A 71,081-nucleotide genomic window follows, 5' to 3' on the forward strand; every position below is an offset into this window, starting at 1 on the left:
AGTACAAAACATTACTAGGAGAATGTTGAATGATGGGCAAAATTGAAAGTTATATAATTTTTTTGCCGACGTTAGCATTTTTTGTCTGAATCCTAACATAAGGAGCTCAATTGTAAATAGTGGTTTCTCGAAGCGGATGTAAGCATAGCTTTTAAATTTTTATAAAAGAAAGTGTAATTTCATATTTAGAAGAAGTGTAAGTCATGTATAACCTAATTAAATTTAAAGAGTTTAGTGTCCAAAACCTAACCACCGCCGTTACAAAGAGCTTCATATCACTAGAAAAAAAATTATTATTAGCTACAAATTTAATAGCTATGGGCTAAAAACAGTGGTAAAATTTTTTATTGACCATGATTAAATAAAATCGACCAAAAATATATATTTTCCATCAAGAAAAAGTTATTTACCATGGCTTGTAATAAAAGTCATGATAATATTTTACCCATTCTCGCAAATATCATGACCAACAGCCATTGTATGCCTGTGGTCAATAACTATTTATACGACTATTTTATTTTTAACCATGATAATTAGCCATGATTAAACGTTGTATTTTTTGTAGTGTTTTAGACAAGAAGATCAATACCACCTATTAAACTTTTCATCTTTTACAGATCAACTTACTTTTTTTTTTTTTTTTAATACGATAAAAATAGTATATTTCCAGTATTGGAAACTTAAATAATTCCATCTAATTTCAAAATCGTTTGAAATTTCCTCAACTCCAAATATATTTCTCATCTTAAATATATTTTTTGGTTTTGTAATTTTAGTACGTAATTTAGTATTTTTTAATTATTTTTTTATCTTTCTAGAGTTGGAAAATAGTCACGTAACTTTTTGACATTTTACGATTTTGATCCTTCTAGTGTTGAATTTTACAAAAAGTTGTCGGAATAAATCATGTGTCTCTTGTGATTTTGATATTTTTATTCGTTATATTTCTAGAGGTTGCAAAAGTCTCCTATAACTTTTTGATATTTCCCAGTTTTGGTCTTGTCAAGTGCTGGATTTTCTAAAACTTGCTGGAACAAATCATGTGCCATGTTATTATTTTTTTTTATCTAATATTTTCTATCCATATTGACAAAAGTGAGATTTAAATGAACCATGTAAGGTGCACATAATTTATTACAGCGACTTTTGCAAAATTCGGCATCGAAAAGACCAAAGAGTGGAAATGTTAAAAAATTACATGACTATTTTGTAATACTAAAAAGATAAAAGATAAAAATACCAACGTATACCAAAATCACTAGACCAAAATATATATTTAAGCCTATATTTCTCAAAAGAAAAACTTTCCATATCCATATATATATATATATATATGGCCATAATGAATAATTATCAGATAAAGCAAATGTACAATTTTCAACACACACACACAAAAAAAAAAAAAAAAAACGAGAGATGGATCACTCAAAAATATACAAATTATGCAGAAAAATAAGTAGAAGAGGAGTCCCTGGAATTGTGCATATCAGTCATGGCAGCTTCCTTGGGTATGAAACCACCAGCTTTGTCCTCAACAACATCCTCATCCCAAACCCTCTCTTCCTCGCAGCATTTATATGCCCTGCTGCAGAAAATGAAGTAGACGAAGTTTCCCACACTTAGAACGGTGAGTATCCAGTAATAGTAGTCATAGTGTCCCTTGTTGAGATTGCTGGACACCCAGCTTTCTCTACCACCCCTTTTCGAAACAACGTCTATTATGTTCACTATGATGCTTCCCACCAGGTTCCCGATGGCCAGACCTAGGGCGAAAAGGGCCACCGCGATGCTGCCCATGCTCTTCGGGAACTGGGAGTAGTAGAGCTCGATTTGCCCTATGACGTTGAGAGCCTCCGCTAGTCCTATTAGGCAGTGCTGTGGTATCAGCCACATTGCCGACATGTTCACCTTTATTTCAAACCAAGACATCTAGGTTAAGGGAACTGTAATGACTTTTCTATATGTGAAATAGGCCATAGAAACCAAGTTAATTGAAAAAAAGAGAGAATGTAACACTATGGTTGGACTTAATGATCATATATTTGTAGAAGATAGAAGAATTTTAATTTTAGTACTGTATATATGATGATCGTAATTTCAGTACTGTAATTTTAAAAACATAGAATTTGCTAATTGGATACACTTTTTCAAACCATTTTAGCAAATAAGGGTCATTTTCTACTCAACGTTCAAAATTTTTTTAAGTTATCGGAGAACCACCAAAATAAGTTCTTATGGGGTCAAGTGTAAAAAATATCGATCCAATTATGAATAAAAAATCTAGTCATTTTTTTTTGTATTTTTTTAATTCCTATGTACGGGGTTAGGTGTAACATATTGTTGCATCTATTTTTTGAAACACTAGATGAAATATTTGAACATGATATTTTTAAGAAATAGATGACCTCAACTTAGGAAGTAAAAAAAGACCAAAAGGTAACTAGTTTTTCATCGACGGTTACTTTCTATCCAATATCTTTAATTTAAAAATAATATATTATTACAAATACGTCTCTAGATTTCATATATATTATATTTATTACTTCCTTACAAGTATAAAAATATTACTAGATGAATATTTGAATATGGGGTAAAATTAAAAATTTATATTACTTTTTTATTGACTTCAATATTTTTCGTTCAAATCGTAATAGGAGTCATTGTAAATAAAGAATTTTCAGTGAGAGTATAAATATACTTTCAAAACCTTTTTTAAGAAAAAAAAGTATAATTTTGTAATTTTAGAGGGGAACTAAGTATAATTAACCCTATACTTAAACGATTATCTTATTTTGTACCCATCACCCCAAACATTTGGAAATATCAATTATATTAAACATATGAATCCCCTCAAGTACCTGGGCATTTGGGACGTCGGCCAACCCCTCATCAATGGCTCTCGCCCTACGAGCCCTCTCGACCAATGCAGCCGCACTAGTGGCGAAACAAGAGACAAACAGTCCAATCCCAATGCGGGTTTTAAACCCAATGCCGCGGGGATTCTTGGTGTATTTGGAGAGTCGAGGGACGATGACCCGATCATAGAGGGAGACCCAAAGGGTGAGAGTAATGATCCCGAACAGGCCAAAGGAGGCCGCCGGGATCTTGAAGCTTCCGATGAAGCGCCTGTCTAATGTGGTGGCCTGGAGGACAGGGAAAGAGTGCTGGCTTATGATGACTGCGATCATGATTCCAGTGGACCAGATGGGCAGCAGTTGTATCAGGGATTTCAGTACTTCGACCTGGAGGACACTGCAGAGGCTCCATGGATCTGAAGCTGAACCATCTGGCTTCAGGTCTTTCTCAGGGTTTCTTATAATGCAGGATTTGTTCAAGAACCTGAAATGAATACAATTTTCATGGAAACTTACGTACTGTGTATACTCTTGTGGACTGTGGTACTGCTGTAAAGTTTATTTTCTTCATCATGCTACGAAATTTTGTTGAATTCAGTTCATATAAGCAATATATTTGTTCCCGGATCGTATTTTCGAAATTCAAATTATGTTGCATTTTTTGTTTTATTGAATATATATATATATATATATATATAAGGTATGTATATAAAAATGATGTTGTTTATGATATTTAAGAAAGAAATTATACGCAATGCACGGCTATATTAATTGGAATAGAAAATACAATATGACTTTAAATAAAAAAATCCAATTCAATTTGTTCCAAATGACTAAATTTTCATATGAAACATATACAAAAAAAACTCTTTCAAATTTCACTAACATTTATATACACACACTATATATACAAAAATTATATTATTTATTTTGAAAAAAGATTTTGTACACGTGATGTTTATGTATTAAATGAAACAAAAAAAAAGAGTAAACTACAACTACCTCCCCTGAAGTTTGACATAATTATGAAATTCTCCTTTATTGTTTGGAAAATTACAAATACTCCCTCAAATAAAAAATAATTATAGAACTCCTAAACGATGAGGTGAACAATATTATTTTACCCTTATTGAATTTTTTTCAAAAATAAAAAAATATTTGAAAAAATATAAAAATATTAAGGGTGGGTAAAAAATAAATCATCTAGAGGGAATATTAGCATAAAAATATTTTATAAAATTATAATTTATAATTGAAAAAGGCATAATAGTCAGTTCACCAAAAATTGAATGAAAACCTAACAGAATGGACTCGTTAAATTAAGGGGTATTGTAATTTTTCGAACAATATATGAAGAGATATTTGTAATTATGCTAAGCATCAGGGAGCTGGGTGTAATTTACCCAACAAATAAAATGAAATATAATTTTAAATAGAAAAAAAAACTGCTGGAAATTAATGTAAATTGTTTGTTCACCTGAGTTTATGTGTCGGTACAAGCAGCTTGGAACCTTTAGTACTGTGATAATAATGGCGGCCATCAGACTCCTCCGGCGGGAACTGAAGGTGCCTGTTCCTCCAGGACGCCACCAGAACTTGAGCAAGGCCCGTCAGCAAACTGTTGTTGGGCTTAACCTTAACGTAAAGTCCGGATCCCAGGAAGAACATTACGGCGGAGAATAGCATGAGGCCGACGGGAACTCCAAACCCGATGACCCATCCAAACGTATTCTGGATGTAAACTATAACTGTGAGTGCTGTCATGAGGGAGACCCCAACAGAGGCGTAGTACCAGTTGAAGAAGCTCTGCAGAACCCTCTGGTTGTTTGGGTTTCCAGGGTCATTGAACTGGTCTGCCCCGAACGCTATGGAGCATGGCCTGATGCCGCCAGTGCCGATGGAGATGAGCGCAAATGCTGTGAAGAGGAATGCGTATTGGCCGGGTTTTGGCTTTATGCAGTTGCCTAGTCTTAGATCACATGGTGGTGGCCTTGCCTTTTGGATTATGGCTGTTAACCACATTACAATCAGTCCCTGCAATTGAGATTTGTATATATTCAGGGCAAGTAGAGGAAAAGTGAGTTTCGCAAAGACTTTGACAAATGATTGAAAAGTATTTATAACCCAATCCATTTTGATAATTTTATTGTTTAATATAGAAGTTACAATTTTGTACCAATTTATTTTGATATTTTTGTGTAGTAAATTTTAAAACTCCGCACATTAAGGACAAAAATGATCCAAATTCACTAAATAGCTTAAAAAGTGAGTGTGACATGCACGTTATCAACTCAATTAGGTGCACTTTTTCAATCACTTTAACGTATTCTTGTATTTTTGTTCTTAATATGGTAATTTTTTAAAATTATGAGATAAAATTGTCAAAGTATGTTTCACTAGTTACTGTAACTATATTGTATTGTCACTATAAATGTGCCATAATTCTCTATACTGACTACTTTATACACAATTCTTGACACTAATAATTATAGTCACTTAATACATCTTTTTAGTTGCAACTTTAAAATTATTATATGATATTTTTAAGGGAAAAATCTAGAGATCTCTCTTGTGATAATAGAAATGTTAAAAAAACCTTTATGAAAATCAAAGTATCAACTACCCCCTGTGATATAAAAATAAAATTAAAAAAACCCCCTCCGTATAGAAATTGGGCCGCACGCGTTTTGACTGCGAATTGACCATAAAAATACCCTTTTTTTTTAATATTTTTGTTCTTCTCTCACATCTAATATATATAATATTACATATTTTATTAATATATATAAATATTATAAATATAATAATTATCTAATTTAAATATTATACATTTTTGTTAATATTAAAATATTATTTTAATTAAAAATTAATCTCTATATTAAAAAAAACAGCAGCGACGGAGGGGGAGGGGGAGAAGGAGAGAAGGGAGGAAGTCGGGGTTGGGTGTGGGGGGTGGTGGGGGTTGGGGGAGGGAACGAAGCAGGGGGTGGTAGGGGGAGTGGGTGGGGTGGGTTATGATAATAATGTTTTCTTATAAATTATAATTATATATTGTAAGTATATTTTTATAGTTATAAATTGTGTATATTATAAATTAAAATAATTATATATTAATAGGTCTAATTTGATGGTTGATTAGGAGGGGCGTTTTAGTTATTATTTTATAAAAAATAGGCTCAAGTTAATCAGGGTGGTGAGATTATTTATTTATAATATAGAGTTGATTTTTTATATTAAAAATTTTATAGAGGGTTTTTAATATTTTTACATATGACAGAGGATGGAAATGAATTTAACCCTATTTTTTTAGTACTATAATATTGTGATCTAGTGATATATGAACATGAAAGTCTCGCAACAAGCAACCGTTAAACGTGGGGAGAGAGAAGATAGTCTCACCATAAGCGTGGTGACTGTTGCCACCGCAATCACGAGGAATCGGCCGAAGTAGGAATCAGAAAGAAAAGCTCCGAAGATTGGCATGAAGTTGGAGATTGCTCCCCAGATGAACAGAGTGCTCGTTCCACTTGCAGCACTAAAATTATACTCTCTGATCAAGTACAATATCATGTTCGGCTGAAGCCCATACGACGCGATCTTCTCAAACGCCTCATTTGCTGCATATAACCATAACAAAAACCACAAAGTTAGAGCAAAAACATAGAAACCATCAACTCAAATTTGATCCAAGATTCTCAATATATATGAATTTGCATGTTTCTTTATGTCTACGTGTGTTGCGACCGAACGCCGGCCGACGTAGGTAAGCCAACAGGTTGAAAAGAGAAGATCAGAATTGGATTTGAACAGATTTAGATCTATAGATATTGAGATGAAGATTTTGCCTATGACAAAAGGCATGGTGCGGAGGCCTCCTTTGCGCCGGCCGGCTGCCGTCTTAGGAGGGTTTGCTGTGTCTGAACTCTCCATCTTCAGTTTCTTAGCAAGAGAAAATGGGTTCGGAGATGTGTTGCAGTGTACAAGGGAGCAGGCTGGAGGGAGAACCGATCGATGTGCTGATTTTTCTTCGGCCCTGTACCGGAGGAAACAAGAGTATCAAGCCAAGTGTGGTTTGTTTGGCTTTCTTGGAAGTTCTTCAATCATCACTTCCAGAACGGCTTTGTCCTTTTATACTTCTTTTCATCAAATATTCGAACTTTAGGTACCAGCTAGTGGACAAGAGAGACAAATGGACTTCATTGTAGGCCTCTGTGTTCACGAGTTAGACCCCGTTCATAACTAAGGGTCGATGTGCAAAACGTGTGAGTTACTGACTATGAATGGCTTAAATATATTTTTGATCTTGTAGTTTTGGTATTTTATATTTTTATGTTTTATTTTTTTAAGGTTATAAAATAGTTCAATAACTTTTTGATATTTTGTGGTTTTAGTCCTTCCGGTACTGAATTTTGCAAAATTTACAGGAATAAATAATGCGCTTCTCTTGATTTTGAAATTTTTTATCCTTTGTTTTTTTAGGGGTTGCAAAAGAGACCTAGTAATATTTTAATATTTCGCCATTTTGGTTCTTCCGATGCCAGATTTTGTGAATGTTGCAGGAATAAATCATGTTCCACATCATTTTCTTTTTTGATTTTTTGTTTATGTGGGCAAAAATGAACCAATCAGAACAAAAATCTCAATTTAAATGAACCAGGTCATGCGCACATGATTCATTCCATCGACTTTTGTAAAGTTCGGCACCAGAAGGACTAAAATTATAAAAAGTCAAAAAGTTACACAACTTTTCTACAATCCTAAAAAGATAAAGAATAAAAATAAGGGTTAAATATACTTTGCACCCCTGAACTATGCATTCTGTCTTATTTACACCCCTGAAGTATGAAAGGTAACAAAAATACTCCTAGTAAAATAATTTGGCATTGATAAGATAAAAATATCCTTCGCACTTGCCCCTATACTTTTTCTATTCTTCTAAAATATGTTTTATTAAAGTATCTCCCAAAAATTATTTTAGTAATTTAAAATTTTACTCACATTTAATTTTAAAAATATATTTATAATTTATAGTTTTTTTATAAATTGTGGAATTATAATTTATGTTAAAAAGTATATTTCAAAAAGTATTTATAAGCTCAATATATGCAAAAATATTTTACAAAGTAAACAAATTATGTTAAAAAGTACATGTAAATATGTGTTAATACAGAATGTATATAATATTATAGAAAAAATACGTTATATAACTTATAAAATTTTATTCAATTACATGTCCACATTATAAAAATATATCATATCATTAAAAAATATAGCATGTTATATATTAATTGTATTATAGATTTGCATATTTTACAATTTATATGTTCGATGTAATATTTAAAATTTGTATAGGCAAAAATTATGTAAATTTTTTACCAGTTGTGTAAAAATTATAAGAATTATAAATTTATGGGTTTATACAGATTCTACATGCAGAAGAAAAATAATAAATTTTGTAATAATTCATATTATATTTAGGAGAATGATTGTAATAAAGATATTTTGAGAATGTAAATAGTAAGGGGATTTTGGTCATAAAAAAATTAGTGTATATCATGAGGGGTCATTTTTACTACAAAAACGCAAAATTTGTCACGGATTGGAAGATCGTTCTAAAGCCCGTTCTGTATTGGAATGGCTATTGGCACTCATGAGGATCGAATGTCGATGAGGCCATGATCCTCCTTTTTTATGTTTTTTTTTTTCGGACTGCGGAACCACTACCACAAGCGTTCCAGACCAAGTGTTACAAGTAGTTCATAAACCGCTCCAAACCTATAACGGTAAATAATTAAAACTCATTTTGAACACATTATTAAAGTTAGAGAAGACCATTCCTATATATGAGATAATTGGTGTCCCAAAAATGACAGTTGGTACAATTTAAAGCGGTTTGAGCATGCAACAGGTCAAATATTACAAAAACCGTTCCTACGTATGAGTTTTATTTTAATAGAATGTGTTACAAGGACCGTGTCTAAATGTAATACATGTTGGAGCGAATTCAAATTATTATTAATATTGTATTACTAAAATCGTTCCAAAGATAGTACAACGCTTATAATCTAATGTATAGAAAACCGTTCCTATATGTGGTCCTAAGAACGTTATAGATTGCACACTAACGGCTTGTATGTGTGCCAGGAACCGTTCCAATTTTTTCTATATATATGTTCTTCTCTTTCCATTTAATCGCACTATCTTCTTCCATTTTTCTTATATTCTCTCTATTTCCTGAATCCCTCTCAAATTTTTTTGATCTCTCACTATCCCACTAATATTTTTATACTCTCGTTTGTCAATCTCTCTCAAATTTTTATTGATATTCAAAAGTTATTTTGATCAGGTAATAATTTATTTGTCATATTGATTATATTTCTTGTACTTTTTTCAATTTAATTTAATGTTATAATAATATATATGTGCGTGTATAGGACTCATCATGTTAAGCCAATTGAGGAGATGGATGTATGAAAAGAACCAGCCGAAAAGAGCGGGTCTTACTCTGGAGTTTGAGGATGGTATTACTACATTTATAGAATGAGTCAAGTCTCAACATGCATATATAGACAATAAGAAAATTAAGTGTCCTTGTCAGAAGTACAAAAATAAAATTTTCAAAATCTCGGACGAGGTAAATTTTGATTATATATAAAAGGTTTTATGCTGGAGTATTATAATTGGACTTTCCATGGCGATCAGAGTGTGCAGGAGCATTTTGAAACCATCACTGCGCCCCCTTTGCAGGAGGAGCAAACTCCCGCTGCTCATGAGGAGCAGTGTACCAGTACGCATTGGGGTGATACCACGCAGATAGATTGGGCGCAGAGGATGATTTTCGATGCCGTCGGGATGGGTTTCTGGTATAATTTTAACCAGGATGGTGCGCCTGATCATGGTACGAGGTCATGTCCTATTGATGATGGGCCTAATTCATATTGCGACAAGGGCCCCTATGATTATGCATCTGGACTGTGGATCGATTTTATGATGTAGTGCATGCTGTCGAATAGTCGTTGTGTAACAGTTGCACCCAATCTCAATAGGCATATTGGCAGGACGAGATTGATCTGGACTACTACAAGTTTTGTGGAGAAACTAGGTACAAGCCGATGAGGGAGCGAAATCCTAACCGCAAGAAGTCCCCGTATGTCATTCTTAGGTACCTGCCGTTTACCACTCACCTGCAGTGGTTGTATGCTTCAAAAGTGACTGGCGAACAAATGATGTGGCATGTCAACCATCATACGGGGGAGGGATCCATGTACCATTTGTCTGATGCAGAAGCACAGAGATATTTTATCTTAATTTAGCAGTAGAGTCCCGTAATATTAGACTGAATTTGTGCACGGATGGGTTCGTATCGCACGGGCAGTATGGTCGTACGTATTCATATTAGCCCGTTATACTTACACCAAGTACAATCTCCTACTGGGAATGTGCATAAGTTCTAAAAGTATATGTTCATGATGATGGTGATCCCTAACCCTTCCAATTCGAAACGTTTCATCGATGTTTATCTGAAGTCGATGATCGAGGAATTGCAGAATTTGTAGCATGTGGGTGTACTGACACGATAATGCAAAGAACGAGATATTCACGATGTGCGCCGCATTGATGTGGACCGTAAACAATCTACCCACCTATAAGATGACGCCTGGATGGAGTACCGCTAGTGTTACGGGGTGTCCAATTTGTATGGAAGACACAGGTGAATTCTATTTGCAGAAGATAGGAAGGTGTGCTACTTCGATTGCCACAGACAATTCCTCCCCCAGGACCATCCATATAGTAGGAACAAGAAAGCATTTAGTAATAACCGAGTAGAAAGGAAAGTTGTATGTCCAAGATTGACGGGAGAACAAATCTACGGTTGGGTTGAAGACTTCAGTCTCGTAGTTAAAGTACCATTATCACTCCCACACGGCTACGGTATTGAGCATAAATGGACAAAGAAAAGCATATTCCGCGAGCTCCAGTACTAGGGGACGCATCTGATACAATATAATCTTGATGTCAAGAACATTGAGAAGAATGTATTTGGCAATATATTCAATACCGTGATGGAGATAAAGGAAAAAAAAAATAATTTGAATGCATGGAAGAACCTGAAGATCATAAGTAATCGATCGGAGTTTGAGGTAGATGAAAAGAGGCCGAACGTGATGTCCAAAGACGTATATACCCTGACCAAGGAGTAGAAGAGGAGGGTATGTGAATGGATTAGTCATCTTATATTTCCTGATGGGTACGCATCTAATTTGGCCCGTTGTATCGACATGAAGGAACTGAGGATGCATGACATGAAGAACCACGATTGTCACGTATTTATGCAGAAGTTGATCTCAATTATCTTGCGTGAAATACTTCCTAAGCATGTGTGGAGTGCACTGACAGAGGTCACCCTTCTATTCCAGATTCTATGTTCGACGATTCTAGATGTCAACAAGGTACAAGTATTGAAAGGTAGTATCGCGACCATCTTGTTCAACCTCGAGAAAATATTTTCAATCAGCTTTCTTCGACTCAAGCGAACACCTAATTGTTCACCTGCCATATGAATCGCGCATGGGAGGGCCTGTGCAATACGGGTGGATATACCCATTTGAGAGGTAAGGCTACAAGTTATTCTAGTTTTTTGAAACAGTTCTAGTGTCATATGTTTTTTAATAAATGTTCGCCAATTTAGATTTCTTCAAGACTTGAAAATGAAGATGAAAAACAAAGCACACGTTGAGGCGTCAATTGTAGAGGCATACCTTGTAGAAGAAATCGATCTATTCAGATCTCACTACTTTGAGCCGAAGATTCTTTGCAAACGGAACAGGCCCCGTAGAATTGATGAACTCTGTATGAATTATACTCATATCCAACGATCTATTTTCAAACCACTCTACCTGAGCAAGTGGTGTCTTAAAGTTGTATTATTGGGGTCCTACAACTGAGGTCACAATATTCCCGTGTTACTTTATGAATGGTTACAATTTCCACACTAAACGTCACAGTATAGGCAATTCAACTATGAACACCGGGGTATGTGTCAAAAGCTCATCATATACAGATACGGACAGTGACTTCTATGGGATTCTTGAAGAGATAACTCAGCTTGTTGAGGTAAACTTCAAGAAAGTATACTAAAAGAATGAACTATTCGTCCTAGCACAACAAACGGTACAAGTATAATACACGAAGTACCTTCGGATGAAGGGAGACAAAGTGGACTGGATGGCTGTATGCAAAACAAAAGCCAGAAGAGTCATTAATGACTATTGATGGACCGAAGATTCTTTTCAAGAAGAGGAGACAATACTTACTCCACAAGTTGTGACGGACAATCATAGTTATGACCTACATGACCCTAATGTTTATAATTAGTTGTTGATCTATTTGTTACAAATCAACAAGAAACCTGTACATCTCGCTCAGCAAATGGTGAATCTGATGATGAATCTGACGAAGATAGTTTTGATGAGGATTACGAGATGAAGAAGACAATAATTATGATCGAAAGTTCTGTAAAAATTAATGACTAAAAATTTCTATGATTATTCTGTACAAATAATTATAGGTTTTTGTTTTTAAAAATTGTTCAAATTAAGAACAGTCACAAGTAGCCCAGACGGCTAATTAGGAACGGTCACAAATAAAATCATCTTGTACATTAACTGTTCTTTAATGAATGGGAATAATACTAAATTTTCACTAGAAACAGGCATATAAATAACAACTGTGCCTGAAAATATTACAACATTCTATAGAAAAAATGAGGAAAATTAAAAAACTAGGAACGATAAAAAAAATTGAAAGTGCCTAACTAAGTTCCACACTAATCTAATTTCACGCCAAGTGAAAAGTGGAGGAAGAATCACATCTAGGAATGTTTATTAAATATTTGACTGTTCCTAAATGAATTTAAAGCAAATTGTGCCTAAATGTATAAACTAACCATTCCTAACATGAATATAAAGAAAATCGTGTCTATAAGCATAACAAAATTGTTCCTAATGATAACAAAAAATTCCTAATTCACTTCCCGATTACGATATCTCCATATCTGCGAGCCTGATTAATTCCAAACTTAAACGCATATATACTATATATATGTGAATATATCTAGCGGTTTGATGTAAAATCACATAGTCTGAAAGACAGTTAAATTATTTTGAACCTCGTTGATTGTGAATTAAATATTATATCACATTCTTCTCTTTATACAGAAAATGAGGCGTGTAACCAAACGAGAAAGGAACAGTCATGAAAAGATATTTATCGAACTAACACAACCCTACAACTTAACAACTCGTAGTGTAATCCAAAAATGTGGTTACGCTTAATCCAGGATCTTTAGATGTATAAATAAATGTATTGTAACCCCATTGGTCCATAAACCAAGCGCCGTTTTTGCTGAATTAAAGACTCAGACTTGAGGAATTGCGCAACTTCTTTTCTGCTGCCGCTGCTTACTTCAACTTCTTTTCTTTTCTCTGTTCAAAGATCATTTACTTATACCTGACCAGATACAGTCCATGCACTAAAAGCTTGGATTCTAGTGAGTCTACTGAGACCATTCATTTGGACTTATTAGGATTTATGCTTATCCAATACCTCACTTCAGACTTGATGTGTTTATATTTTGTAAATACTATGATTTCAGCAGCTGAACTGAGATGTATGCTATATCATGATTGATTGATATGTCTATACAGTTGATTCTAATTTGAATTTGTCGAATATTGGGTCGGGTTAGTGAAATTGTCACCCAATGTACATTCATATTTGAGACAAGATTTGAGTCTCTCAAATACATATTGGGATAAAGATTCATATGAGATAGACCCTATTTGAAATAGAGTTTGCAGTCTTCCAAATAGACATTTTTTTTTTTGAACTTAAAAAAGCAATTTTTACGTCCCTATGGTATAAACAATGTTTAAAAAGCCTATGTGAAAACAAAATTATCAAAAAACCTCCTTGTGTTCCTCAATATAAAGCAAAAAACACCTCCTATGCGAATGTATATTACACTCGCCATTTTTATATTTTTTTAAGTATATTTTTACTTAAACACTATTAGATTTTGATATAAATAAATCGATGATTAAGATCTCATCAATAATATCTAGATTCATATTTCATCTGGTCCATTGATTCGTCATTGCAATCAATGGTACAAATTTCACGTCATGTATATTTTCTGATATATAATAAGAAAATATATAAATTTAAATTAATATAAAAATAAAAAAAATCCCAAGTCCTAGTCTTCCCCCCGTGTGTTGCCCGTCCCGCGGCTGGCTTCCCCTCGCCCATGTCTTCTTCCCCCACCTCTATTGTCTTCTTCCCCACTCCCTCTGTTTACTCCTCCCTCCTCGTCTCTTCCCCATTCTCGTCGCGCCACCTGTCGTCCCTCTTCCCCAGCTGCCCCCTCTCTTTTTATATACGAGCACATGTGGCACACTCACATGTATGTGCACAATCAATTTACAATTTTAAAAAAAATATTATTATTTTAAAATATATTAATTAGATTAATAAAATATTAAAAAATATAAAAAATGAGAAAATAATAAAAAAAAATAAGAGAAGAAAAAGAGATGTGGAAGTTGAGAGAAAAAAAATGAAAAGTTAAGAAGATTGAAAAAAATGGAAAGTTGAGAAAAGAAATAAGAGAAATAATTAAATATTAAAAAACAAAAAAAATTAACATACCAAAATTAAGTGGACACCAAAAGAGTGCTTTCTCTTATATATAGTATAGAAATATACATCCATATATTTATCTATATTTTATGTATTTATATTTCATAGATACTAAAAAATAATACATATAAATATATATACATATATATAATACATAAAAGTTTTGAATTTGAACTGTTCATTTTAAACAACAAATGAACAACTAAATCAAACTATTGGATTAATGACGAACAACGAGGAAAATTTGCATTACTGAGCATGTCGAAATTACAGTAGACATCAGGGGGTTCTTCGCTCTACTTTTCAAAATACATGAAAGTTTGTTTATATTTTTTTTCCACAGGGGAATTGTGAACATTTCGTATATCACATGGAGGGCGCTTAGAAGTTTTGCCCTTTTTTTTTTGTAGTGGGACAACCGAGTTCTAGCACTTTAGAGGTAAAAAGTCGAATCATTAATTAGGTGAGTTTGTAATGTGGGGTTACTTCAAGGTCATGAAAATTTATACAAATATCCCAACTCTTTTATTAATCACAAAAGAAACTAGGATCCACTTATCTTATGTTGGGTAGTATGGATTCGGCCCTGGCCTAACTTGAACCCAAGCATATACGAACTCAATAATGACCACTCGATCATCCATGGATCAATGTTTCATGTGAGACCACTCGATCATCCATGGATCAATGTTTCATGTGAAGTCCTACAGCTTGGGGTCATGTCTCAGGTACAACTTTTGATACCTTAATGCACTTACGATCTTCATACTTCCTCCCCTAGGAACTTGTTAACTTAAATATCAAATGGGCATAATCTGAACTTCCTATTGGAAAAGAAGCGGAGGATAGTACAGTAATTTTACTAATTAATTTTTTCCACTTGTGTTTTACAACAAATGAAACAACATAGGGTATAGATATGAAAACACCCTTCAAACTCGTATAATAATTCTAGTAGACCATCCTTCAAACTCCTGTAATAATTCAAGAACTTGACCAACTAAAATACATGCATGATCTTTTCGCTTTTATTAATACTCAATTTAGTTTATTTTTCCAACACTTCCCTGGTGTTCTTGCGATTTCTTACCTCGTAGGTCAAGTTACAAGAGTTCCAGCTTGCATAAGCATGTTCAAACCCACTTTTTATTTGGATTAGACCTTTGTGGACATAATTCTGTCATACATCCTTTGGCTCAATTTGTGGAAACCACTAAATCATTTTCCTTGAGATTTAAGAGAAATGGCTGAGAACCCTGATAAGAATGTTGCTGGTCCATTTGAGACCCAAGCAAACCGTTTGGGAGAAAACCTCCCTGGCCATGAAATTTCACAATTTAGAGCTCAAGTCTGCACAAGACGTTTGCGGCATGAGCGAAGGAGTTAAGGGATGATAGAGTTTCTCCACCACGACATGAAGAAATGAATGTTGAGGCCTTGACTCAAGCTAACCTCCCATCGACCCCACTTCCACCACAAAGAGCTAGGAAAGAGTTGCTTCCCGAAGCAGGAGCAAGGGACAGTGTCAAAAGAGGCCCTGAACACTTCCAAACAGCTGATTCCAAAGATGTTGCAAGCCATCAAGCTGCAAGAGGACCGGCCTAGGAAGAATGAGGTCCAAGAACTAAGTGATCAAATAGGCTGCCTTAGCTAGCATATTGAGGAGTGAAGGCGATGCCTTGATGCTCTAGTTAATGCTCTGCTGAGACGAGTGTCACCTTTCTCACCCAAGATCCTCAAATGTGGTGATTGTGATTTTCAATCTAATAAGAATGTATTTGTAACTAGTGCAAGCCTCAAGGAGCGTGTGCATGTAATTTACCCTTATTATTATATATATACTCACACAAAGAAAAACAGTCAAATTTACGCATCAATTATAGCAATAGAGCTATTTATTCCATTCTTTAGCATGAAATGATGAAACTCTTAGGAAACATGTCTTGACATGAAATCTTGAAAGAACTTATTGCAGCCAGAGCCAGCAAACTAATTTAAGCACAATATGTTTCTATCGCGCTCCAACATGTGGCACAGTTAAGTTGACAAAGCTAAGCATAACACTAACAGCATTTTGAGCTGCCAAAGGTGCAAAGGCATCAGCTTCATTGGAAACAGAAGAACCGCCTCCTGCTAAATCAGACAACGCCCTAATGGCAATGAAAGGCTTCCTTTGCTGCAGGCACACGAGTGCTACAGCAGCACTCTCCATGTCGATTGGCGTTGCATTAAATTTTGAACGCAGGAACTCCCGATAAGCTGCATTGTCCACAAACACATTGGCACTAACCCCTCTTTCCACCATTACGACCTCGGGAGCCCTTGGTAAACATGTCGAATTCATACAACGTTCCAGCTTCATGCCCTGTATATATGATCATGAAGGTATGATGGAATTGAACTTCAAGAACCTGTTCGAGAATTTTGCTTTTACAAACAAAGGACGAGGTTTCTTTTCTTGTATTTTCCCCTTTACCTCAAGATTCTTTGCTAGTGAAAGGTAGAGAGCGTCAACAGGAACCCAAAACGCATGTTGCCGGACTTCAGGATGTCCATCAACGCTGAATATCTCTTCCGGTTGGTACCATACACGATTCAGAAAGTTATCTGTTGATACGGAGCCGTACGTTGTGTTGTTGTTGTTGTAATCGGAGAACCTAAGGTAGCCAATCTCTCGTGTATAGTCCCCCGCCGACTCTAAGGCAAGTTCATCATCAGCATCATCTCCCCACCTCTATTCATGGGACATTAAGCCATTTATGCAAACGTTAGGAATCAAATGACTCAAATTCGGAAAACCTCGTAGCATTAAGTACGTATTGCCCCGCAATGAATTTCATTTGCATTAAAACCAAGCTTCAGGGCTTCAAAGAATATAGAATGACAAGTTTATCACCATAAGTGACGAGTCAGGATTGTCCATTGTTAAATGACGAGTCAGGAGTGCTGTTAGACCATACAATTTGGACATACTCTAATAGCACGTTGAATGATCATCTCATTTAAAAATTTAAATTATTAAAAATGAGAATTATTTAATATGGAAAATATTATTTTTGGTCATATAAATTAGGCTCGTTTTACTTTTGGTCCTATTTATAACGGGATTAGCAGTTTTAGTGGCATAACTTACAAAAATTAGCACTTTTGATCATCATCTACTTTTCTGTCTATAATTTAACGGTGTGGATCAAGTGCCCAACACGTGGCTATTAAGTATTTTTGATTGGTAGAAAAGTTGGCCCTTCTTCCAACGGTAACAATATGAATGCTCCATTCAGCCTACTTGACTCACTTGTGGAGACATATTTCTTTGTGTTTCTTCTACTTGACTTCAACTTACAGAAATATGGGAATGACGGGATTCCATTTTTGTAAGAGAAGAAAGAAATCCTCCATTCTTTACTCTAATTTCCTTCAAAATTTATTTTTGTCTCTCAAATGTATTGTATTTTCCCCACAGAAATAACTCTAAGCTGGAAAACGCGTCAATTTTCTCTACAACAAAAAATACTTAATAGCCATGAGCTAGGCACGTAGCTAATTGAAAACAAAAAAGTAAATTAAAAATGCTAATTGACCCAACTTATAGACCAAAAAATGGTATATCTCCCATTCAATATTCAATATTCAATATTTGTAACCATCACAAATTTCTCCTTACAATACCTGCCAATTCCAGAGGCCGGTGTGAGCCCAATAGTGTGGGATAGTAACGTCGCCAATCTGGAGTTGAGGATTAGCATTCCCAGCTATTCCGAAGTGCACAACCCCTTCAATATGGAATAAACTTAGCAACAACTGTGTCGCTATACCTGCATTAATCTATACACACAACATATATTCGTGTCTGAAACATTACCAACCAGTCGACTAATTAAGGAAAAAACGGGTGTTAGTATACTGTCATTTTTTACCTCACAGCAAAGTGTTACTGAAACATACCGTACTCAATCCTGACATAACCACAACCACCTTTCTAGTTTCCACTGCTCCAATCCGAAACCTTCGCCCTATTTGAAGCAAAATGAAGGCAGTAAGGATCTGTAGATTCTGATTATCATATCTACCATATATTAATTATTACGTGATTACTTCACATATATATATATATATATATATATATATCAACACAATTAAGTGAATATAAAATTCATGAACTAATTATCCGCCATCACAAATTCTTGTTGACTAATCAGGTACGTGTAAAATGCAATGTAGTCTGTCATATGAGAAAAAGAGCAAAAGCTCCTTGTGAAAAATAAATGATCATATCTCCTATGTTTTGAAAAATAAAGCAAAATATTCTCCGTCTAAACCGTTGATAGTGTAATTTTCTTCATTTCAAAGTACATAGGGGTCATCTGTTATTTTTTTTTAGGAAAAAATGTAATTTCCCCGTTGTGATATGAGAAAATGAGCAAAAAAAAATCCTGTGAAAAATAAAATAGCAAATTATCCCCTGTATTTTGGAAAAAGAAGTAAATTATCCCTTATCTAAACCATTGATGGGGTTGTAATTTGCTTTATTTTTTATAATATAGAGGGATAATTTGCTAACTCTTTTTCATATGGTGTATTTTCTCATTTTACATAACACAATGAAGTAAATTGCATTTACCCTTTTTTTTTACATAAATATTTCTACTCATTTTTCAGATCACAGGGAGGTAAATTGTATTTATCCAATCACGTAATGTTGCAAGTACTACTCCACTAGCATATGATTGGTTATCCTCTTTGATTCTATAAACAATTTAAGACAGTTATGATCATAATTAATTGATATTGCCTAAAGTTTTGATGCGGAAGAATAGGCAAAATTGTAATTTTTGTGCTATAAATATACGGTCGTGTAGTTCTGTAGGAATCTTTTAGCAGTTTTATTCTTTAATTCTAGAAATTTCTTATATTAAGAACAAAAATAGCCAAATTTTGCTATACTACAAAGGAAATTACACCCAATTAAACTGGTGACGTACACTTTTTCAGCCTTTTTAACATATGTAGGCCATTTTTGTCCACAATGCAAAATCCTTAAAATCATAGGACAAATTGTTAAAAAGATTCATACGAGACTGAAATTATTATACCATATTTACAAGACTAAAATCACAAATCCCGAAAAGAATTTTCATCACCTACATACACAACAAAATTGGTTCTTCGGGCTCGATCCTGTTGACAATAAGCTATTAGGCTAGCTTCATTGGAACTTTCGTTCTGTATATGGAAAGGTTTGGTATTTTAGGTCCCGTGAAAAGTTGATTTAGCAACTTAGTCTCTAAATTTATCAATTTTTGGGGATTGAAGACATTTTTGACAACTTCTCAAACCTCGTGAGATTTCCCCAAGTTTAGTTCAAGCAAGGCATCAAATTGGGGGTTTTGCAAATTCCAACAAATAAAATTACTCAATCCGTGAAAATTGCTAAACAAGCGGAGGGAGCATGTGGAAATATGAAAAAGTTTGACCCGAGTCAAGTTTGGTCGAATTAAACCATTCACAGAGTAAGTGTATGACACTTGCTATGTGATTGATTACTTTCCTTAAACTGTATATCTAATCGCACGACAAGAGCATTGCACTTGTTATATGATTCATCCAAATTTGACCGAGTCGGATTCGAGCTAAAATTTACCGTAAGAACATGTATATATATATATATGTACAAGTGAAGAAGAATGGATAAGTAAGGGGCATAAAATGCACAGAAATGATAAGTGGTGTAAACCTGCAAAATCCAAGAAAGGAAGGTGTTGATGAGGCAGAAAGCTTGGAGAATTGAGGAGAGGGGCCATCTCAAAAGTGTTGGGCACTACAACACCCAAATACGGACCCATGCTGTTTATCACACCTATCATCTTCATTACATTCTCAGAAACTGCACCATCTGCTACCTTTCCCATATCCATTGTAATAACCCATCCCAGCAACCCTAATGTTTTCCAAACCATATGCATTCTCTCTCTCTCTCTCTCTCTCTCTCTCTCTCTCTCTCTCTCTCTCTCTCTCTCTCTCTCTCTCTCTCTCTCTCTCTCTCTCTCTCTCTTTTCTGAATTGGAAATGTTGAAAATTCCTTCTCGGGTTTGTCTACAGATGTGGACTAGAGCGAAAAATCTGCATGCATATTTATAGCAGAAGAATAGTATGATCACGTAGCGGGTGATTGTGTAATACCTTCTACTATTATAGATAAATTGTGGACAAAGTTACAAGATAAACAGTAATAAAAAAAAAAAAAAATGCAAGCAATTCCTTGCTATATTGCAAATGAGCAAATTATCCCCTTATAAAAAAATAATAGCAATTATCTCTTTATATTTTTTAAAATATAGTAATTTACCCCCTGTATTTTTTAAAATAACACAACTTACTACCTTAAATAGGAGGATAAATTGCTTTATTTTAACAAATGTTGGGAGATAATTTGTTGATTTGCAATATCATAGGGGTAAATTACATTAAACCCAATAAAATTATGAGCATTTGAAATAAAAATTAAAAGAAAAAAATCAAAATTTGAGCGTCTTAAAAATAGCTTAATATTTACAATTTTACCCTGTATAAATTGCGAAAGTTGGTAATTAATTACGTATAACTTTAAATTTAAATAAACTTAATTTAAACAGTTAAAATACACAAAATTGTAGAATTAAAAAAAATACTTTTTTCAACTTAATTATTTAATAATAAGCTAATAAATACTTATTTGAACATGTGCAAATAGGTCCTCATACGATTTTCGTGGAAATTTTGGTAACATTGAAAGTAAAAGTCGAAAACTAGGAAACATTATCAGCTGGTTTCTGAAAAGTCTTGAGGAATTGTGGTGATTGATTGCGCGGGAGTTTAGGTAGTCGTCCCATATTCTAAGTCTTGGTGATTGATAGCTCTGTCTTGCTTGTGAGTTTAGCTGCTAATGTCATGTTGGTTATCAAAGTCAATTAAGATTCCTATTTAGAATTGTCTTCTACATAAATTAACTTCTAGCGACGGCTATCAAAAAATACATTATTACTCGGGCTCTAAATGCTTTGAATCGAGCCCAACACATCATTGTTGAATTATTATCGAGCTTAAAAAATTGTATTTGAATTTGGTTTGATTATTAATTTGATTGAGCTGAAGACGAGCTTTAATTGGATCCTATCATATATGAATTGAGCTCGAATAATTTGATATTTTTAAGTATATTTATTATTTTTAAGTATATTTGGGGCGGGGGAGGGGGGGAGACATAGTGAAAAGTATAAAAAAATTTCAATAACTCTGTCAATTTAATAAGATTGATAAGATTTGGTTGCAATTAAATTTTGATTTTTATTCGTTTACATATATAAATATATACTTAAGTTTAGATTGGTATTTAAATGAATTTTTCTTAAAATATTTAACATTTCTTATAGAAAAGTAATTTCATTGAAATATTATTTGTAAATTTTTAGTTTTTTAGTTAGATATATTATTCATTTTCTAAATAATTTAGAGCAATTAGGACCACTACATAGTTTTTTTTAAACAGAATTTTATTCTTTTATAATTAATTTTTATTATTAAAAATAAAGGTAGAAATGTATTTTAAAATAAGAGCAAACATTTATGAAATTCATGATTTCATATATAGTATCAATTATTAAAAATACTTAAAGAAGGATGGAAATGTCTTTTCACATTAAGAACATACATTCATAATTTTATATATAATATAGATATGACAAAATATTCACCATAAATTTTAACTATTGAGGCAATAGTCATTGCGCAGATATAATTAATAATTATTCAGCGCAAATGTTTATTTTTAAGAAAGATAATTAGTCGGGAGAAAAATCATATTTCTTCTAGCGATTCTATGTAAAAGACTAGACAGGGATTCAATTGTTCAAGAATGAAATGGTAGTGCAGACACTATTCCCATGTCTCAGCTTCTCTCAACTGTAAAAGGAGACATATAATTGACAAAATATTCGTACTTTTGGCTTCAGAAACATAAATACGTATTGCAGGAAAGGAATCTCTACAAAATTTGTTCTTAGATTTTACAACAAACTCAAGAGTCGGTTCCCTTGTGATCTCTCAGATGTACACATTCAGAAGAGTAGAGCTCTCAGACACACCGTCTTATGTTAGAACAAAAAGAATCAACTAATACTTCAATCATAGATCTATCCGAGAATTTAGCCACTTTAACCATCCCCACACCGGCAAATTTGAATGTGAAATGTGAAATGATCCGTCGTTTTGTTAATCTGCATCAACTCAAGAGCACTAGTTAACTGCATCTCAGGATTCATTTTCCGATTTTGCATCACTTGTCTCACCAAGAGTGAAGCGGACAAACCGCCTGACTTTTATGTTCTCCCCGAGCCCAGCAACAGTTTGCTTCACCAAGTCCTTCACTAGCATACTGTCGTTTTTAATGAAGGACTGCTCCAGAAGAGCCAGCTCTCCGAGCCTCTTTGTGACTCTTCCCTCGACAATTTTCTCCCTAATGTTCTCGGGCTTGGACTGAATATCCTCTCTCTGCATCTCCATTTCCTTCTCTTTGTTACGAATATTTTCTGGGATATCATCAATTGATACATACTGCACTTGCGGGCAGGCAACAACTTGCATTGCTAGATCATCGACTAATTCTTTGAAATTTTGGCTTCTACCCACGAAGTCAGTTTCACAATTAACTTCAATTAGAACTCCAATACGGGAATCGTGGATATAGCATCCAATTCTACCTTCAGCGGCAAGTCGGCTAGATTTTTTGTCGGCAGCAGAGAGACCCTTCTTCCTGAGGTATTCTTGTGCCTTCTCAAGGTCACCTCCAGTTTCAGAAAGAGCTTTCTTGCAATCCATCATTCCAGCTCCAGTTTCCTCCCGCAATTGTTTAACCAGTGCAGCAGAAACTACAGTTTTTGGTGGCCTACATGTAGTAGAAAAAGTATTAATCAATGGCACAGTGGACAACATCTAATCACATGCAAAATTTATTCGGAATGGGATATGCATGTACAAGATCATGGATCTCACACCCAGTATTAGTAGCTGCAATTTGCAGATCATGCAGGCCCAGATGAACTCATTTAAGACACTCACTCATGCAAGTAAATAATCGTATTCCATGTATTAGAATTTTCTTTATATGTTTCCACAAAAAAATCATTGCTTATATATAGAACTGTCAGAGAGCAAGCAATGGGCCAATGTATTAAAGCATTACCTTGCTGCTTAAGAAGCAGATAATTGAGTGATCATTATCATCCATTGCAAGCAACTTATTTTGAACTCTATGAACTTTCTATCTTACCACATGATTGGTTATCATAAAAAATAAGGCAGCAAGTTGCACAAATATATAGTATAACAGATCATATACTTACTCCTCTACAGTTTCTTTGGTTTCAGCAGCTGCAGGCTCCTGTTTTACGGATGCGGGATTTGGTTTAGCAGCAGTTTGGGCAGCAACCTCTGCAGCAAAATCTTGGTTTTTCTTTTCCAAACCATCTCCTAGGTTGTAGCGCACAAATCTCTTGACTTTAATGTTCTCCCCAATCGTTGAAATGGTCTGCTTCACCCAGTCCTTCACCACTATTTTATCATCCTTGATAAATGGCTGCTCCAGTAAGGCAAGCTCCTCCAGCCTCTTCCTAATACGCCCATCAACAATCTTGGATCTAATTTGCTCAGGCTTTGACAACAGATCTTCCTTCTGCATTTCTATTTCTTTCTCCTTATCAACAATCTCTTTTGGAACATCTTCAGTACTAAGGTATTGTACTTGAGGGCATGCAGCCACTTGCATGGCTAAGTCCTCAACCAGTTCTCTAAAAATGTCACCTCGAGCAACAAAATCTGTCTCACAGTTCACCTCTATTAGGACACCAATCCTGCTATCATGGATGTACGCACCGATTCTTCCTTCAGCTGTGGCCCTACTGGCTTTCTTATCAGCACTAGCTAAACCTTTCTTTCGGAGGTATTCCTGAGCTTTAACTATGTCTCCTCCAGTTTCTGATAAAGCTTTCTTGCAATCCATCATTCCTGCTCCCGTTTCCTCACGCAACTGCTTCACAAGAGCTGGTGATATACCAACTGTAATCGAGCATAATTAGACTTTAGTGAGCAGAAAAAATTTCTAGAAGGCGAATGGACAAAAAGATAAGAAGCTATAAGATACCAATTCCAAGTAAAACAAACTAGAGTAGAGATATAATAATAGTTATTTTTATTTGGTCAGTTCTGCATTTTCTGAGCCGAAGTTAACATTAGCCAAATGAATGACTTTAGATTGATGATAAAATATTATGGGTCCTTTTGACGAGTTCAAAACTAAAAGAGATCCTCAGTGGTGTTTCAGAGTATTTCGTCTCCAGTCTAGTTTTGCACCTAATTCTTTATGATTTAGTTAGATCTTGGTTATCATAAAGCTTTCATTCTTGCGAGGAAATGAGTTCACATCTTAACGGATGGCTCCATAATCCTATTCAAAATGCACCAGATGATACAAAATAATTGCCAGTAGCAAGGATATGTTGGAGTTTTCTCCGAATAGAATTACCTAAACTGGAGGGAGGGAGGGGGAGAGAGAGAGAGAGTTGAATCACAAACCTGTGGATTTGGCTTCAATTTGTGCACTTGAGCTATCACTACTGTCATTTTCCTCTGGGTTAAGTGCAGAAGCTTCTTCATCTTGTGTGACAGAAGGCTTGGCATCATCTGTTAATTCACTTTTGTCTTCATCTTTTGCTATTACATCATTAGCTGCCTCAGCTGTAACTTCTTCGACAATATCAGGCGATGTTTCATCAGTTAATTCTCCAGATAACTGTTCCCGTCCTTCATCCTCAGCACCAGCAACTGACAAAGGATCTCCAGATAAGTCAGGATCACTTTCTGTGGCAGAAGGAACTTTGGTATCTGGTTCCTGACTTATTTCTTCATTTGTTACTACTCTGTCATCAACTGCACTGTCTTTAGCTTCTTCAATAATCTCAGATGAAATATCAGCTACTTCTCCAGATAATTCAGATTCTTCCATGTTTTCTTTAGCTTCAGTTGGAGAAGGTTCCTCAATTATCTGATCTTCAGTAGGTGGGATTCCGTCATCGCCAGGTATAACAGAGCTGGCTTCTACTTCTTTGGTACTTCCAATTTCATCATCATTAGTTTCAGAAGTCTGGGGAATTGTTTCTACATTCTCTTCCTTGGCCAAGGCTACGGACAAAGTGTCATCACTCCTGCTGACCACTTCATCTATATCCTTTGCAACTTCCTCTGCTTTCCCAACCACTTCTTTTTCATTTTCCCTTTCATCTAAAAATTCGGAGATGACTTGGTTGCTCCTAAAAGCTAGCACAAAAGGGTTTGTTGCTGTATGCACCACGCCCTGGCTGAGCTTCGCATCCAACTCCCCAATAGCTTCTTCCTTTTTCATTGTCAATGTTACCTGTCCTCTAGTAATGCGTAATACTCGAACACTGACTTCTTGCCCTACTTCCAACGAAGAACCACCCATAATGTTTCCGAACCCCTCATCAGCTTCCTCTGATGTAGGCAGGAATCCTTCCTCGCCTTCAGGAAGAGAAATGAAAGCACCAGCTCTAGTTAGATTTTTTACAGTCCCCTCGAGGTCTTGCCCCTTGACGAATTTCGAGCTTTTCTTAGTCTCCTCTCTCTTCTGATTGAATCTTTGATTAGTCTTTCGGGGAGGTCTAGATTTATCACTGCCGCCTGGAGCATCTCTCTGTTGCTTGCTGGAGTCATCACTTTCGCGCATGCTTAAAGCTATTCGGCCTGTTTCCATGTTTGCTTCTAGTAACCTTACTTTCACCTCTTGTCCAACAGTCACTACACTAGCAACATCCTTCACGAAGCTATCACTCAACCTAGAAACATGAACAAGCCCATCAGTGAAAGCGCCAAAATCAACAAAAGCACCAAATGGCTGGATTGATCTAACTTTTCCAGTAAAAGTTGCTCCAGGAATAAGTTCTTCGTTCTTCACGGGAGGCATCTCACTCTTTCTAACAGGTCTTGAACGTTTAGATTTAACAGAACTGATATCTGACTTAGCAGACGAATCTCCACTAGTTTCTGCAGCATCTGTCCCATTCACTGAAGCTTCATTATCTGCTGGAGACAAATCTGCCTCCTCGACGGCAACATCAGTCCCAGAGGCAGATGCTATATGAGTTCTTAGCTTGGGCTTTAGAATACATCCAATCCGAAATTGGGGAAACAACCTAATTGATGTCGACAAAGGTAGTATATACTTTTGGGCTGGTAATGCTTCTTTGTTAAGCTTTCGTGGGATGCTGCATCTAGATAAAAGGTTGCTCTTTTTTGTTATAAATGCAATACCAGGACTGAGCGGGACGTTGTTGGTGGAACTTGGAATTACAGGAGCCATGTTGAGGTGTAACAGGGTACAATCACCAACAGCAATACTCCCTCATCAATTCAATCACCTGAGACACAAGAGGTCGAGTAAAGAAGACTGGTGATTCTACCTTGACGCAGACCAGGAAAATTAATGGCTTTATGGCATAGATAGTGCAAAAAGTGGAAAAGTGACAAGTTAAAAGTAAAAAAGTTGAGTTTCGGAAATATTAATTAGAAGCGGAAAAAAGTGAAGGCAATGAGTATTTGCTCAAAACTTTTGGTGTATATTCAACTCATTCATGAATAACCACAATGCCACTTAAATGGGAGGACAATTTTGAATTACATCAATAATTATGAGAGCAAAAGGTCCTACAGAAGTTCTACATATCTACAGAAAACACACAAGCAGGAAAAAGCACCCCCAATACCAACTATGTTAGCTATTAGCTTTAGCTTCTACTCGCTGAAAATTGAAGAATTATAAGCATAAAAGCACTTAAGTTTTTCCAAAACACCCCGTTAGTAAGAATCAAGATAGTCAATGTAATTTCCAAAGCCATAGTAATGGAAAAGGGCTCAAGGCACTGACTACTAAGCTTTGCCATTATATTTATAATTGACAGTTTCACAATCTTATAGGGAATATATTATTTAACAAGACCTGATTTTAGCTCACTTCAATTTCCTAAATTGTTCTTGAGATATCCAAATTAGAGCCTACTTTACACCAATCACAAGAACATTCCAGAGACCTCACACACACACGCACACAAGCAGATTACAGCTTTAATGAAGAACTAACCATCACTATGAAAGGAACTCACAACTTTCATGAGTCTACTCCAAGTTCAAATTACTCAACCAAGATAAAATGCAAAACCGCTCAACATACTCAAAATGAAACAGAGTCCTCAACAAGGAGTTAATCACTAACAAGAAAAGAAACCCATAAACTGAAACAGCACATTCGTTATAACAACACCTACAAGAAGAAACAAGAACCCATTAGAAAACGATAATCCGAAGCCCATGTGCAGAACAGAAAGAGAAGCCTAAAGGATGCTTAAAATCGATAAAGTGTTCCAGGCATAGATTATCATGCAGTCTATGAGGGACACAATAATCAAGAAACAGAACAACAACAACATTGGCCATGAAAGAAATTCACACCTTGAGATTAAGAGAAGTATCCCTGAAATAAGTAGGAAATGAATCCCAAGTTGGAGGGGTGTAGCTGAAGTGGAAGTCACTCCCTCCACACTTACTTTTGCCTCCGGTTATGGCTAATGAGAAAGAGGGAAATGAAAGGTGGGGCTTGAAATCCTTATCTCAAAACTATTATCAATTTATCATCTACTCTTACAGTTGTGTCTGTTTTCTTGGTTTCTTTTTTCTCTTTCTTTTTGTCTCAGAGGCCTAATGGTCATGGGCAAGTTCTGTTGGTTGGGTCCTTTGGGCTGGCTTACAATGGGTTGAAGTTCGCCACTACCAGTCCATGTAACACTTCAGTTTTCCTTTAAATTACAACAATCTCTTCCGAGATTTGTTATAAATACTAATACTCTAACGTAGTTTAAAAAATTATAAATATTTTTTTAATATTTGATGAAATTATGTAATCTTTGAATGGAGGTATGAAATTGTCATCTTTGTCTTTACTGTAAAAAAAATTAAAAAATTATCAAAAAAAATTGAACGGGGTGAATAAAAAAAATTGAATGAGAATGAAAATTTTTTAAAAATTATAAAAAAAATTACCAACTTAGTCCATAAAAAATTAAAAATTTTAAAAAAATAAATTAAAAATCATAATTTTTAATCCACGGTAATATTTTTGTCAGTTCACCACAAAAAATGGATGAAAACCTAATGGATTGGCTAATTATTAATCAGGAGGATATTGATAAAATCAACAACGAGATGTTCGTAATTAAGTCAAATCTCAAGAGAATTCATTGTAATTTATCCATTTCTTATTGGTAATTTTTTTTTTTTTTGAGATTTAGTTTTGATCACTACCATGAGTTCAGGCATATTTTAATAATCATAATTCACTTCTTTTTAGTTTTTTGTTTAAATTTTGATAACTAAGGCTATAAAAGGAAGCATTTTTTCCTCGAAAAAGGATAACGAGTTTTTGCAGCACACATACCCACAAAGCACTAATTGTTACAAGTGCTACTATAATCATTCCGTCTCACCTTTTTTTTTTTTTTTTATGCAGTTTCTATTTTTTTTAACTGATTATTGACTTGAGTCTTGGAGTATCTTTTAAAGGAATCGACACAAGTCTAGACGTGAAATGAGCAATGGAAGGGATAAATAAGATATTAAAATGGGATCATATCTCACGTCAACTAGACTATTCTTCACTTGTACACCAACGAGCTGGTACAAGCCAAAGGGTGAATACCATTATGAAATTAGTTGAATGTCCTAGTTTCAAAAGCTTTCCTCCAAGAATGGTTTCTTTCTTTGTCCATACAAGAGCAAAAATATTCTCTGTACAGCAAATCCACACAAAACGCAAACTTATGTCTTTTTTAGCTTTGCTAGAATCTCAGGAAAGCAAGACTTCTATGAACTAGAAAATGTTTTAGGTTTCTTAAGGAAGCCTTGAATGAAGTTCAATGTCTTAAACGATTTTCAAATACGACTCTTAAAGAATTTCATAATGATTCATGATTGTACTGTACTCTTTTAATATTTTTCGTTTAATGAAATTTACGTTTAACGAAAAAAAAAATAAGAAAGAAGGGAGATATAAGAGAGTGAGGAAGACGGGCCATCAGCTTTTGGATCATATCCTAATTATTATTTAAATTAAATCCCCATTTAATTAGTTAGCCCAACTAATTAACCCAAACTTGTGCTAAATTAGGAACTCCAACGATCTAATCGGCTCAAATTAAATATTTATTACTTGATTAACCTGGATAATTGATTTTAACAATTTAAAATAATTAATCTAGTGCCGTAAATTAATTATTGAATATTTCTCCATATTACATGCAATTAATGGATTTGTTTTCGATTTGGGTGGCATTATTGGTCCTACACGAATTAATATTAGAAATTTAGTCAAATAACTTTAAAAATTCGGCAATTTTCATCCTTTGTGGTCGGAAAATTGCATGTGACTTGTATACGACCAATAAAATTGCAATTTTAATCCTATAACTCAGGGGGTGTTAGCATTTTTAGTACTATAACTTAAAAAAGTTGATATTTTTGCTCCTACATGAATTTATTTGTAGGATAAAATTACAAGTAAACTGTAATTTGGCCAAAAAAAAAATTAAAATTTACCAATATTATAAAATTACAGAACTGAATTGTAAAAATTAATTTATACGGGATTAAAAATATCACTCTCTATAAATTACAGGACTAAAATTATAATTTTCCCATAATTGTCCAATCTTCAGATTGAAGTTTTAGGGCATGGACTTGGATCGATTTCCATCTTTGACCTTGAAACGCATGTATCTAATTTCAATCACGTGTTACTATTTTGAATGTAGGAAATTTCTTTCCCACTTGATCATCTAGTCATACCATGGACTTTAGCAACAACACATCCCCGGCAACCTGGATGTCCTCCCATCATCTCATTACCAGCAATGGATTCTTTTGTCGGAACTCACACGTGTTTATGCTACTTGGGACATAATTCCCACCACTATTATTGCACTAATTATGTAATTATGACACAAGGCTATTATAGAATGTAAAGTTTAAGAACTAATCATTACACTTTTGTGACTAAAGAGAAACCGCAACGCCAATTATACCTAAAAAGGCTCCCATGGAATTTTTTTTTTTAGTGACGTTCAATGAACTTGTTAATTAACTTTTTATTGATACGTACTAAAGTGTTTGCGTGTATAATTAATTAGCTATGAGATATGTCAATCGTCTTATAAACGTAATATCCATTGCAAGTCTTAACGAGTTATCGTTGATATACCTTCTTGAATGATTTTATGACATGAAACGAAAGAATCTAACTACACCATCGACATCTTATCCGCAATCCAACCCGTAGTATCTGTGATCTAATGATTTCAACCTTAGGATTTCCAAAAGGTGAACAAGTTGCTTAACAAGGATAGTTCCTCACGTTGATTCTATTACATTAGTACAAATACAAGCAGGATAAAATAATTCAAAGGGTTAATTATATTTTACCATCTGAATTATAATCGTTTTTGTACTTTGAAATCTAAACTCTTTTTTTGTGTGTGTATCAAATTACTATTTCAACTTTATAAAAGTTTGCACTCTGTCATTTATAACTATTTTTCTTTCAAGTTTTTTGTTGAAAAAATGTTGCATGCAATGCACATGTGATATTTAAGAGTAATGTGATATGGTATTTTTCACATATACACAGTGTGTAATGCTTTTTCGGCAGAAAAATCAACAAAAGAAGGTCATATATGGTGCAAAATTTACAAAATTAGATTGACAAGTGAAAACAAAATATGTATAAAAACGAGCATTGCTTGAATAGTAAAATGTAATTTACCCTCATCCAAATGCAATACTGCATGTAGCAAATCAACTTGTGTTTAACTTTCTTGTTATGGATGGGAAGCTTTTCAACATCATAAAATTGCAACTCTTTAATTCGCTATATTTTTTCGTCCCATGCATTATGGGATCTCGACAATAATCCTATAATTTTAAAAAGATCTCACTTTCAATTTTTTTTGCCAACTTTTATTAGGAAATAAACGGAAAAAACAACATGCAATTACCTGATCGCTTTCCTCCATTTTGATAACTACCATGTTGTTTAACGAAAATTGTAGGATGATTTAAATTGATACTTTTTGCAAGTTATGAGACTATTTTTGAGAATTCTGTAAATAATGAAACTGAAAATATATTGGGTCTAAGTAAGTTATGGGAGAAAATTGCAATTTCCCCCTGCAACAGTTACATTATCTATATATTAATTTATTTTTAGGGAAAATTATATTTTTGGTCCTATAATTGTAAGTCGTTAGCATTTTTAGTCTTGTAACTTACTTCATTTACACATTTAATCACTTTTTTTTGATAAAAATTTAGTCTTGTATTAACAGTTTTGGTCCCCTTCACACTTTAATATATAGATCTCATTTTTTTATCCTGTAACTATAGATCATTAGGGTCAAAATTTTCAACACAAGACTAAATTTGCCAAAAACTAACTGAACATGAGATGTTCAGTACTAAATTTGTCTAAAAAAGGACCAAATGTGTAAATTAAGTAAGTTACGTGATGAAAAATACTAACGACCTCAAGTTATAGGATGAAATATGTAATTTAATATGTACGATGAAGAATATATGGCAGGATTATTATAAAATAATAGATAGAGGATGATTTATATTAAGTGGAGTTGTATCAATCAAACTGTATATATATGAGAGCTATGAAAACGTATCCAAGTAGATCCTGAGAGATGAGGGCATGCAAGCAATGTTAAGGATGTTTGTTTACGTACCAGATTGATTCTTTTTTCCAGGAAGCAGGAGGAGACAAGGAACCAAATTCATCAAAATCTCGTAGTCTCCAAGTGGGGACAGTTTTAGGGTTTTTATGCCCTCAGAATCCATCTAACCATTTCTTTAAGTTATATTGTAGTACAATAGTATCTTCAAACGTGGTCTACCCTTTCTTTGTAGTTTCCGAGGACCCATTTCCAGCTGTAACCTTATTTTAATAAATATATATACATATTAGTTATTTATAGGCTTAATTGCATTTTAGTCCTCTAACAATAGCCTATTCGCATTTAGTCCTATAATTTATTAGGATCGTAGAGGGCTAGTTATTCACCTTTCTTAATTTCATGACTCCAGGACAAATTAATTTGGTAGGGAGATGACATCATTAAAAGAAATATGATTTTTTTTACTATGATCAATAATCATGGTTAAATATAAAAAATGCAGCGGATATTAATTAACTACGATTGTGCAACAATTTTTAGTCGTTATTTACATAAATGAGGCGAAAATATTTGTTACAGCTTAAAACTATGGTAAATATTTTGACCATGAGTAAAACTATGGTAAATATTGATTAATTTGATCAAAATTTAAGTTTTCTCATCGATTTTATCTGATCGCAGTAGATAGTATTGTTTAATATAATTTTTAAGCCATATTGATTTATAATATAGGAAATAATTAATTTTTTTGTAGTGCATGTGCCGGTTAAAAATTAATTAGAGAAACACATCTTATTAATTGAATTATGAAGATGTGGAAAGTGATGGCTAATGTAAGAAAAGGGGGCTATGTGGCATAAGTTGCCATGTCATACCTGCTTTCCATGTCATCAATTAAAAATCAGTCAATAAGATGTGTCTCCCCAATTTTTAACTGTCATATGCCGCTTTGAGGCCAATTTTGAAAGTTCTGCCAATTTTATCCTAAAATTATAAAATTAAAAGAGGTGAAGGACCATTTTACAATTTTAACAAATTATAAGACTAAAACATCTAATAATTATAATTATAGAACTAAAAATGTAATTAGTCTAAATATGCCTATAGGCTTCTCTTAGCAATATAATAATTTTAAATTCTCCTCGCAGGTTTGGTTGGGAAGAAAATCCTTTGCCATGGAGGAGCATGGATTAACATCAATATTTTAATTTCTGATAAAAAAAAAATAATACTAATTTATCTGTCCTTGATTGTTATGTAGGACTGGGTGGGGTTAGCTATCAGAAACAATCATTCAGAATTAAATAATTATTGAATCTTTTGATTCTTGATCAGTTGGATTTTCAAATTATTTTCCCGGCCTTGTATACAGAAGGATGACATGAACAAAATATTTCTTGAATTATTTGCATATTTTTATGATTGGAAAGTTGGTAAATTAACAAGCATATAGATATGGTGATCAACTTTCTTAATTTGGTATTTGTTTTTTTTTCCAATAATTTTAACCAGCTTGTTAAACAAGCTCCTTCCTCTAAAAATTTCAGTTGTTATGAAGGAATATCATTTAATTTTAATATTTTAATATATCCTCACGTGCAAACTTTCGACGTGAAACCTTCTATTTATAATGGGGGTCAATAAGATTGATTTAAATTAAAATCTTTTGTACGACCTGATTTTGATATTGATGTAGGGATATTTTTAGAGACCTTCAGAATACATTAGAGACTTTGAAGAATCTCAGGATCGATGAAGACCTCCAGACTTTTTTTTCCTACTAAGAACGGACCTTGAAGGAGTCAGAATATAAAGGACACCTGAAGGTATTCTGAGACCTCTGAACAATGAAAACAGAATGTCAGAATAGTATAACTGGTGCTATGGGCATTTTACATAATGCATAGTCCTGGTCCCCCTAGACAACTTCCTGTCATTATCCTACAGATATGTATGGCCCATTACACTCGTTGGATCAAGAATAGATTTAAGAGTGTATATGAACTCGTAAAATCCACCGGCACATATAAATATGGCTCTCCACCTCCAAATATAGGTCTGGTCACTTTGACTCCCATATATTCTCTAAACACTTCCTTGGATTCGGACTGACTTGAGCGTCGGAAAATCATTGCTGGAATCCCTTTCGGTTTGGCTCTAAAGTGCTTTTCTCTTGCAAGTTATCCCTACTTTCTGGAGATCATTCATATAGCTACTCCAGAGACCTGTACTACCCTTGACGAGCTAACAAATATCTCGTGCATTTCCTTGATACAACAGATTCTACATATGTTAAGTAACCATTTTCTCTAAAAGTCTAAACTATAAGAGAGAAAAATTATTTAATATTAATATCTTAACCCCGAGTCAATAACAAATGATGTAGGTAAGCATATAACATTAGTTGCAGATGAGGAGTTTGAATGGCTTATAAGCCCCAAGTCTTCTCTCCCTTGCAAGGTGCCTATTTCAGGACAAACTCGCATGAGGCTTATACGAAGTCAGAGCAGACAATACCTCGAGCAATGGGGCACTGATCGAGTTGCAAGCCACATTATTTGGCTCAGTCTGTGGGAACGAGGCCATGTACCTCTCCCAAGTCCCTCATCTAGGGTGCTGATGATGTAGCCGAGCATTCTGCATTGGTTGCAAACAACAAAGTTGAGTGGCTTATAAGCCCCAACGCCTATTCTCTATAGTGAGGCGCCTTTTCAGGACAAAAATGTGAGGCTTATATGAAATTAGAGCGGACAATACATTGCGCAACAAGACGTCGATCGAGTAGCAAACTGCACGATTTAAATATGAAATAATCATATTTCATCTTGTTTGGACTGAATTTGATATTATATATGTGAAATAATTATATTTAATTTAAAATTTTAAACTATTTGAGAAAAAAATATTTAATATTAATATTTTAATCCCAGTCAAGAGCAGAGTTGGAACAATGAGGCATTGTAGAGTTGACTAAAGACGTTAGCTCTTTTGTGTATATATATGTGTGTGATTTAATAAAAATGTGCGTTTGATTTTGAATTTTAGAAAAAATATTTCACATGTTACGTGTCGGCGTCGTGTTCACTTAACCTGTCAAAACGAAGTCTCTTTCAAACTAGTGATTGATGAAAAGGGTGAAAACAGAAATGATAAGTACCAAAAAAGAAGAAAAAGAAAAACTGCCCAAATTAATTGGTCAAATTAATAGGCGATTAGATGAGTTTATAAGCTTTTTTAAAATATTTTATAAAATATTTTACAATTAATAAGATGCTATATAGTATTTGGTAAATTTTTTAAAAAGAAATTTTATAAGTTTTAAAAATAAGATGTACGTTAAGAGCTTATCGGCTCCATTTTTTTTTAATATAAGAAATTATCAATTTATTTTTAAAATCTTAATAAATTCTTTCAAATTAATTATATTATTGTCATTATTTATTTATTGGGAAGAAAACTGACCAATTTTGTACCAAAGAATAGGCAAAAAGTTCATAAAATTCTAGCTCCCTGAACCATCTTTAAATATTATTGGTCAGTGAAAACCTGATTATAAAATTCTAGCAGTAGTTTTTGAGCTGCTAGCATGACCTTATATGAAGATGAATAACAATATATTTTAAGGAGACTGATAGGAATTATGTTTTTTTAATTATATATGTATATTAATATATTATTTATTTATATGAATTATATATATAAATAACAATATATAATTATATATTACACAATAGAAGCACGTTCCTCTCACCGTTGTAAGGAGGTAATTTTCTCTATTTTAAAAAATATAAAAAGATAATTTAATATTTTTTTATACGGTATTTTGCATATATGCCATATCACACAGAGTTTCTTGTATTTTTCCATATATATATAAATATAAGGTGAATAGCAATTTACCCCATTGTCATATTGAAAATGAGCATATTACCCCCTTATGAAAAAATATAGCAATTTGCCCCCCTGTACTTTTTGAAATGAAGCATTTACCTCCTTATACGGGTAGGTAAATTGCTTCATTTTAAAAAAACATAGGGAAGTAAATTGTTATATTTTAAAAAATACAGGGAGGTAAATCACTATTTTTTTCTCATAAGTGAGTAATTTGCTCATTTACGATATTACAAGAATTGCTTGCATTTTTCCCCATAAATATATATCAAGGACTAATCCTAAGAATGAAGCTGAAAGTTCTTTTGCTCAACCCAATCTCATCTTAATAAACTATTCCAATTAAGCTCACACGTACTATAATACCCACCACAATCTGTTAAATCATGAGAACCCATAATCATATATATTACTATCCAGAATCTGTCACAATATATATATATATATATATAGGAACTAAGGATCATTAATCTTTGAGAAGAATTTGAATGCATGAATCTTTCTTAACGACTTCAAAAGTTACAACGTCGTGTGATCTTAGACCCTCAGTGTGGGATGTCAAGACCTTTAATTTGCTGTGCATCATCAGCTGTACTTACGAACGACTCTTTTCTATATATGTCTCTGCATAAAATATATATTACAATTACAAGAATCTCATATCACATATTTTTATGGGATTAAGGTTGATTTGGTGTCTTCAGGATTATGTGGTGTCTCCAACACACACACCCATGTGGGTGTGTGTATTTTACGTAGACGACGCACAAACCTATGTGTTGGTAGGCAGCATCCTGATCTTAGGGATTGTTTTGCTAATATTTTGGGGTAATGCACACTGCACTTTTACATGTGCCCACAATCTACAATAGATATTGTATGGCAGTGTCCAATTAATATCGAATCCTTATCTTAGAGATTTCAAAAATCCAATGTCACCAACATAATCCCTTGTTTTCTTCTGTCTTTGCTCTAATATTGTGCTATCACACACACACATATATATATATATATTATGTATTAAAGGGATAACTTTGGTTTGCGTATAAAATAACTATTCATTCAGTTTCCATGGCAGATCCGTTGAGTCTCTTGTAAGTTTTCAGCAGTCTACTTTGCCGGGAAAATTGCATTTTACCTCCTACAAATTATATATCTATACTGTAATCTTGATTTTATTATTTTTTAACTTACCGTATCGTTTTCATAACTCCAAAAAAATTATAATTCAGTCCCAAATCTTAATTATGTTAAATTTTTAAAGAAAAAATCACATGCATGGCACGAGCTTTTTTAAGTCGGAGGGGCGTCACTGATGACGTTTCCGTAGAAAATTTTAATAAAATTAAAATTTGGGATTAAAATTATAAATTGCAACTAAAAGTTCCTTAAAAATGATATTGTAAAAGAACTAATTTGCGGGACGTAAAATATGTAATTATTCTTACTTTGTCATTATACATCTTGCTTTCAAGCATTGGTTGCTTCTGTGAAGGTCAATTAAGTAGGGATGGGGTTGGATTCACGTCAAATTCGGGCTGCATAAAGCCTGTTCCCCTTGGTATAGATTTTCAAATTAATTATAATTGAGTTTATACATATTATTGATTTTGACCTCGGCCATGCAATGTTTATTGGCTATAATTTTTATGAAGCTATCTCGCAAAAATATTTGTCATTGATATTATTTAACCATAGATAATAATAATTATTTATCATGACTTTTAGTTCATAGCAATTAAAATATAGGCAATAATAAAAAAATTCTCGTATATGGTTAAAAGTTAAAAAATATGACAAATATTAATTAACTACACTCACACAAAGACTATTAGCCGTTGTTTTTATAAGCAACACGAAATTACATCAGTTACAACTAAAAACTATAGCAAATGTTATGACTATAGTTAAAATCATGAAAAATATTAATTAATCATCGTCAAAACGTAATTTTTTGTTTTAATTTCATTTGACTATGACAAATAGTATTGATTTAGCGTTGATCTTGCTCGAATTTCATGACCTCAAAGGTTGACCTCTCGGCTAAGTGCTAACTTCACCAAGATCGAGTATTGGGTTCCTGAGAATGAAACAAGAACGTGAAGCTCGTCGGGTGTATCCCCAACAACGACCCTCCGACGCTCAAGTTAGTGGTGATCGAGGTAAAAATGTGTGATTAAGAGAAGATAGGTCGAAAAAGCGACGATTCGGTTACCTCAAAATATAGCGTCTTGGGGTATTTATAGGGTCTATGTGGATACTGTTGTATGGGCCACATATCAGCATCGTATTGGCAACCATCCTCAATCGGACGGTTCTCGTGCCGGGGTCTTCATGCATGGTTTGGATCGGGTCATGGGTTATCCAGCCCGCTTCTCAAGAGCGCACGGATCTGAAGCTGTGCAATGACTAAATTACCCTTCATTAAGAGTATTTTAGGTATTTTATATTAAAAAAGTGGATCTTACCCATCAAGCGTGACAATTGAGCTTTGGTCAATTACAACGTACGAAATAACTGAATTTTTTTTTTAGTGAACGATAATCTTCTAAAATTTTTAATACTTTCTAAATTATAAAATCAGTTAACTGGGGCGGGGAGGTCCAGACTCATTCGGTCTTGCTTTCACATGAATAAGATTCAGGTTTCTTTCCAACCCATAAAAAATTGTGCAAATCAACTTCAATTTTTGTTTTTTTTTTTTTGGGATAATTAATAATCCACTTTGAATCGACCGGTTTTGATCCATACTTTGAATTTAATATTCATCATTTCCATATATTAAAGTTCGTAACTAGTGTAGGAATTATATAAAGTTTTCGTACGTCGTATGAATACTTAACAATTATCCCATTCTAATGTATAATAATTATAATATACGGTCATATATATCTATAACGTAAACCAGTTGTGCTTGTTCCAATAAAATTCAACGTTTTTCTAGAAAAAAAAAAGAAAAAAGAAACAATTTCTGACTATAGAATAAAGAAACGAGAGGATTTCAGAGTATGGTGTGCAAAATTTGACCAAAGTTATGATTTGAAATAATTAATAATGTAAGGATGATGGATTGGAGACAACCTAACTGCTTTAATTTTTTATATGTGGGCATGAAAAATGTATGAGATATCAACATCATGTAGTTTGCTCAAGACCATGTTCCACATGTCGCTCTTACATCACTATGCAAATTTATATATATGATCATGAGATTTCATTGTTTGGAAGAAAACATGAATAAATAATTAATTAAAATTATGAGACTTGTCGTATTCTTGTGTTGTTTAAGGCACAGAGATGGAGTGATGACTAACGTAATAAACAATGACATTCTTTTGACTCTTTCAGCCCATTATGTTCTCATGAAATGTGTTTTTTAAGGTATGGCTACATATGTGCATGATACAATTATAGTTTAGTACAAAGGTCTGCGGAAACATAATTAGGGATAAGTATATTATCCTCCCCTGAGGTTTGGTGTAATTACGTCTAAATGTGGTTTGAAAAGTTACATTTAGTATTTCTGACGTTTGTTTTTGTTTAATAAATAGATTCGTTCGTTAGTCAAAATTTATAGAATTTGCTAATATCAACAAAAAAAAATTGAATAAAAGTTCATATTACCATTGTATAGGTCAAATAAATCTATTCCGATCAAACTACGTCTAAATGTGGGTTGAAAAGTTACATCTAGTATCTTTAATTTTTGTTTTCATTTAATAAATAGATTCGTTCGTTAGTCAAAATTTATAAAATTTGCTAATATCAACAAAAAATTAAAATTGAATAAAAGTTGATATTACCATCGATTGATTTATTACAGGTCAAATAAATTTATTCTGATCAAACTACTTTTATATATCTTTACGCGCAAATGCACATGAGCATGTACATTTTCATCTTTATAAAGATAATTTTGTTAAAAATGATTTTATTTAACCTATAATAAATCTGTAAGTCAATTAGGGTTAAATATGAATTTTTATTTTCATTTTTTTTGTTGATGTTAACAAATTCCATGAATTTTACTAACAGATGAAACTATTTGTTGGACAAAAACAAATGTCAAGGATATTATGTTTAATTTCTCAAATTTCAAAGGGTTTATTTATAATTACATCAAATCTCAAGAGAAGATGATATAATTATCTCAAATAATTAATTGTGATGAAAAGTTGTCATTACTACCCTCTGAGTTGCGATAAAAATTTGGGAAAATTGCAAAGATACCGTATGAATTTAGGTTAATTATACAAATACTCACTACCGTTTGTAAAATATCATATAAACTCTTTACATAATAGTTATAATTATAAGTACCTAAACTCGCTATTCAGTGACAAAATTTTACAAATATACCACAGGGTTAAAAAAATTACATCGACACCCTTAAGAGGGTGTGGTTTGTAATTTTACAAAGAATGTCGTTTGTGTAACTAGACTTGAAAATTCAACAAAATTTTCCATGATTGGAAGAAACATGCAAATGGGTCCGTCTCAACTCATTCCAACGGAAAAAAAAAAGCCGTCACAATGTTCTGCAACGGATGTGTCAAACCGTCGCAAATGTTAGATTATAATGAAAACACCATTTGCAAGTAAAATTACAAGGAAAAACTTTTTGAAAAAACGTGAAGCTCTTACAACACAATTTCCTACGCCGTCGCAGCGTTTCTCTTCGTTATTACATATAGGAAATTTGCAACAACATCAAAATCCTAAAACTAATATATATTTGATGTCTTCTTATTGGTAATCCCAATTTATTTTAGTTTCCAATTTTATGCATAATGTTATAATTTTTGTGAGACAAATAATATATATGTAAACCCCATAAGATGAGATTTGTCTAAAATTTCGAAAAAGAAATGCAAGCAATCGTTCTGTGATATTGTAAATGAGTAAATTATTTTTCTATAAAAGAATAGCAATTTAATTACATTCTTGTGTTTTTTAAAATACAAAAATTTACTCATATGTGTTTTTTAAAATGAAGCGATTTACCTCCTTAAACATAGCGTAAATTATTTCATTTCAAAAAGCACAAGAAGGAATATTATTATTATTATTTTATCATAGATGAATAATTTATTTATTTACATATATTACAGAGAGTAAATTGCATTAAAAAAAAAATAAGATCAATCGAGGGATAATATTCGTATAGTTTTTTCTAATTAATTATATAGTAGCAAGATCGTTACCAGAAGTTGTGCTACCACTCAAAGTAAACTCCTCGTCAGAAAAGTCAAAGCACTAATTATAAGATAGCAAACCAACATATATATATATATATATATATATATATATATATAGCACTTGAGAACACAAACATTTGCCATTAATTCCACTGCACGTCAAAGCCCATTTTTTATAGGCTACTTCATGCTCATATTAGTCGTAAACAATAATTATAAGCCAATTATATATATATAGGTAAATTATATTTTGCCATTTGAACTATACGCATCTTTATATTTTGGGATTTAAACTTTTTTTTTTGCGTCAACTTGTCATCTCAAACTTTACGAAATTTGCACTTTACCATGATTGTTTTTTTACTGATTTTTTTGCCGGAAAAACATATCATGTTGTAGATATGTGGAAAAGTATCACATCACATAACCCTTAAATATCACATGTGCAGTGGATGTGATTTTTTTTTATAAAAAATTTGGTGGAAAAATAGTTATAAATGGTAAAATATAAAATTTCATAAAGTTGAGATGGTGAATTAATAAAAAAAAAAATTAGATGTTAAAATGTAAAAACAGTCATAATTTGGATGGAAAAAAGTAATTTACCCTATATATATATCATAAAAAGATTAAGTATTTATAGGATTTGCGTGGATAACACAATATTATAAATTAATGGTTGCTTTTAATTGTTTCACTTTTACCCTATATTTGGATCTTGAATTTTAAAGATAAAAATATTGAATGAAGCTTTTGCATATATACTTCAAATAATCTAACCTTTTTTTTTAAAAAAAAATGATTATTGGGTTTAAATTTAATGTCTGATATAGGCAAGTGTCCCACATCGATTGCAAATAAAGAGTTTCAAAGGTGTATAAACCTTCTTTTCCTGATGAGACGTCTTTTTGAAAATCAAACTGTGAAACTCATAAAAGGTCAGAGCCGATAACACCTCAACACTGATAGCATTGCACCCTACATTGTTGCATCATCTATAGAAATGAAGTCATGTGCACATTCCAATTGGAGGCTGATGGTGTAGGCAATTGTCTTACATCGATTGCAAACGAGCAACTTGGAGGCTTGTAAGCCCAAAAGCCTCCTCTCAACAAGACGCCCTTTCGGACCTACTTGGTGAAAAATAAATAATATCTTGTACAATGGAACACTGAAAAAATAACTTCCCCCCAAAAAAAAACACCAAAAGATGAATATTTCGGTGCAGGAATGAAGAACATCAAAATATAGTGAAGGGATCAAAAAAACATGTAAAGTAAGTTTAATAACTTGGAACAACATAGATTTATTAGATGAATCTCCAAATTAAAGCTCCATAATATAAAATAAAAACTCTAGAATTGAATTGCGAACTACGTGCAGTCATTTTTAGTCTTGTTGGAATTCAAATTGACAGTAAAATCTAATAACTTTTAAAAATTAACACATGAAAGGGAGAATTCACCATAAAAGGCGAGGATGAAAACGAATTATGTCGCCAAGACAATAAATGCACCCCTTAGTTTATATATAATTAGCTCCAGGGAACTTGGAGAGAAAAGAATGAGAGAGAAATGAAAAGAAAATAAGAAATAAAAAAAAAACACTCTACTATAAATATTGATAATTAAGTCGATTCGTTTAAATCGAATCATTTATTTAAATTGTATCATTAGACATTTTTATTTCCACTCGTATCATCAATATATATATATATATATATATATATATATGATTTATTTTTCGACTGCATTTAGGTGGTAAAAAAAACAGTTTATGTTGAAAGTTAAAAATGATTAGGGGTTGGAAGTGACATAATGAGAAAGTTTGGAGATGAGACAGGGCTGTCTCAATGATATGGTTTAGAGGCATAATGAGATTTGATGATTTGGTTTTTGTAATTGCGTGAGTTCACATGTTTTAAGAAATAAAAACGGATGATTCTCAGCTGCACTTTCCACCACACTAACAACTCATAAAATATGACCCACAAATCATGCGTGGAACAGCTTGATTAGACTTAGTGCATGGCAACATTTCTTTTCCTATATTATTATTATTATTATCAACAATTGCTGTTTTCTTGACGTAAACAGTGAGATCTAGAAGCCCTTTACGTCAAGGGTAGTATTTTTAGTTTCATATCAATTCATTTTCATAATTTAGTTTTGTAATTTTATAATTTTAGTTTTTTTTTTTGGTTAATTTGATTAGAAAATTGAACGTGATTTGTACACCAGGACTAGAAATGCTGACTATGTCCCCTAAGTTACAGGATAAAATTGTAATTTAATTATATCGTGTGCAATTTTGTCTGCCAATTTGGTTGAAAAAAGATGAAAATTGCCCAGATTTTAAAGTCACAGAACTAAATTGGGAAAATCAATTCGTGCAAGACTTAAAATGCCACTCCCATAAAGTAGAGAACTAAAATTTTATTTTTCCCTATACATATTCTGCATAAACGAGTTTAATATAAAAAATTATGATAAATTCAATACTATTAATCATGATCAAATAAATTAAATAAAACTTTAGGTTTTGATTATAGACATTAGAGAGTGTTATGCGTCGTAAATTTAAGTAACCAATGATTGATAAATTTTGAATTTATGAATTAATATATAATTGGAAGTGAAATCTTTCTGTGGTTACTAGTCCGAGAATATCTTTTAACCCTTGAGACAATCCCCACACGTTTGCTACAGGATTTGTGCAATCTTAAATCTCTTTATTATGTTGGACCTAATATTTATATATTTGCATAATAATTAGATGCTTTTTCTCAATAATTGCGTCATAGTAAACACCTTTAAAGATACTAATTAAATACATAGATTAATTAGTATATATGATGCAAACTTGTAATTAATTAATTAATATAGTAATCCAAACTTGTGGTCCCTGATCCCTGATTCAATACCCAACAAATTTACAAGAGATTTTAACCAAAATTGCACTAGAATTTAATTAAAATTAATAAAGTAAAAACCTTGAAACACGTGAGAGCAGATTACTTTTCAACTTTGAGGATTCTATAATTAATAATCAATTACTTTTTAAGAAATCTTGATGGTATTCATATGAGAATTGAGATCCACCGAATATATGACGATGATTATTTATTATAAATAACTAAATAGCAATAACGCCACACTCGATGCGTATATAACGAATAAATTAAATATTTTGCTACATGTATTATCATAAAAGATAATTTAAAATTTATATATTTGAATTTTTGTCCCGTAAAATTGTATTTTATGAAGATCGTTAACGACATTTGTGTTTATTTCTTTAAAATGTTTTTAAAAAGAGTCGGGCTTTTCTTAGACGTAAAACTTCATAAAAGTTCGAGGGCTGATCAAAAGTTACATTGTAAATAAATAAATAAAAAGTAAAATAATAGATAGAAACTAGGTGAGATATCAAAATATAGTATTTCCTAATTTCTCTTAATAATAGAGTATATATAATTTTAAAATTTGAGCACAATTAGGGTTAGTACTGCATTTGGTAGAATTATTTTATATAATTCTGGCTGCATGGAACGTGTAGTGAGGGCGCGTGGGTTAGGTTAGAAATCTTGAGGGCAAACATTATCGCATATTTTATGAGTTAAAATCAGAGGACAATCCTTTTCAAAGCCCCATACTCTCTTTTTTTTTTGGTCTAAATCATTAATGAGCAAAGAGAAAGAATATATAATAGCAAGGGATTTCATGGAAGTTGTCAAAACGAGCTAGAACAGGATATTAAAATCCCAAGAATAGTATATAAACAGAATGAATCACACAAAATCTACACACAATCAGATCCAGCGATGCAATAATTACTGAGTGCAAAGTGTTGACAGCTTAAAAGGGTGTCCAGAAGATCTCTCTCTGATCCCATAGCAGTTCATCATCAATCAGAGTTTCTTGATTCACAGCTTTAAGGAGAGGGGAAAGAAAAGCTGGGGTTTTAGTTAAACAGAAACAAACACAGAGAACACACACTAGAGGAAGATGGGAAGCAACTATTTTGGTGAGCAGAACTACTTAGGTAACAGTGAAAGGGGTGCTGCAGGACTGTCGTCGTCGTCTTCGTCATCGTCAAGAAAAGGTAAAAAGGGCAGTTCCGATAAGCCTAAGCAGCCGCAGAGGGGACTTGGGGTTGCGCAGCTTGAGAAGATTAGGTTGCATAGTCAACTGGGCTGCGGTTACCTTCCTCCTGTTCATAACCCTTATGCCTCAAGTTTCAGTCAGGTAGATTGAGAATTTTCTGACAGTTTTTACTTATGTTTTGGTGATTTGGCAAAGGTTGTTTTGTCTCACTGGTGAATGGAATTAACTACAGGAGGATATCAGGCTGCAGACAGCTTATTCGTCGTCGTCGTCCTCTTTCTCCTATTCATCGTCGTCGTCTGCACCTTCTTATGGCTTTCAAGGACACCATGGAGTCGTGGTATGAAGCGTTCTTCTTGTCCTGATTAAGATATTGAGATGATGAACATAATCACTAGAAGTTTGCAGATGAACATTAATTTCTCCAAGTGTTTTATTAATCCTGGGAATTTGGTCTTGAATCTGTTTCTTATGTTAAGAATTGGTGATTTGTGCCCGCATTAATCTTGCATACCTATAAGAGCTTGTAACCCTAGACATGATTTGTCAAGAACTTCTTAAAGGCGAGGCCAAGAGGGACTGGAATATTATTGACTTTTGCTCTTCAGAATTGGTCTTTTTCGATCCATTTTAAGTCGAATTTGGAAACTAGTAGTGTATTGTTACTATAATCGAAGGGAAATTGATCTTGAAAGTAACATATATATCTCTGATTACTTGTGTGTTTGCTGTAATGCTTTCGACATGCCAAGATACTACAACTACTGAAACTTAAAAGATTTATGGTTGTTTCAGATGGGCTTGCAAGAATTGGATAGGGCAAATATCACATATACAGATTCCCAATCCAGCAGTATTGCAAGGTTAGTCTGATGATGTCTTCCGACACTACAAGAAATTATACTGCAATCAGCATCGATAGCATGATTTCTTGTAGTGTAATAACTTGGATTTTATTCCCATTTTGATCATATATTTCAGCATAATTCCACTAGTTTCCTACCCAATAAGGCAGACGTTTCTGATAAATTTCTGTGCTTAAACCAGGTGGCATCCGGGCAATGCCGGCTTTGGGGCTCAACAATTTGTGGAGCCAAGCATGACTAGATCCTTCTTCGAATCAGGTGTCGAGGTACATGTACATATATATATACTCTCAACCAAACACGTTGCCGTTGTTGTATAAGTAGGAAACTATTGATGAAACCGGTGATAACGTTGTTGTTTTTGCTCTCGTTCGATTGTTTAGGGCTCACTCAATAAGAAGAACAAGAATGACTGGAACAATTTGATGGTCTCATCGAGTAGTCAGACGAACTCCGACAGCTCTCAAGAAATAGATTTGGAGCTCAGACTCTCACTTTAAACTGCTTCATGGCCTTCATTGTTCAACTTAGCCCTGTGGGAATATTTCCTGCTTATTACATTTGTAAGTTGAGCATGAATCTTGAGAAATCAAAACTAGTAAATCTGCACAAGTTTATATATGAAAACTTGATGTACTTGTTTTACAGTTGCAATTGCAAAGATTGGCCCTGTGATTGAACTTGACATGGTATAATATATATATCCAATGAATCTTAATTATCTATATAGCTTTTATATACATATATAGCACATTAACTTCTTCAGCTGTATGTGTAAGCATGCACGAATCTATGCAATAATTAATATGTTCAACAGTTTTTCACTATGATTTGACTACACAATTGTTTTTATACCAAAGTTAGGTCCGATCAAACTTAATCAATTATAAGTAAGTATGATCCATTTGCATGCGATTGCAATTTTAGTCCTGTAATTACTAATTATGATCATTTGATGTGTTAGTCCCTCTTTACGTTTTTTTATTTATCGAATTCAGAACAGAATTGACCCGACTTTTCCCTTGTTTGCCGAATTTCTTCCTAGATGGCAAGGAATGAAATATATGTGTCACTCATGTGATTGTTTAAAATTAGGACAAATCATTCTATTGGTTGATATTGTGTTCTTTTTTGCATGAGAATGGCATTAATCAGCCAAATCAACCAATAGGATGATTTGCCCCAATTTAAATAGTAATTAACATGAGTGGCACTTGCTAATAAGACCTAATTTAATTGGTGAAGCTGAAACCTCATAATGTTAAAGGTCATGGATTTGAACCCCACCTTATGCGTGGAATGTTGTTTCTACTGTATAGTATGTGTTGGTTAGATTTAGTTTATTTGATATTATTGATCAGGGTATGATTGTTGTAATGATCTTTGTTAGATATTGATATTTGACAGGAATAAATGCAATCGATTTATTTCAATTATTAATAATCCATCGCTCTTATTTCAAAAACATGAGTGGCGCATGCCACTTTCTGGCCATCTGGCATGAAATCTGACAAACACAGAAAAAATCCTACCAAATCTATCCTAAATCCGCGAAACAAAAAAAACGTACCAGGCTGAATTACAACCCAAATAAATTATAGGACTAAAATCCAAAATTGTCAAAATTACAGAATTAAAAATGCAATCTCCCTAAACCGTATACCAATCACATTGAAAATATATTATACCTGCCATCAAATCAAATCAATCCAGATCTGACAAGACCTATCAATTTAAGTTAGAATTTCCCAAACTATACACTGCATGAAATTAACACATATATATGTCCCACATAGATAAACACACTGTGCAATGCACCTGAATTGCTGGATTAAATATGTTCCATCTGTTGAAACATATATCTTCACATATATATAGATAAAAAACCTTTAACAATTATTAACTTTGAACCATATAATTATATAATAGGATTGTGTGATGATTGAGGTCTCAAACTGCAGTTTTAATATATGAATGAAAAGTTGAACAAATCCTCTTGTTAGAAAAGGAAATCAATAGGCTAGCTAGCTAGCAGCATGCAATATATATATATTAATACTGCTTGTTGATGGAACAGTTAAGAAGCTGATTCTTTGTATTATTGGATCACACAATCTTCTCAAATCCTTGATATATATTCTCTTTGTTTCTTGGAGGGAAAAAGAAAACAGTGACAGAGATGCTTTTTACATTCCTCCTGTCCAAGGAAAAACAGACAGAAACGAGGACAACCCCAGGTTTTGTTTCAGTCTTTCATCCATGATGTTCTAGAAAACCTTAGCCAATAATTGTGTTTCTTTTGAAGTGCAAAAAAAGAAAAAAAGAAGAAGATATGAGACCCTTTTGATGCTTGTGTAGAATATTAAAGAAGGTTATAAGAAATTTAGCTTATATTCCGCCGTTTCATTTTCATCTCATTCTTTATCCTGTCATTGAAATCCAAAATTTATAATGCATGGATACGGACAAGATACGGAGCGGACACGGCAACACAAAACATATAAAAAAATTAGGATACGACACGGTACTGATATAGTTATATATAATATATATTTTTAATATATAGTATCAATTTCTCATAAAATTAAAATATGCAATATAATAATATCAAGATAAAATATAAAATAGGATGAACTGCAATTTACCCCTTATGATATGTGAAATTAGCAAATAAACTCCTATGAAAAAAGAATTAGCAAATTAATCCCTGCGTTTGAAAAAAAATGAAGCAAATTACCCCCTATCAATGGTTTAGATAGGGGGTAATCTGCTTTATTTTTCAAAATATATAGGAATAATTTGCTATTTTATTTTTTCACATAGAACTTTTGTTATTTCTCATATCACATGGGAGTAAATTGCATTTTTTCCTAAACAACTACACAATTAATAAAAATCAAAAGGGCTGATGAACTAATAAACGAATATAGAATTAATACATAATTATATATATATATATGATAATTATATAAATATGGTAATTTTATGTATGTATAAATTTATTTTTTAACTTATTGGTTTAATAAATAAGTAAAATTAAGATAAAATCAGTCACAAGTATTTTAGGATTACAAAATAAAAAGAGCTCGATGAACACGTAAATTAGAATTAGACAAATGGTGATTTGTCATTTAAAAATCTCTTTATTTTTTTCACAAAGTAAGTTTTGTTAGGATAAAATGGATTTTTCACACTTAAAAAACAAATGCCATAGGGATTTTTAAAGGTTTTAATATTTTAGATAATTGATATGGGGTAGATACTTTAGGAATAATCATCATATTTAATCCTAAAAAAATTAGATGAAAATTTAATTGCATCTGACGAATTGAATTTATTATTTAATAATAATTAGAATGAGAGGTGTCGATAATTTTTCAAAGTATTTTTAATTTTTTAAACTTTTAACCCTCCAAAATTGGGCAAAAGTGATCCGACCCGCCCATTTGGCAAAGCCTGGCAGTCAGATTCAGGAATATGATGGGCACCTACATAGATGAATTTGAAGTTTTGCTTTCTTGCATTGAATTTTAATTACGGAAGAGAGATGGTGGTGAAAGATGTAGAGAAGATGGTGGCAGTAGGCCTCGTTTGGGGGGCAACGAACGCCCTCATGCGCAAAGGAGCAGTCATATGGGACCAAGCTCTCAAATCTACACCTCGAACAAACACGCCCATCAAGAAGTGGCTCAACCTTCTCTTGATTTGGCAGTACACCGTGCCTTTCCTAATTAATCTCTCTGCCTCGGCTATTTTCTTTGCCATTTTGAGTGACACGCCCATTTCTTTAGCTGTGCCCGTGACCAATGCAACTACCTTCGCCGCCACTGCTGTGTTCGGGATGATTCTTGGAGAAGAAACCCGTGTTGGGCTTGCCTTGTTTGGTACCCTTCTTATTATTTTTGGTGTCTATATTTGTGTCATGTGATCATGCTATGAATGTTATACTAATGAAGGTGTTGATTCATTTCTATCAAATGTGGGGTTTATCTTGGTTTGTTGGATGTAAGGTGCTTGCTGAAATGACCCTCTGAATATTGAGAACTGAAATAGAGTTTGAGTGCTGTCATATAAGTGAAAAGGTGAAGAGCAAGTTACTGTTTCTGAAGGTTTTTGTCTTTCGCACTGCTTGAACTTTCTGATGTTCTTGCAAAATGGGTATTTATGTATTCATAGTCTCTCATCATTGGTAATTGAACACGAAGTGTCTGCTAGGTGATGATCGTGTCTCTCAAGATTATGTATAGAGTATGAAGGAGCTCATGTAATTAACTAAAGCATAATGAGCAGGAAAAGCAACATTACATTTTCGAAATTCTGCTCCTGATTTGTGTTTTTGGTTGGGAAAACGTAAGGGTTATGAGAAAAAAACAGAAGAAGCTGGCGTTTTTGTTTTCTTACTTATGAGCTTTATTACTTTTCCTGGCATTCTAGACATAGGTTCCTCGTAATCATGTTGATTCAAAGTATTTGAGATTTTTACCCAATGGTACTATTTCTGTGGACCTTACTGTGATTTTGATTCTTACATTTAAGCAAGAATAACAGATAATGACAGGTCCAACCTTTTCCTTTATTGTGGAAAAAATGAATGCAAGAAATTCACAACCTTTTTCATAATTAAGGCTGATGCTGCCTCAGTGGGGGTTTGCGGGCCTTTAACCATTTATTAGTAGGGATGGAAGGAAAATTTTGCTCTTAACTACATACAAATTATGTGGAAAAAGTGTACCATCTAACCCACTGGATTGCTAGTCAGTCACAGTTGTAATGTTCCTTTGTTTTCTTCTTTGAAGTTCTTTGTCCTACTGCTTGTGGAATGTGTTTCTTGACATCCTTCATTTTAGAAGTAGCTGCGCCATTAGCTTCTTGATGGATGCGGTTGATTGTCATGTAAAGATGCAAACTATGCCTTATTTTGTGAAGAATCAGATCAAGATCCCATGAGCCCCTATAAAAAGCCTGTAGACATTTAATTGCATATATCGATTCCAAATTTGATCTATATCAGTCTAGTCAGTGTTTCTCTCAATTCAGCAAAAATACTTTTTAGATTCATATCCAAATCCCAAAGAAGGCAAACATTACATGTCCTACGACATCTCCCTGTAGAAACCACCAAGAAGTTATACAAAATGGACTACGTCATCCAAGTCTACTTCTGCTTATCGCCCATTCCTGATGAAGTTGGGAGATGACCTGTTGACGTGCGAAATGGTTATCTGGAGTTTGTTTGGTTTCCTCTATGGTTTCTAGCATTCCTTTGTAGTGAAAACCAGGAAAAGAATTTATTACATGACAAGCCTTTTTGTAAAATTGCCAACAGAATATCTATACTAGAAAGGAAACTCAAATGTATCCTCTGGCTATTGATATATGGAGACATAACTTTGCTGCAGCATATCTCCACTCTGCCCTCAATCAAACGATGTAAGAACTCTGCTAACTTTTCCACTCCATGCAAAATTCTACGGGCTAATATTTTTGGTTAATAATTAGTTTAGCTTTCATCGACTTTTTAGTCCCTCATAATTTGGTTTTAAAGAAAAACAGCCATTGCCTGGAACACCTTTAAGCTGAAAGGAAATGCTCACGTGCAATACAGATAAGCGTTGTAGAACAATCAAACTTTGTTGGCATTAAAGTTGAACCTTTTGCAGTTTTAGTCCTTGGTACGTGTGTATCTCTGACTAGCAATTAATAGAGAGTTGAGGACGAGGACCGCATTTGTCCTAAATTTGAATTGTTGTGACTAACTTTGAGGTGTATTGGACCACAAGGACTGAAATTTAATTAGTGTCAACTGACAAGTACAAGGGATGAAAAAATGTAATTACCTATCCCCCTCAATGTTTTCATTTCTTCTCTATGTAAATCCAGGTTCAAGTTGTCAATCTTCTATTTGATAAAATGCGCGGAAAACTGCTCATGGATGTTGTTGAATGATTAGAAACTGAAATTTGATTTCACCTAAGTTAGTGAACAACTATTCTACTCGATTAAGGCGAGACCTGCTAGGAAAGGACAAAAAAAATGGAATGAACAGAACTTGAAGCTTGTCTGTTTCCATCTTCAAATGTTAAGCCAAAGATGTGGAATGCTTAATGCTTGACCGCACCTTTAGCTGGTATGTAAATCGGCTAGTACTAACTGGGTGGCTTAGAAGTTCTAACCTTACCATGAATTTGTAGATTTTACAATTCTGTATGAGTACCATTCTCTATCATCTTGGAGTTAGTTTGGTAGTTTCTTCTGTTACTTTAATTACATTATCTCCACCATTCATGGGCACACAAGGGGAACTTTTGTAGTTGGCTTCAGGGACTAAACTTCTTTCATTTGTATCTTTGGGGTATCATGTAAATTTTAAATCATGAAGTGCCAGATTGTACAGGAGCTTTGCTGTTTCTTAGTGCTATATGTAGCTGTTAATATCTGCTATAGATGTTCATTATTTGTTTTTATTCTTGGGAGAGGTACATGAAAGATTAGTAGTTAAAAGAAACTGGAAGCCAGAGACTTTCATGTTTAAATTTCTCCAATGCTTATTGTCAGATTCTTCCTTTTGTCTCTTACCTTGTGTTTTCGAAACGTCTTCCGAACTTGCCGAAAACTGCATTCTTGTTTACTAAGTACTTCAGAAGTGATATAGTTGACATATTCCTAGAATAAGTAGATACACTCGTTCTCTGCTGCTTTTAGGGTTGGTTGTAGCTTTGGAGGTAAGGGAGTATTTCTCAGATGCCTTTTCGGCATGATCTCAATCAAAAAAAGCAGTCCGCAACATGAAGATTAACGATAGTAGAGCGGTAAATCACAACGAGCTCTCCTAAGATTTGTCATAATTACAAATACCACTTATTGTTTAAAAACTTACAAACACCCCCTGATGTTTGATGAAATTATGTAATCCTTAGATTGAGGTATGAAATTATCAACTTTGCCCTTACAGTATTTTTTTATTTTTAAAAAAAAAATTAAAAACTTGTGAAAAAAATCAAATGGGGTGGATAGAAAAATTTTAAAAATTATAAAAGAATTATCCACTTAATCCATAAAAATATAAATAAAATTATAATATTTAATCCACAAGGGCCATTTTGGTCAATTCATCACAAAAAATGAATGGAAACCTAAAGAATCAGGGAGGTATTAATAAGTTCTCAAACAACGAGAGGATATTCATAATTATGTTAAATTTCAGGGGAGGTCGTCCTAATTTATCAATAGTCGAATTGATGGAAACCATAGTATTAAAGTGTAACTATTAGTAGATATGGGAATTTAATGTTCATCAGTTTTACATGAGAATAATAGTTTCAAAGACAAGTATTTTACATGGGGTTACCATGTCTTCACTTTAAAGGTTCTAGTTGTTGAGTGAGATCAACAAGAATCTTCTAATACTGCAAAGTTTGAGGGCAAAATGAGAAAGCTAGTCAGATGAAATAAAGTTTTTCAAGTGTATGTCAATTGGAGAAAATCATTCTCTTATATTCTGATTCCGAAGGTGATGACCCCAAAGCGTAGTATAAATGTATGTAGAGTTGAGAGTCCAGTTGATGGGATGTACAGAGCTCTTGAAAAAGGTTAGGAGTTCCTCGCTAACTTATTTGTAAAATTTTAACTAAGTTTTTTAAATTAATTACAAAGTTCTCATTGCTTATAACATCTCACAATACAAGAACATTTAATCGTAGCTAATTGCTAAGATTTAAAAATCAATAATCGAAGATTTAATACGGTTATACGAGTGTGGCTTTTTTCATAGTGGACAACTAAGTTTTTGGGAAAATTGCAAGGAACTCCTTTGTGATATTGTAAATAAGCAAACTACTCTATTATGAAAAAAAAATAGCAATTTACCATCCAAATTTTAAAAAATGCAACAATTTTACCCCCCTATGTTTTAAAAAAAAAATGAAGCGATTTACCTGCTTCGATTGGGAGGTAAATTGCTTCATTCTAAAAAAATAAAAGGGGGTTAATTGCTATTATTTTTTTTCATAAAGGAGTAATTTGCTCATCTGCAATATCATAGGGACGTAAATTGCATTAAACTCCTAAGTTTTTGCTTCAATTTTATTGAATCATTATTAATAATAGTCATTTAGTATGACTTTTAGTCCATAACCGTTAAAATATAGGCAATATATAGTAAATTTTGTTCTAGTGTCATGAGCACCGTCATCTTATTTTATCAAAACATTTCAAAAACTTATTTTGAGATTAAAATCTAAAATCTTAGAAGTTCCAAAAACATTATATAACGCCTATGAAAGGTTAGTTGCGTTTTACGCCTGTAGGAACACTAGTAAGTACAAAAACTCTCTAAACGTTTAACAAAATAAAAAAAGGCTAATCCATCCCTAAAATTAAGCTTTGAGTTCGGCATACTTATAAACTTTTGGTATATATCAACAGTTAATATGTACATGTAACAGATGGGAAAGAGCAGAAAGCAAAGCAAGTACCGCAAGACATAGACTAGGAGAAGAAGCAAATCGCGTATAAGATGCTCGCAGGAGGTCTGCTGGAGCTGTACAAGAGCATGCTCACAACCGTTCACGTTGAGACCAAAGGCGGCATCAACTTCGTCACATGGACCATTGACTATGAGCTCCTCAATGCCGATAATCCACACCCTATTTCGCTCTTAAACTTCTTCATCCAACTGACCAAAGAACTGGAGGGTCACATTTTTGGATAATTAGGTTCGCGTCGTCGAGCAAAATTATATATACGTTGGTATTTCCACCAAGTTATCCTCATGTGTCTTTTATATATTCAAAATATCTACAGAAAATAAAATAAAATAAAACAAAATGTGGTGCTACAAATAATAAATAAGAAGTATGTACTTTGAATAAGTGAGGGCTGGGGTGGAGTTTGTATGAATTCATGCAGAAGATGTTTCTTTCTCTTTGATTATTGGCTTCTTGATTGTGCATGTAATACGTGAAGTATACCAGTTTCCTAGTGTGTAGCTTCTCAAAATAAATTGTACTCTTCTATTGTCTCAAATTCAATATCAAATTTATATATTGTTAATTGATATTATCTATATACTTCTTAATGAACTAGGAAGTATCGTGCCTCCTATGTGTATAGAACAATGTATTTGGAGATATATATTACTTATTAGCTATAAAAAAATATTATATTTGTAATTTTAGTTACTTTGTTCCTACCATGAATTAATAATTATGTCTACAAGTATATATGAAAAGAAAACATTAAATTTGATATTAGCAAAAAATTGTTTGTGTTAATAAGTCTGACTTGAGATATTTGGGAGTAAGTTTTCACAAGTTTTAGAACATGGAATTGCAAAAATTATTTTAGCACTTCAACGCGCAAGTTAGTAAATAGTAATAGAAATAATACTTAAAAGAAAAGAGCATAGTAATGAGTGGTGATTCAACGTTAGAGTGCTTAAACAATAGTTTTTCGAGCATGCAAGTGTTGAGAGAACGTTATCTTTTTACCAAGGCATGAAGAGCCCCTTTTATAGCCCCTTCGCCTTTCGGTTGGAAGAGTTCGATCCCCCTGAGACCTAGGAAGGTGGTTACTGGTATGGATATACCCCAACCACAAAAGGGGTCTTCTTCCTTCAGGCTAAGACTTCTAACCGCTAGGGGAGAGTTATCCCCTAAGCGGGTAGGACTCCTTTGGATAAGGCCTCCTACATTCCTAAGGAGTATTTAGGATAGGTCAAACAAACTCTCCTAGATCTTCGGGCATTCCTTGTGGCAATGAAACCATTTTTCGTCCGAGTTGTCTTAATGAGGCTTAGCCACGCATCCATTAAGCTCTTCTTGGGGTTGACTTGGCTACTACACATGTAGTCTTCTTAGGCCCTCTTAGGACCTCTCCTATAATTGATCGTTCCAAGGGCCGAGGTCTCAGTCTCTTGGGTTTCCTGCAACTTTAAGCCCTTCTTAGGCTTCCTTCCATGTTATGCTTTTCTTGGGCTTTGTATATTTTGGAGTATCATTCAGTTCCCCTAACTCTAATGGCTGATCACCACCTCATTAGAATAGAGATCTTCTGCAAGGGGAAACTCTATGTTCATCGCTCCGAGCGAAGTAATTTCTTAAATGAGATGTAGGAGTCCCCTGCCAGAGGGAGAGTTCCCTTGGGAGAGGTGTCCCCCCAGCCACATACTGAAACCGATTGACACAACTTCTGAAAAGAATTTCGGCAGCATTTTCAATTATGGGATGTAGCACCATGATGGCGCGTAAGCGCAAGCTACAAGGCCATGTTGTTAGCAGTTATGGTAATAGCCCCTGTGGGTAACCACGAAGGAATGCTGGATTACCTCATCCAGCAGAGGAATAAGGGGGCTCTGTTACCCTAATCTTGTTCACTTTTTGCTGCAATTTCTATTCGTTTTCTATGTCTCCCCATATTCGGTTGTTTCAGTGTCTATCTATTTTCATCTTTATTTGCCCTCTCTGTTTATTTATTCTTTCTGCATGTTTTTTCTTAGTTCAAGCTTTTATCTTTCTCCTACTTTTTAGGTTTTTTTTCTCAAAAAGTGGTTTCCTTTGACGAGTCAATATGTTTCATGGAAGAGGCCCCAACAGCCCTTGGTGATGATTTATCGAGGCAACCTCGCAAGGGGCAAGCCGTGGCTCGTCCTCCGCCAATTTGCCTAGACGGTGCAGCCTTCACATGCAGAGACATAGTGCTGCCTTGCAGATGAGTTCTTTGAGAGGGAGAGTGGAAGGAGGAGGGGGATGAGGTATGACATTCTCAAAGGAGAAGGATGACGGAAAGGAGCCTGTAGAGGAGGAGGAAGAACTTCCTTTGGTTGGGAGTGAGGGGATTAGAGCCACCAGCCCCTTTCTTATGGACCACTTACCTTCAATCTTTTGGGAAGCAGGCGCCTGTCAGCTAAGGGAGGATTCTGGTATTTCTTATCTCTACACCATACTTCTATCCCATCTTGAACACCCCCCCCCCCAATAGTTTGTGTTTTTTCATAGACCTAGATGTATGGGGGCCTTCATTTTCGTGTTATTTCTTTTTATTACGTGATGAACCGCACTTTTGGGCCCACTTGAATCAACTTGCGCCTAATTCCTTTCGCCTGTTGGTGGGTTACATTTTATAGGGCAATCATTATATCTTTTCTTTTCATTTATATTTCCTCCATGGAAAGAGGGGTTGATACGTGACGTGGTATACCTGATCGTTTAGTGAACAAGACGTATGTAAATTGACATAGATCCATGTATATATGTTCATGGAAGTGAGCCATCAGGCAAAAAGTTTTATTTTTGCTCTCAACTGAAAAAATCAGAGCAGTATCTTTTTCATTTTTCCCCTTGTTATGGGGTACGCTTCCTTCCTATTCCTAATGCTCCTATTTCTTTGTGGTGACATCTCCCTAGCCAAGAGTTTTTCCATTCGCAGTTGGAGTGCTAAGTTGTTAACCCTCCTAGAGGGGTGGAACTCTGAGCTCTATGATTGTTGGGGGTTAATGAAACTCCTCTCACACTCAGCTTAAGCCCTCGAGAGGTTCCTCTAGAGAGGCCTTTTGGGTAAATCTTGTGCTTTTATTTTCATATGTCATAGTATTTCATCTTGTTTCTAACTGGTAGTTTGGTGTTTCTTTCCACAGAATGTTTGATGTTCAAGAACATCTTAAGGCAGAGCTTGAAGGGGGAATCCCAACGGTCATCCTTCTGCCTACTCAACTTAGGCCTTTAGAGGGACTCCTGCTTCCAGCTAGTCTAAAGGGAAGCACGTAGCCAAGAATTTATAGGGGGCCTTGAAAAGAGCTAAAAATAGCTCCAGCCAACTTGTTACTGTAGTCACCCTCCAAGTGGCCACCCGATCTACCCCCACCCCTCATTCACCTTCTTCTTGGGAGCCAAGAAATTTCTCCCCTCACTAACTGATCCACTACCTGGAGTAGAGTGTTTATATTACTAGCTCCCTTCTGAGGAGCAGAAAGGGAGTGTCACTGCTTTGGGACTTTTGCCAGTGCACATGCAGCACATTTTCGGCTCCTCCTGGGAAGAGCTTTAGGGTCATCTGACTAACCACCTTGCAAAGGTAAGTTTGCCCTTTTCTTTCCTTGTTCATTTTTTCTTCATTTTGGCTTGACCTTTCTGACACTCCTTCCCTGGTTCTTCTTTCAGGCAATCACTATCTACAAGGAGACCATAAGTCGTCCTCAAGCCCCTCCTCCTTCCCCTCCTGACTAAGAAGGAGGTTGTAGCTGTGCAAACAAGTGAAGAAAGAGCTCAAAATTTTGAACTAGCAGCTAATGGCTTCCACCAATACTCAAGGGGAGGCTCTTCGCAAGGCAGCAGAAAGGGCCCACTAATGGCTTCATTTTTACTGCATGCTTGTTGTTTTACTATTACTGATACTACATGAGTTTGTTGAGATTTATTTCTATAGCTTAGTGATATTGCCACTTCAGACTCAGAGTGACGTCGCCCTATAGCTAAGACTTGGGCGACGATGGTAAACCAACGAAGAAAGGCGACCTTCTCTAAGCGACCTCCGTCACCCAGGTGTCGTCGCAGCCACTACATACCCTAAAAGTAAAGTAAAAGTAATTTAATTTTTTCAAATTTAAATATTAAATTTTAATATTTAATTTGAATATTATTTAAAATAATTGATATTAATTTTTTGATATTTTAATATTTAGTTAGTATTATTTATAAGTAAATAAAATATATTTAAATTAATAATAATTTAATTGAGTTAATAATATATAATTATTATAAGTGACTTTTATATTGCATATAAATTTTTAATTTCAAAAGTGAATTTTAGTATATTAAATTTGTATTGTGTTTTTAAATTTAAAATTTTAATTTTACAAAAAATTATATGGTTTTTAGGTATTTTTATATTAAATTAATATATTTCATAAATAAATATAATTTATTATAATATATTAGGACTCAATAAATAATTTAAATTAATTAAATATATTTAAATAAATTAATTTAAAATATATTTAAGTATGAAAGAAAGGTAAAATATATTTAAATATAAAAGAAAGGGGCAAAATGATATTATACATTTAAAGTAATTTCTAAAGGGCCAAAATATGAGGCCTGCTCACACAATTGGAGAGTGTCACATACTCTCCGTTAGTTTTTAACGGAGAGAGGGCTTTTTGCTGTATTTTATAAAATACAGAGAGTTTTTTGCCTATGAAATTAACACAGAAAGTTTTAGCTAAATTTTGAACACACAAGGGGGGTATTATGCAATTTATCCAATAAAATACAATAGGCAGTGATATAAATGCAACTAATTCTTATAACTATTACTTCAGCAATGAGGGACGAGTTGAAAAAATTTATGAATATGCATGTTCTGAAAATATCGCAAAATCACTTCATCATTGATATTAACATTTATCTCCCGTTCAATATAACAAACCATCAATCATTCAAGCGTCCATCACCTATCTTGTTTCACAATTCAATTTTGATGATATTCATTGCTAAAAAAACTCTCTCTACAGATGTTGCCACGGGTAATATCAACGTCAATTCGATAAGGCAATGTACCAATAAAAGAATAACATACTTTCCAATTTCAACCATCTCGACAGCAATACTTGTATAAAAGAAATATTAAATAAAATAATGAACAATAAAAATTTGGCACAAATAATAAATTTCTTTGAATTGCATATGACAAATAGCTCTATAGGTGGAGGTAGAGGAAGCAGAGACCGGTTTCCAAATGCAATGGAAGGAGGCAGAAACATACATGAGGTCTGTGCATTCTATCAAAGGATTGAAGTAGAATAACTTCAAAACCATTGCGGATGAAAACTTTTTCCTTAATTTGATGAGTAGGAGTGTCGAAATGATCCCAACCCAAGGATTTTTAGCCATCATATCTTGATGCTTCTTATCAGTGGAGGACGGTTGAGTACTGGCCTAGGGATTTGGTAGTCCTATGAGCTCTAGGGACTTATAAATATCTACAATATCATCTAAAGGTGGGGATGCCTTAGAGGGTCCAACCACCAATTCTGGATGAATAGAATGTGAAGAGGTTGTAGATGAGCTAGAGCTGAAATTCTTGGAGTTAGAAGCCATGAAAAATTTAAAAAGTAGATAGAGAAAACACTTTATAGTTTGGAATCAAAATCGCAAAGATCGCACATAGGAGGACGAGCTCGATGGAGATTTGAAGGTAGGGAGTCGAAAGAGTTAAATGATACTCCTATTTATAAGAAGAGTTATGGAAAGACGCGCTCAAAATGGATGGGCCGGATGCATCCATTTCATCACGATCCTAGGATGGATAGAGTCACACTGTTCAACTTATCTTAAGGTGTATTTGGATTAAAATGAAGGATTTGTTGAAAGGATTTCAAAAACTCAATTGAAATCCATCTACAATCATAATAATATAATTCAAAATTAGAATGGAAGGATTTAAAATCCATGATTCCAAATTATTCAATTCAAATGCAATCTTAGTGTAACGGATTTGCACTAAGAAGAAGTGAGGGAGTAATGATAAAGATTCATCATGGTTATTTATGAAAAGACATAAATACCCCTAGCTAAAAGGCAAAATACCTCATTTTTACATATATCCACGTCTTTTGACTTCAGGCCGGGTCGCCTGACCCAACCTGACTTGCTCCGACAGACTCATAATAAGGAACGTTAGCCGTATAGCAGCTCCCAGTTGGAGAGTGCACCACGTGGACAGACAAGTGGATAAATTTGACCCTATAAATACATTCATTACATTTCATTTATGGCAAGACATATTTTTATTACGAGTCACCGACATTAAATATATTCAATCCGCATTAACCTATCTCGATACAGTGAGCTTAAAATATTTTTTATTTAGATTTCAGATATCATTTAGAAAATTTTGAAAAGACCTAAAACTCCAACTCAGATCAATAGATTAATACGGCAAGGCCAAAGTCAAGTATTATTGGCAGCTAGGTCTTGATAGGACCTACTGGCCTAGCTACGCCCCTGCTATTCATTTTATACATGAGGTGAGATTGAGATGAAAATTTATGAAATGAGATGAAAAATTGAAAACAAGGCATCATCGAGAATTGCGAGGGAGGCGGAGGAGTTGCTCATGCATTACAGTTGTACCCTGCGGTACAAATCAGTGTTGCGTAGAACTCCACCTACTCAAGTATCCATAAGATTACGAAAACAGCCCTCCGTTCTCTTACCTCATCCTCTTTATACATTTTGCCAGCCCTCGTGAGCTAAGGTACAACCCCGCAAACCCCTATTTCTCTCCATCTCTCTCTCTCTCTCTCTCTCATTTTTCACCTATACCCAACAAACCCTCCAGTCCCTCTTCGTGTGTGGCTTCCGTTTCTCCCTACGGAAAATTCTAATTTGCTTTTATCTATAAACTCGATTCTGAGGAGTTTGGATTCGATTGATGATAATTGAGATTGGATTTGAGCCGTTGATCTGATGGAACGGATCGTCGGAGGTAAATTCAAGCTCGGCCGCAAGATCGGCAGTGGATCATTTGGTGAAATCTTTCTTGGTGAGTTTTTCTATATTTGAATGTAGACAGCCCTCTTTATTTTTTCGTTTTTTAGCGTTTTCCTGAACTTTTTGACCAATTCTTCGTTATGCAGCTACGCATATCGATACATTCGAGATCGTCGCAGTGAAGATCGTAAGTTTCAGCATTTATTTTTGGGCTAGGTTTCTTGAATGATTGGTTTTACTTCTATATTCACGTGTCTATGTTCATGATTAGTTGAAAATTTGTAATGAATTGGAAACTTGCATGCAGCTATATGTGGTTCATTTTTCTTTTGTTTTCTTTTTTCTTTTTTAAATTAGTTTGTAAATTGAAGATGGACACTTAAATGTCGGTGTATCTAAGCTCTTGTTTTCATGTTTATCCAAATGTCCAAATGGTCTATTTTTTGTCTATCGTTTTGCATCAATTTGACAGTAACACGACGCCAACATGCCGGATTCAGTGCTACTAGTGATACTTTTGGGATTTTAAGCCATTTTTGCATGTGTTTCCTTTTAGGTTGGTTAAGGTGCTTTAATTGAGCAAAGAAATCTTGGGCATTATAGTAAGGTTAAATTCAGTGTATTACCATCGGCTGATGAGGTGTTTTCTTGGCATTTGTTTTTATTGCAGGAAAATAATAAAACTAAGCATCCGCAACTTCTTTATGAGGCCAAGCTGTACAACATTCTTCAAGGAGGAAGTATGTAGTAATGCATTCAAACTGGTTCCTCGTGGCATACGTTTCATGTATGCATGAGTTTGTGAAAGATGTATGAAACTGAGGGTGGTTGTTACAGTGCCACTCACCAGAAACTCCCATTTATCGGGAACTACTATCGGCATTAAGTTAATTTATCACATTTAAGAAGTTACCTGGCTGCATCTCGACTCTCGAGTCTGTTATTTATTTTTACTTTGAAGCACGTGTCAAGCCCCCCTCCATTTCATGGTATCTAAATCAAATGGAAGTCGAACTTATTTTTAATATATCCTGACGTGTAAATCCACGTATGGTTCATGCTTCACTTACATAAATCTGTAGGGCATAAAAAGGATAGAATCATGAACATTATGAATTTACTTAAGTTGGTAGTTCCAATCATTTTAAAACCCATCTCATTTCAGGTGGTATACCTGGTATAAAATGGTCTGGTGTAAATGGGGATGACAATGTTCTTGTCCTTGACTTGCTGGGACCAAGCCTTGAGGATCTTTTCGTGTATTGTGGTAGGAAGTTCTCATTGAAGACGGTCTTAATGTTGGCTGATCAAATGGTAAGTTCATAATTTGGGAAATCGGATGTAATTTTACTTTCCGCTAGTTTCTTACCATTTAAACGTTATTTTGACCAGGAATGTTTATCTTTTGTTCTATACAGATAACTAGAATAGAATTTGTGCATTCCAAAGGGTTTCTACATCGGGATATCAAACCTGATAACTTTCTCATGGGTCTTGGACGAAAAGCAAATCAGGTATGGCATTGTTGTCTCTGTGATGTTTCTACTTTGTGCTCATCTTATTTATTGTAGTCTTACTCACTTGTTGTTCCTCTTAGGTTTATATTATTGATTTTGGTCTGGCTAAAAGATATCGAGATTCAACAACGAACCGGCATATTCCTTACAGGTGCTCTTCTATCCACGTTTGCGACCGCAAGGTTATTCAAATTTGATAAACAGCCGTTGATGGGAATGTTAAATTTATTTGCACCCTTCACTCATGTATTCATTCAATTTATGATTTCGGAGATAAGGGTATTTTTATTAGGTTTTGGTTACATATCCTTTGAAAAACATTTCTTCTAAACTGAAAACGGAAATTGGACAGTCTTTGTGCCTTACGTTCTATTTGATTCTACAATCAGATGTTCTCCATCTGCACCTACAACTGGTTTCTTCAGCTTACCTGATTATGATATTTTGCATTATATTTGATTTGTGCAGGGAGAATAAAAATTTGACCGGAACTGCCCGCTATGCAAGTTGTAACACCCATCTTGGGATTGGTAAGACAAAATTTATCTTTGTTTTTCTTGATACAGGGAAGGTCAAAAAGTATTGAATGGTGGTTTTCAGGATAGGTACTCAACTCCCCCCTTTTCTTTCCATTTTGTAGAGCAAAGCCGGAGGGATGACTTGGAGTCCCTTGGATATGTGCTTCTGTATTTTCTGAGAGGAAGGTCTGCCAGTGCTTCTCTGTTCTCCTTAATTGACACGATTTATTTATGCTCTCCAAAGAATGATTATCTTCTTTTTCATTTTTGACCAACTTGAAGTCTGCATATAGCCTTCCATGGCAGGGATTAAAAGCTGCCACAAAGAAGCAGAAGTATGACAAGATTTGTGAGAAAAAGTTATCAACACCTATTGAGGTAGGTGCATATATTGATTTACATTTCTCAGTTTCTTTTGCTAGTTTCTTAATCTTCCGTTTTGCTATGTTAATTTTTTCCTGAAGGTGCTGTGCAAGTCCCATCCAGTGGAGTTTGCTTCATACTTCCACTATTGCCATTCATTAACATTTGATCAACGACCTGATTATGGATTTTTGAAACGCTTATTTCGTGAACTGTTTACTCGTGAAGGTGAGGGCGTAGTCTAGCAACCGAGTCTGTGCACGCAATCTGCGTCATACAAGTTCACTTGGGAAAATAGTAGTGGTCTTGGATATTTTTTAATTTAACTGAAGTAGGGGATGGAGTAATGGAGTGCTTTTTCCACTTTTGTGACTTTTACTATCTTGAAGACTGATAGATTGCTACCTCTTACAGGATATGAGTTCGATTACATATTTGATTGGACCATTCTGAAGTATCAGCAGGCGCAAATAAGTAAAGCACAGCAACGGGTAATGATAGTTTCCATTTTTATCTAGTTCCTTTGCTTCATCTTGTGGTGCTTACATCATTGTCGTACATATATCTTGTTTGATGTTTTCACTTTGAACAGCCAATTGCTGGAGAGAGCAGTGGAGCAGCTCCAACGTATGTGGAAAAGCACCAAGGTTGTGCTTGTTTCTATTTAGTAGGATAATAATGCTAACAGTAAATTTTAGATTCAAGAGGAATGAGGGATGTATATGTTTTAGAGGTTATTCAGCTGGCACATCACAGTCTTTCTACTCGCTAAAGATGAAGTTATTTAACCTTTTCCAGATAGTATAACTATCCTTTGGCACACATAAAAGTTAAATCTTCGTAGCCTAGTGAGTTTGACATGTTTGACAGAGAATACTCAATGCCTCAGCCAAGGTTGTAACTCAAAGTTTTCAAATAAATGCAACTTGGAAAGACAAGAAAAGAATTAGATGCAGGATTAGATTATCTGACTGAGAAAGAGAACTGTTGACCATGATATTTTTTGGAAAGCTAATGAATTTCTTTGGTGATTGCAGTCAATAATGCACCTTTTTCAGCTGATTTAGGTGAACGTATGAGGTCAAACAATGCTGCCAGTCCTGGTGTTCGCCTGCAATTCAAGTCACCTGCAAATCGAAATTTTACTCATGGGAATCCGCTTGATAGAAATGTATGTATTTTATGCTTATTGTGAGAGTGACAAAAAACGTGTTATATCTTTGCATTTGTGTCTTCCTTTCCTTGCTTAAAGAATGGTGCTGACACATTTAAGAACTGTACTGATGCTTACTTTTTATTTGGAGGAATCATATCCATTTTTTCCCATCTTTCACTTCAAGTTTATTCATTATCTACTTTTGTAGGTTTTGAGTAATGCACATGTGCCATCTACTTCATTCTCTCCTGCAGTCGTGGGAAAAGGAAATGCGTCAAAACCTATATTATCTACTGAAGCAAATGCTACTACTCAGGGAAATGGTGATAATTCTGGTCCTTCAAGTAGCTGGATTTCTTCACTACGCCGCATTTCTTCATCCAAGTAATTGACATGGCAATATATCTGGTTTGTTGCTCTCCCTCATTTCTTCCCCTAGCTCTTACTGGCTTACCTCTGCTGTGTTTTTCTGTGAGTTGCTTGGTTATTCCCTGTCTAATTCTTTTATCATGTTGATTGCTACTTAAATAACTTAAGAGATTCTACAATCAATTTTTTTGTTGAAGTACACATGCTGTGGATATGGGCTCTTTATCCTTGTGCAGTTGATAACACTTTGTGCAAAGCAATTATGAGGTTCTAATGATTAATGGATGATCATTGTATGAGGAGTGAGGACTCATTCCATTCTTGATGGAATCTGTTGGTGTCCAACCTAGAAGGAGCACTTTGCCGTTAACAGCAAAGTGCACCAGTTAGGGATGTCAATGGTATAGGCTTCTGAAAGTTTTTAGGCTCAATTCGAGGTAACATTGAAAAGTTTGTGCTGTGGCTCGTCAAGATTTAGGTTCAAGTTGTAACTCATTTAAAAAATCACAAGTGTAAGCTAAGCTCATTCATGTGGAGCCTGTTCGAGCTAGAAGTTGAATTTGAACTCAGACCCACGAGAAGAAGATTTTACCATACTACTTGAATTAATGTGAATTGTATTCTTGTAATTATATAGACAAATATTTGTATTACTACCATAATTTGTGTAATCATATTAGATAAAACTATAGTCTCTTTTATGATATTATAGAGTTATTGAATTTGAAATATAATATAAATTCATAATATGTTTTTTATTTTATAGTTTTACTCGAGAAGATAAATTTATTATGTGATTAATACTATTGTTATATTATTAATGACAATTATAGCACAAGTAATCAATAAATTGAAGAAAAGCTTGTTGAGCTAGCTCAGGAGCAAGACACTTGCATTTTGGCTTAAGCTCTGCCTCTGTTAGAAAATTTCGAGCTTGAGTTGAACCTTATCCAGCCAACTTGTGAGGCTCAAAGCCCCCTCGACTCACCAATGCACCCCTAGCACTACTCCTTCATAACTACGAGTTCTGGTTAGATATCCTGCTTGAGCTAGTTATTGAACATATTGATCCTTGCATCAGCATTTAGTTTCTCCAACACATTTGATGCAAACCTTGCTTGATCCTTGCTTATGATCAAGCTTTGACTCTCCAACACATTGCAACTATTTAGTTTTGTCTATTTGGGATTGCTTTCAAGTGAAATATTTTTTTTCGGAATGAAGTTAGCAATTGGATTACTTTGTTTATGCTTTTATTTCTTCATAACCAATCAATTAATATTTCATACATGTGCAGGATTTGCTCTTTCCAATTAACCTATGCTGCCATGGGTGGGATGAGCAGAGAAATGCTGTTCGAAGATGGTATCACAGCTGGCTGATTCAATTTGTGCGAGATTACTCTGTATGTTCCATGATTGGTAAAAATCGGAGCAGGAATTGTTGATCCTTCATGCTCATCGTTGGTTGATTCAGTAAAATTGTGTGTATAGTATATGACTGACAAGGCTTTTAGTTTTCCGCAAATATATGTGGTTTGTTTAACTGGAGATATGGTCTGTTTATGTATCTTGGCCTGTATTTTTTTCTTGACTAACAGAGCTGAAGCAACATTTGCTGGAGTTGTGGAAGCTATGTCCCAGGCTGTTCTGTGGGCCATAAGTGATTGTGTGAAATTGAATCGTCGCAGAAAATAAATGAGTTTTCTGATTTAAGGCGGTGCCTGAGGAACAGAGGCTTGCAACCTTTCTTCCAAAACTGTCTTAAAGGAGACAGCACAGAAAGCCTGTGGGAAGAGCTAATGTTGGGAGGTGAAGGAATCTGTCGTTACTATTTGCTTCCTACGAGAATGAAAAACTGTTGCTTTAAAGGCTTTAATAGGACACATGCTCAGAACCTGCACAAGAAAGCTCACTGAACTACATGATTCTCCACAGGCTGCTAATATCCTAGTAGTCAAAGGATGCTTAATTTCTTTGATCTTTTTTCAGTAATTCTCAAAAATCAGTGAGTAGTTTTCACCAGAAGATCTTTACATACTTCCTGTGTTGTATTTCGGATGAAAAATCATAATTAGGCATTGATGTCTGTTTTAGATGTTTGCCGCATTACTGTGAGGTTTACATGCCTTGCGTGCAACTCAGCAAATCTCAGCAAAGAGACGTAATTTTGGTGCCTGAATGGAGCCAACTACAATGGGCAAAGAGTAGCGTTGTGGAGTTGTGCTGTTGCTAAATTCAAGTGCCTGTTTGTAGTCGGGCTCAAATTCAGAGAGCAGAAATGTGCGGCAGTTGTTACTTTTATTGGGTCACTGCAGAGACCGAGGAATATTTCCCCTAGGATTTAGTTTGCTAAGACGCACGCTGCAAGCATAACCCATAAAAATCTTGTCTCAAATTGTATCCTGCTTTTGGAGTCTGGAGAGTTGAAGAGAGAATAGCCCACCAACTGTAAGCTAGCCATTTTAGGAGGAAATAATTTTCTTCAATATTATATTTTCTCTATTATAAATCTATGACTTAGCACAGGTTTTCCTTTCAACCAGGCTTTACTCTTTACCTATGAACTGCTTGTCAGAAATCTAAACCCATAAGAATTAAAAAGGGAGAATGGATCGCCCATTTACAAAATTTCATAGATATGCCTCTATCGCAAAACTCCACATCAGTAACAAAACCAATCATTTCCAGAAAGCCAAGATAGGTCTGTCGAACCCAGATTTGGTACCAGATAAGCTGGAGGTTATGTTTTCTACCCTTCTGAATCCTATCTGCCATAAACAAAGAATCAACCAAGCTTCAGACACGTTCTTAATTAATTTGAGAAACTCAAGCACAAAGCACATTACCTTGTCCAAAAGTACATCCTGAAAATCTTCTGGAGGTATCTGAATATTTTTATAATTAGCAGCAGCAGTCTGCAAAACAGGGACATTGTTTCAAGGATTCCCCACTATTTAATGAGTATCTTAGGAGCCATGAGTATCACTATTGGTTCGTTAAGACATGCATCCATCCTTCTATTTCAATGGTATTTTCTCATTTCTAAAGCCTATAGTAATGACAAGTGGAAAAAGAAGACTGTACCTCAGAGACGAAACGATTATTATAATATGAGCTCCATGGCTGGGGTTCCACAATAAACATTCCACCCTGCAACAAGTGTGTGTATTAAGCAGTAAATGGATGATTAAACAGCCATCGAATACATGCAAACAAAAAGCAGAAGAAGAATACTAAATAGTGAAAAACTAGTTGGGATCATGGCATACCGGTTGAAGAAGCATCCACACTCTCCAAAACAATGTTATTAATCCTTCGTCGCCCCAGTTCAAATGTACCCATTTTGTCACACTTAAGCTGCAAAATAAGAACCGAATCAGTTTGATGCTGAAACAAAATAAGGAGAGGAACTGATATTCTCAAGTAGACAAGGTTTAGAAGCATTATTACCAAAGGATTGCATGGTAAGATGTATTTTCTGGCGGACGCCAATTCTGAACAAAATTCCCTTTCTGAAAAGAGACGATTTCAAGCAGATCTTTTTCCAATGGGAAGGGGGAATCCCCAGAGCTCTTCCGTTTCTCTTCTGTTAGTGATTCACTTGCATTGTTCACCAAGCCACTGATCGACGCTCCATCAGCTGATCTGGAAATCATGGAGGTTACTTTATGCTTACTTGTCCGGATGACTTTCCTGAGTGTCCAATACGCATCCTCAATTCGAGCTGGAATTGATGAATAATCATCATTCAAAAGAGTTAAGAAATCAGCACAGTACAATAGGTTTAGTCTGAAAATGTGTGTTCGACAAACATTAGGGGGAAAATCAGCTAGTACCAGAAGAAACATTGAGGAACAATTAGCTGTCACCCAATTGAACAAGTACCTCAATGCTTAAATTTCAGTACTTTATTATTTACCCGCATTCCACAAGAAGGGGCAATGGGAAGTGTTATCAATTGCTTACAACCGCACACCAACTTCTCTTTTCACAAGAACATCAAAGTCGATAAGCAACTATGGATTGGTTACATATGATGAGATCACATGTCACGAAAAGATGAAAACCACGCATGATTATTAGGACATTTCCATACTCTGGCTTTCTACCCAGTTCAAACTACATAAGTAGATCAGACACACAAAAAGAGACCTATAATGGACATATCAACTGAGATCAGAAACATTTTTGAAAATACAGGCCAATGAAAGAACAGGACAAATGCTATCACAAATCACAGATTTCTGGCCATGTTTCAAGAACAAAGCCTCATGCATCACCTCATCCCCCTTAGAAAACAAGTTGGCTGACCCTATGCATTATAAGTTCACTATATAGAACTTCACAAGCTCCAGAGATGGTCAAGATCTAGGGATATAAATATGCTTCCCAACCAGGAACAAACACAAAATTTTTTTGATGAACAGCTGACACTGGATCCTGACGGCAAGAAATGCAAGTTAAGATTCTGAGTATTAGCGGGTCATGATGCTGTTATATCCAACTCAATCCTCATTTAAAAGTATCTCAACCCAAATTAAATGTTCCCATTTTACTACCTCGGATAAATAAAGAATTTAGGGCAAGAGAAAGTAAGATGGATTTGAAATAAACAGGTAAAATGTCTAAGAATGCAAAAAAATCAATTATTAAAATGGTATTTCTGCACTCATATATTTGACATTTAAATCCTTTCAGTGTTTAAGGTTTAAGACAGAAAGTGGTACTAGTTACCTCCATCGATGTCAACACCAAGAATGCTCCGGCAACCAAACTTCTTTGCTGTAGAAAAAGAAGACACCAGTTAGGAAAGTTTGCCCACTAAAACTGAGACTAACCATGTACTTCACTACAGCTACAAGTTACCAAAATGTTAGCAAATAAAACAGCACAGAACCAAAACTCCACACTAGTCATAAAAGATGGCATTCAGGAATGACTTTATATGGAAAAATTGCTTTACCAATAGCTATTGTCATCAACCCACTATTGCACCCAATGTCAAGGCAATCCTTGCCCTCGAACCATTCCCTCTTCATCACCCTTAGTCTAGGATCTTCATCCAAGTCCTGACCAACCTGATAACAGCATGAGCATGACAAACCTCCCCATTCAGTATACCAATAGTTGAGATTAAAGACATGTTGGTTAACATACTTATATAGTTTAGAGGACAAAAGTATTATTGTTATTCATAAGATATGCTGATCATGAAGCTTCCAAA

At 34.3% G+C, this 71,081-nt stretch overlaps 7 protein-coding genes and 1 long non-coding RNA gene across 12 annotated transcripts in view; 4 read left to right on the forward strand and 4 right to left on the reverse strand.

Annotated features, from left to right (window-relative positions):
* Positions 1–1,316: 1,316 nt before the first annotated feature.
* Positions 1,317–7,081, reverse strand: LOC105173533 (protein NRT1/ PTR FAMILY 1.1-like). The gene is made up of 5 exons (XM_088875314.1): positions 6,701–7,081; positions 6,255–6,472; positions 4,333–4,889; positions 2,859–3,339; positions 1,317–1,908 (listed from the first exon to the last, which is right to left on the reverse strand). The coding sequence occupies exons 1-5, from the start codon at positions 6,783–6,785 to the stop codon at positions 1,441–1,443; spliced, it is 1,809 nt and encodes a 602-aa protein (XP_088731440.1). The 5' UTR covers positions 6,786–7,081; the 3' UTR covers positions 1,317–1,440.
* Positions 7,082–16,432: 9,351 nt separating this feature from the next.
* Positions 16,433–20,660, reverse strand: LOC105173534 (Phosphorylase superfamily protein). Its single transcript, XM_011095313.3, has 5 exons — positions 20,290–20,660; positions 18,501–18,568; positions 18,225–18,380; positions 17,032–17,289; positions 16,433–16,920 (listed from the first exon to the last, which is right to left on the reverse strand). Exons 1-5 carry the CDS (start codon positions 20,516–20,518, stop codon positions 16,567–16,569), a joined length of 1,065 nt encoding a protein of 354 aa, XP_011093615.1. The 5' UTR covers positions 20,519–20,660; the 3' UTR covers positions 16,433–16,566.
* A 1,871-nt stretch (positions 20,661–22,531) lies between these two features.
* On the reverse strand, positions 22,532–28,275 carry EMB2726 (elongation factor Ts family protein). 3 transcript variants are annotated; one of them, XM_088875688.1, is made up of 5 exons: positions 28,107–28,275; positions 27,871–27,918; positions 25,161–27,019; positions 23,933–24,644; positions 22,532–23,475 (listed from the first exon to the last, which is right to left on the reverse strand). In XM_088875688.1, exons 3-5 carry the CDS (start codon positions 26,959–26,961, stop codon positions 22,842–22,844), a joined length of 3,147 nt encoding a protein of 1,048 aa, XP_088731814.1. In that variant the 5' UTR covers positions 26,962–27,019; positions 27,871–27,918; positions 28,107–28,275; the 3' UTR covers positions 22,532–22,841. The 3 variants fall into 3 exon arrangements, with proteins under 3 accessions (XP_088731814.1, XP_011093617.2, XP_088731813.1); XM_011095315.3 differs by lacking the exon at positions 27,871–27,918; XM_088875687.1 differs by lacking the exon at positions 28,107–28,275 and having other exon boundaries at positions 27,739–27,877.
* Positions 28,276–45,174: 16,899 nt separating this feature from the next.
* LOC105173813 (protein SPEAR1) lies at positions 45,175–47,124 on the forward strand. Its single transcript, XM_011095692.3, has 5 exons — positions 45,175–45,719; positions 45,811–45,918; positions 46,374–46,441; positions 46,626–46,710; positions 46,828–47,124. The coding sequence occupies exons 1-5, from the start codon at positions 45,480–45,482 to the stop codon at positions 46,942–46,944; spliced, it is 618 nt and encodes a 205-aa protein (XP_011093994.1). The 5' UTR covers positions 45,175–45,479; the 3' UTR covers positions 46,945–47,124.
* A 2,754-nt stretch (positions 47,125–49,878) lies between these two features.
* Positions 49,879–50,552, forward strand: LOC105173536 (uncharacterized). Its single transcript, XM_011095316.3, has one exon. The coding sequence runs from the start codon at positions 49,941–49,943 to the stop codon at positions 50,370–50,372; it is 432 nt and encodes a 143-aa protein (XP_011093618.1). The 5' UTR covers positions 49,879–49,940; the 3' UTR covers positions 50,373–50,552.
* A 5,798-nt stretch (positions 50,553–56,350) lies between these two features.
* LOC148785093 (uncharacterized) lies at positions 56,351–58,843 on the forward strand. 2 transcript variants are annotated; one of them, XR_016062919.1, is made up of 4 exons: positions 56,351–57,362; positions 57,847–57,996; positions 58,077–58,513; positions 58,600–58,842. It is a non-coding gene; the product is annotated as an uncharacterized LOC148785093 (long non-coding RNA). The 2 variants fall into 2 exon arrangements; XR_016062918.1 differs by having other exon boundaries at positions 56,351–57,996; positions 58,600–58,843.
* Positions 58,844–61,668: 2,825 nt separating this feature from the next.
* LOC105173537 (casein kinase 1-like protein 3) lies at positions 61,669–67,405 on the forward strand. Its single transcript, XM_011095317.3, has 15 exons — positions 61,669–61,984; positions 62,079–62,119; positions 62,603–62,672; positions 63,098–63,246; positions 63,351–63,446; positions 63,530–63,600; positions 63,918–63,979; positions 64,090–64,153; positions 64,261–64,345; positions 64,432–64,558; positions 64,745–64,821; positions 64,923–64,977; positions 65,368–65,501; positions 65,695–65,894; positions 67,153–67,405. Exons 1-14 carry the CDS (start codon positions 61,909–61,911, stop codon positions 65,872–65,874), a joined length of 1,287 nt encoding a protein of 428 aa, XP_011093619.1. The 5' UTR covers positions 61,669–61,908; the 3' UTR covers positions 65,875–65,894; positions 67,153–67,405.
* A 912-nt stretch (positions 67,406–68,317) lies between these two features.
* Positions 68,318–71,081, reverse strand: part of LOC105173538 (S-adenosyl-L-methionine-dependent methyltransferases superfamily protein) — a 3,527-nt gene continuing 763 nt past the window's right edge. The window contains exons 2-8 of one of the 2 annotated variants that reach the window (XM_020697736.2): positions 70,821–70,935; positions 70,592–70,639; positions 69,308–69,581; positions 69,127–69,214; positions 68,942–69,007; positions 68,704–68,772; positions 68,318–68,621 (exon numbers count right to left, since the gene is read on the reverse strand). In XM_020697736.2, the coding sequence (XP_020553395.1) occupies positions 68,607–68,621; positions 68,704–68,772; positions 68,942–69,007; positions 69,127–69,214; positions 69,308–69,581; positions 70,592–70,639; positions 70,821–70,935 (675 nt within the window). In that variant the 3' untranslated portion in view covers positions 68,318–68,606. Of the gene's footprint in view, positions 68,626–68,703; positions 68,773–68,941; positions 69,008–69,126; positions 69,215–69,307; positions 69,582–70,591; positions 70,640–70,820; positions 70,936–71,081 lie in introns of both variants that reach the window. The other variant, XM_011095319.3, reaches the window with a different exon arrangement.

Source organism: Sesamum indicum, linkage group LG11 (assembly GCF_026168435.1).
Source record: "Sesamum indicum cultivar Baizhima isolate 11 linkage group LG11, ASM2616843v1, whole genome shotgun sequence".
NCBI classification, from domain to species: Eukaryota; Viridiplantae; Streptophyta; class Magnoliopsida; order Lamiales; family Pedaliaceae; genus Sesamum; species Sesamum indicum.

Excerpts from the sequence above, each read along its gene's own strand:
- LOC105173536 (XM_011095316.3), top strand. The coding sequence starts at position 49,941 with ATGAATTTGAAGTTTTGCTTTCTTGCATTGAATTTTAATTACGGAAGA.
- LOC105173813 (XM_011095692.3), top strand. The coding sequence starts at position 45,480 with ATGGGAAGCAACTATTTTGGTGAGCAGAACTACTTAGGTAACAGTGAA. Across the intron at positions 45,919-46,373 it reads AAGGACACCATGGAGTCGTG|ATGGGCTTGCAAGAATTGGA; the intron begins GTATGAAGCGTT and ends TGGTTGTTTCAG. Across the intron at positions 46,442-46,625 it reads CAATCCAGCAGTATTGCAAG|GTGGCATCCGGGCAATGCCG; the intron begins GTTAGTCTGATG and ends TGCTTAAACCAG.
- EMB2726 (XM_011095315.3), bottom strand. The coding sequence starts at position 26,961 with ATGGCTCCTGTAATTCCAAGTTCCACCAACAACGTCCCGCTCAGTCCT. Across the intron at positions 24,645-25,160 it reads AATTGAAGCCAAATCCACAG|TTGGTATATCACCAGCTCTT; the intron begins GTTTGTGATTCA and ends GCTCGATTACAG. Across the intron at positions 23,476-23,932 it reads ACCAAAGAAACTGTAGAGGA|GCCACCAAAAACTGTAGTTT; the intron begins GTAAGTATATGA and ends TACTACATGTAG.
- LOC105173533 (XM_088875314.1), bottom strand. The coding sequence starts at position 6,785 with ATGGAGAGTTCAGACACAGCAAACCCTCCTAAGACGGCAGCCGGCCGG. Across the intron at positions 6,473-6,700 it reads CACCATGCCTTTTGTCATAG|CAAATGAGGCGTTTGAGAAG; the intron begins GCAAAATCTTCA and ends GGTTATATGCAG. Across the intron at positions 3,340-4,332 it reads GTACCGACACATAAACTCAG|GTTCTTGAACAAATCCTGCA; the intron begins GTGAACAAACAA and ends TATTCATTTCAG.
- LOC105173537 (XM_011095317.3), top strand. The coding sequence starts at position 61,909 with ATGGAACGGATCGTCGGAGGTAAATTCAAGCTCGGCCGCAAGATCGGC. Across the intron at positions 62,673-63,097 it reads CAACATTCTTCAAGGAGGAA|GTGGTATACCTGGTATAAAA; the intron begins GTATGTAGTAAT and ends ATCTCATTTCAG. Across the intron at positions 64,154-64,260 it reads CTGTATTTTCTGAGAGGAAG|CCTTCCATGGCAGGGATTAA; the intron begins GTCTGCCAGTGC and ends GTCTGCATATAG.
- LOC105173534 (XM_011095313.3), bottom strand. The coding sequence starts at position 20,518 with ATGCATATGGTTTGGAAAACATTAGGGTTGCTGGGATGGGTTATTACA. Across the intron at positions 17,290-18,224 it reads CCGGCCTCTGGAATTGGCAG|AGGTGGGGAGATGATGCTGA; the intron begins GTATTGTAAGGA and ends TCCCATGAATAG. Across the intron at positions 16,921-17,031 it reads CACTAGCAAAGAATCTTGAG|GGCATGAAGCTGGAACGTTG; the intron begins GTAAAGGGGAAA and ends TCATATATACAG.